Raw genomic sequence first — 72,089 nt, forward strand, 5'->3', positions numbered from 1 at the left:
CCATCTGTAATCCTGCTCTCTTTAAGAAGTCCATTAGACAACATCTCTCCTCCAGCTGGCTATGCTAATGCCAAAATAACTCTCACTAAACATTGCTCCTCCTATTTTAACCCACTTCTCCTATGGCTTGCTGGTATGCCAACTAACTATCTCTATAACCAAACCCCACTTGTCATTCCCATTTCTTCACTCCAGTCCTTCTTTCTCTGTCTTCTGTCTGCTTCTCACCACCATTACTAACCACCAGAGCCATCACTCTGTCTTGACAGCTTCCTCTACTCACACCTCAAATCTTGAACAGTTAATATAAACTGTCATCCCATGTGTATATATCCTCAGCAATCTATAATATCTAAGCTGACTTTCTCTTGTGCAAAGTCCTTTATCAGCAGATATGCACTGAACTAGTGCAGAATAGCACAAAATATACTGAACCTACTGATATTGCCAACATCCTGGTAGATAGATTCACTGCAAACTTCACCCCCCTCTCACCCCCAAAAGGGCCCACAGCAATACTGGAAAAGTGTAGTGTCCTGGAAATCACAGATGCACAGGTGAAAATAGCTCTTTCAAAAGCCAAAAACACAGCATCAATGGGTCCAGATGGTGTCTCAGGCTACGTCTTGCATGAAATACAGAACAAACTAAACCCCCACCTAAACATGCTGTTCAACCTCATCCTCTCCACAGGCTACATGCCCATAGAATGGTGCACAGCAATGGTTATTCCACTCCACAAAGGAAGGGTCACAACTGACCCTGGTAACTATTGCCCCATAAACCTGACTAGCCTGGTCTGCAAGGCTATGGAGTGCATCATCATGGAACTCATTAACAAAGACATTGGGAACCTCCAAACACTTGACCCGACCCAGTTCGGCTTTTTTAAGGGCAGATCATGCCTACTAAACCTGGTTGACTTCTTCGAGACAGTCACCAAGGCCATAGATGAGGGAAAGGTTGTTCACACAGCTTATCTTGACCTCGCCAAAGCTTTCGACGTCATTCCCCACTTGGGTATTACAGAAAAACTCACCAGCCTGAACATATACCCCTACATCACGAGATGGGTTGCCAACTGGCTTACAGACAGAACTCACATGGTAAGAATAGAGGGCTCCAGGTCCGACTCTAAACCAGTCACAAATGGTGTCCCACAAGGCTCAGTCCTGGGACCCCTACTCTTCGGCATAACCTTCTCAGAAGTACAGGCAAACAAAGGACTACTATGGCTAACCAAGTTTGCCAATGACTGCAAACTGGGAGCCATAATTGACTGTCTGGCTGACACGGACATCCCCCAAAAGTGCCTTACTGAGACAGACACCTGGTGTCAAAGTCATGGCCTCAAGCTAAATGCCAAAAAATGCATAGTCATCCCATTTGGGAAAAACAAAACACCCACGAATTACCACATAGGTGGCAGCCCCCTTAATACAGAAAAGTTAATAAGAGATCTGGGGACCCAGGTAGATAGTAATCTTTCCTTTGACAATCATATTGCCAAAGTAGTTAGGAAATCCGTCTATGTGGCCCATCTAATTACTAAAGGGTTCACATCTAGAAATAAAGAGGTTATAGTGCCCCTCTACTCATCACTCATCAGACCCATTATAGAGTACAATGCCCCATTTGGGATGTAACTCAAAAGACACTTCCAACAGCTGGAGAGACCACAAAAGTACCTCATCAAGAGGATTACTGGCCTCAAACATAGGTCCTATGCAGCCCGAAACTCCAGCTTTATGCAGAGGTGATCTCTGCCTGACTTACAAAGCCATGTCCAACTCAGAATTGATGGACATGCTCCATCTAAAGAAATCCAAGTCACTGTGAGCCACGTGCTCTAGTGAGCTAAACCTTGCCACAACAATAAACAGAACATGCTGGAGGGATAGATTCCTGTCACAGAGACTCCCCATGCTTTGGAACAAAATTTCAAGCTACATTAGGCAGAGCCCCTCACTAACACTCTTCAAAAGAAACCTTGACAAGTAGATGGGTAACAGAAAATACACCCCTGGGATCACTTCATTGGCTCTGCTTGACAGAGGATCAGTTAATTAATCAATGGGGTGGCAAAAGCCGACACACTCTGGCTAGGCTTATAAATGCCCTCTGACAGATAGCCTAGTACCTACCTATGAACCTATGAACCTATTACTAATTACTTACATAATGGAAATTGGTAGCATGTATCTAAATAATCTGAACCTTATGCACATACTATGCCCAAGCCTTTTACTGTATAATACCTGTTAACTCTGGTATGTATTAGTATTTATATCTACTTGTTAATTGTATGTAGAGCTTTTCTCCCTGGGCCTCCACTGAAAATGGGCTCACTTAGGCCCAGTGGACCTTCCCAGTAAAAAAAATGCAATAAACACATTAAATAAATAAATAAATAAATATCTTGGAAATATATTTTGGAAATTGGAAGATAGCAGTTAGGTGAGTTAAGTCTGCAGACATGCACTGTGGGCATAAATGTCTCTCTGACTCTTTTTTTTTTGGCTTTATATAATGATAAAATTGATTTTTAAAGTGTGGGATTTGAACCTAGTCATAAGGTATAAAACATTTTCTTCCACGGCAGTAATTTTTCATCTTTGCCACAGAAGTAGTGCTGCTCTGGCCTGGTCATAAATTAATCATAAGTATAGCTGACAGTTTGAGGTGTTACACGTGTATGTGTGTGACCAGATAGGGTTCTTGTATATAGATCCAGTTGTGTATGTGTCTTATGTAATTGTGAAGGCCATCCAAATCCAGATAGCATAATTATACTTATAGAAATATAGTAGACAGTATAGTAGACAGTATACACTCATTCATACATCTGAATACACAATAAGGGTGTCTTATCCCCCATACATATAATTCTTATCAGCTCCACTATCTAAAGTGTTGTAAGTGAGAGTGGATATAATGGGAAATGGAACAAAAGTAAAGATGTCTGTAATGTCCTGTATTAGAACCCAGAGCCACATGTATGACAGCCCTACACTTACACCTGTTTCAACAAGAATGTTGAAATAACACTTGTATGTTTTTTCTGTTCATTGTTATAAACAGGATTGTCACAACAGTAAAAATAGATTGCACACCCTGTGCTAGAACACAGGATCATCTGTATTCCAGCTCTACATGTGTTGCCACAGGAATAGTTACAGGACAGTTCCATAATTTCCTATACATTCTTAAGTTCTGTATGTTAACTGCAATGTAATGCCACTTAACATGTTTTCATAATGTCCCACAGAATTGAATGCATCTGCTTTCAGTTAATGACTCTCTGCATCCTGTCTGGAGTCTCTAACTCCCACGCAACGTCGGTTAGTGGCATTGCATGATGGAAAGGAAAAATTGCAATAATGCATCCTTTTTTACCTTTACACTTTTATAGACATCCTGTCTGCAGGTGTTCTGTCTGCTTCCTTTGTGGACCACTATCTGGGTTTGCACACTTCTAAGCGGCATACAAATAAGATAAGCACAGCTAAACCTGACATTCATTGTGTTTCTCTGTTTCCCTTGTTTATGCTATGCTGCACACTGCACAAACACTGGCAAAAGGGGAAAAATAGTTGAAATGAAGAAAAGCAATACATGAAATAAACACTACAAAATGTTTGTTAGTACACATGAAATATTTTACATAGGTCTGGATTTAAACTGTCACTCCAATGAATCTTCAGAACACAGTAAATATATCTTATCCCTCTTTGTTTTGCAACACAAACAGCTTTGCAACAAGGAACGGAAATCATTCTGCATACAACCAACTGCATCATCATCATCATCCACAGTTCTAACAAACCATATTACAATTGCTTACTAAAATGCAGCTCTGTCTTATCTCTCGGTGTTTGTTGCCCATGCTTGTCTTATCTGACCAGTAATCTGAGACATGCAGTCTGTAAGGCATTCTATATCATTGTCCTTAAAATAGGTGAGGATATTAAATGGCAATAATAGGGCAGCACAGTGGTACAGTGGTTAGTGTTGTTGCCTTCTAGCAAGATGTTCTCCAGTTCAATTCTTGACTGGGGTGCCTTCTGTGCAGAGTTTGCATATCCTCCATGTGGGTTTCCTCTGGGTGCTCTGGTTTCTTCTTGCATTCTAAAGACATGCTTCTGGAGCCTTTCTCCCTGGGCCTCTGCTGAAAATGGTCTCTGTTCCACTTGGACTTTCCTGGTAAACAAATGTTAAATAAATAATATACAGTTGTCAACAAAGGAAAACGAGGTTGGATGTTAATGAACAGAACCCATGAATTGTGTACTGCTTGGTTACATTTCAAACCTTGATACAATTACCTCTAAACTTTGTAAGTCTAACCTGGCTAACACACCCACTGGAGGTAGGGCAGTATGCATTACTATTGTGTTTTCCTTCTTTCTGTCAGTAATCATTCACAGTTGCAATTCATCCACAACAAACACTGTGGGAGTACCTGCACTATGTTTACATCTGTTACAGGGAGCCAGGTATTTGGGATTCAGCAATGCTAAAGAGTTCACACCTTATTTGCATCTTCACCGTGCTCACAGCTCTGAAGATACACCATAAAAGGCAACATTGTAGCTAAAGAACCTGAAGGTGAAGAGACTTGTTTATGTGGAGAACACAGCAGAGGCTATTATTTTAGGCATCTTCACCGTGCTCACAGCTCTGAAGATACACCATAAAAGGCAACATTGTAGCTAAAGAACCTGAAGGTGAAGAGACTTGTTTATGTGGAGAACACAGCAGAGGCTATTATTTTAGGATATAACTGCACCAAAGATTACCAATGTTGAGAAGGTATGCTTGCATTTTTCAGCTATATACTGCATATGCTGAAATGTTGTTAAGAAAAATGTGATAATATATAAATCTTCATTAGCAAATGCTACTTTTATCTGTATGAATTACTTAGAAGTCTATTGATGGCATGAACATGTCTATCAGGGCATTTCACAGATAGACATGATTGGCAATAACTTATAACTGAATGTTCTGTGTTAAATCTGTAGACATGTTTCATGGGCAGTTCATTTGATAGCACTTTTAGCATTTCACTGATAGTTTTTAGTAAAATATGTCATTTGCCTGTTCTTTTGGGGGTATGGGTTTGGGGAGAAATGCTGCATTTCTGTTTTGGCACAAACAAGAATATGTGCCTAATGTTACTCTCCTTGTTTTGTATCCAGCCTTGCTTTGTGTGTGAATGTAATATGTTACAACCACACAATTCCTGTTTTTTTTATATTTCATTAGCTTCACTGCTTTATGTTTTTTCAGTGGATAATCATGAAATGCTACATTTTATGTTTTATCTGGAAACAGTGTTTTTTAGTTATGTGATAGTTATGTGTATTATCCATCTGTTGTGTTTCAGGTCACCTAGGACTATAGGACCTAGGCATCTCAATCCCAGACCCCCCTACCTTCAGTGACTCTGAGAATAAGGTCATTATGGAAGCTTTCAGATGACACAGTACCTTTCTGCTTGAGAGGGAATGTGAAGATATGTCAGACAGAATGCAAATTTGGCAGCAGAACGTTACTGATGTGAATGCAGTAGGCATCCACAGCAGAACATATGATTAGGTGTGCTGTAGGGCCACTGACATGATCTCATCTACATGGAGGAGAGCAGCTGCAGTGGCCCGTGATCAGATGGGTATGGGGGGACCTTCTACAAAGCCACCACTAGCAGCAAATGAAGAGTTCCTGTCCACTGTCAAGGATTCAGACAGCTCCCAGAAAAGTGCAGAACGGCATGTCCTTGACATTGGTGCTGCTGTTTCAGGGACAACAAGTATGTCTCAAGACTAGCTTCCAGGTAGGCTTATGTATCTCAGTTGTTAAATACTCTTGCATAGTAAAACATTGTCAGCAATACATCAGTTATGTTTAACAATAAATTTGTCTGTGGGAGGAGGGACTTCTAGATTGCTACAACAACACATTCTGATTGATTACACATGAGCTTAGGTTGGACATGTCATCCACGTTCTTGTTAAAAGTATAGTTAATAGACATATAAAGGGATAAAGTTTTAATCCCCTGTGTTACTGTTAATTTTGATGATGTCCTTAACTTTTGCATAACTTTTTCTAGGACCATTAACCATGGGAAGCATAACATCAACTGCAAATGGTAAGCCACATATTTTTGTCAGTGGTGATGAATAGTTCAGAGGAATATACAATTTTATCCATATGTGTAATGTGGGTGTCAGGATTGTTGTGTGTCTTGCTGTACTGTATGTAGTAGTGGCACCACTGTTGCTTTGTTAGCATACATTTGACTATAATAGTGTAGCAATTATTTTTCCCTGTGTTTGTTGCTTATTATCACAGGTGATCCTGACAGTTGAAGTGTAGGACTCTTACCACCTGATGTCAGAGTATTGACAGACTCTGATGATGATGGTAGCTAAACAGAGGCACAGTCAAGGGGGTGCAGAGGTTGAATCTAACACTGAGGTTGACATTCAGCCATCACCTGTAATTCCTTGGGCTACAGCCAGTTGGCCTATACCAACCCATTCAGTGAACCCTCAGATATTAGACAGGTGGAGAGTGAGACACTAGATCAGTGAAGTATAACCAAAGTGTGAGTGAGTTGCCATGCCTTGCTAGGGGTGCTTGGAGGAGGCCTTATGTCCATCCTCCACCTGACTCAGGTGTGTCTTTCCATGCCAATCAATGTATATTTAAGGCAATCATGGAGGCACAGGCATATTCCAATAGGTTGTCCAGAGAAATGCTTAGGGTTGTAGATGTGGCACAGGCTGCAATGCATGACTGCCTCCACCATGTTGCCAATTCAATGGATTGGATGAATTACATGTTGGAATGGGCGGTGTCTGTGATGGAAAGTCTGCTGGGAGGGGAACAGCATGCTCATGGGTGTATGTCAGTCACATCATTTGCCAATAGCCAACATGGCCATGCCTGATCTTGCTCCCATAATGGAACTATTTCCACTGCTCCATCATTGGTTGAGGTGTACGCACCTAACCTGGAAGGCCATGGGGTCATGTTCCTGGACAGTCATCAGTCACATTCAAGTAGCAGCAGTGCATCTGACCATGAGCATGGATGTGCCAGTGTAACTCATGGCAGAGAAAGTTCTCATGGTTGGGTACGACAAAGATGCACTGTCACCACTACCTTGCATGGCTAACACCTGTCTAACATACCAAGATGTAGTGCTAGCAATGAGCTTGGATGTGTTAATGCAGACACTCACACACCAGTTTCACCTGGAGGACCCATATAGACACACACACAACGGTTACATGGTTTAACCAGGAAGCTTAAAGCTCATTTTGTCTCATTGGACATTTGTTTCTTTATTCACCTGTCTGCCAGCTTTTCTTTCTTACTCAAACACACTCACTGAACTTTTGTGTCATCCTAGACATCCGGCTCCCAATACAACACACTTTGCAAGTGATGATAACTGTGTCACATCCCTGTTTTTTTATATTTTGGATTCAGGGATGCATACCATTTGTGTCTGATGTTCAGGGTGCATAGCTGACTTAGTGCTTAGCATCTGTGATGTTGATTTGGTAAATGTACCTTTGACATATTTTAGTCTTCGAAAGTTAGTTGATAGAATAAAACATTTTTTTTTGCATCAGTACTGTTAATGATCTTGTGAGGGTTATGAAGTCTGACATTTAAATGTGTCTCAATTTCTAACTTCTGTCTTTAATGATTTTCCAGTACAAAAGTACAGTGCTAAACTCTGAACATTTGGAGTCCATCAGTACTTTTGAGAGGTATGACTCAGTGAATCTTTGATTCCTGGGGCCTACTACTTGATAATGGACACATATAAGTCAAATAGGTCTCTGCTGTTATATGTTATAGTCATTTCTGTAAAAATCACCCACCTTTTTCTTGCTTACATTACCAAGTAACAGTATGCAAGGATATGCCATTTATTTATATTATTTAACAATATATTCCAGGTTCAAAACTTACCTTGTAAATCCAACAGTGGCTATAGTTTTAGTTCAGGACTGACACTGTCTGATGCTAACAGTACCCAGCCATTACATGGGTAGGTAAAGGTTGCCAGCATTGCCTGGCATCAATGTTGCTATATGTATGTGCATAAGATGAAGGTTTTAGCCCCTTAGGTGGTGAGTGAGTGCACTATGCATTGCCTCTTAGCCAATGCAAGGACATATCGAGCATGCCTATGTCTGCCTACACCCACAGCAGCTGCTGCTGGTTCTCCTCTGACTCCTCACCTGCTTGTGGCTGTGGTGACCTTGCCATTGGTGGTGGGATGTGTGCCTCTTCCTCTTGTTGATCCTGCTGAAGCACCTTTCTCAGGATGATATTGTGTAGCACAGCACAGACTGTGAATATTTCAGTATACGTATGTGAATTGTACTGCAGGTCTCCCCAGATGTATCTAGGCATCAGAACCGTGACAGCCCAAACACATGCTCTGTGATATTTCTGGTTTGAGCATGTACCTCATTATTATGTTCTTCACTGGGTTTGTGTTCATTTCTGATGGGTGTTAGCAGCCATGGTTCCAGTGCATAACCTCCATCCCCCAGTAAATGAACCTTTGAGATATCCTCCATAGTGAACATCTGTGAGTTGTGGTAACTGCCTGTGTTGCCAGCACATACATTCAAGGTGATTCTCTTGGCATTACACAGAACTTGGCAGTTTCACACACCATTCTGCTAGCTTCTCTAGCCTTGCTATCCTTTGCCCCATCTACTATAGCCTGGTTCAGAAACTACCTATCTGACAGGCAACAATCTGTCCAATGGCAAGGTGTACTGTCCCCTCTACGTCCTACCACCATAGGTGTCCCACAAGGCTCAATACTGGACCTACTTCTTTTTTCTATCTTTACCAATACTCTACATAGCTCAACCCAGCATGCTACAGTTATTCAACATGCAGATAATTCAACTTCAGTCTGCACAGCCCAGTCTTCAGCCATTCTGCCACAACTCACCCAGGAAAACTTTAACTCCATTGAAAAATGGATTTCTGATATCCAACTCATCCTAAACCCCAATAAGACTAAATTACCACTATTTACCCCTAACAAATCAAAAACTGTTCCCCTCTTCTTCACCATCCCCTCCAAAAATGGCACTACCATTTCCCCTTCTTACCATAACAAATTGCTCGGCATTGAAATTAACAATAATCTTCACTTCAATGTCCACATCTCACAAACCATCAAAAAGGTCCACAAAAAAATGGGCACTACTTAATTACCACCAGCTAGTTACTGTGTACAATATTCTTAAATACCCTGATAAAACCCCATCACTAACCCAACTACTTACCCATTACACAGCAAATCGTGGTCTCCGATCTAGTGACAATCTCTCCTCTGTATCACTAGAGCAAACAATACTGCAGGAAAAGCGCTATATTCCCACACCATTGCTAAAAACTGGAATTGCCTTCCACCTTCGCTGACCACTGCCTCCACCACCACACACTTCAAAAACTCCCTCAAATCACACCTGATGAGTACCTGGCTATATCCTTCTATTACTTAAACTCAAGCTTTCCTACCTTTTCCTCCTGATATCCATTCACCAATACCAAGTTAGTCACTGTAATCCTCTATGGGACTAAAACCCTAACAGCCACACTGTAATCCTCTATGGGACTAACACTCTTAACAGCCATTAACCGAGCCTCCTCTTATCCGTTCACCAATACCAAGTTAGTCACGGGACTAAAACCCATTGACCAATAGCAAGGTAGTCACTGTAATATTCTATGGGACTAAAACCCATTCACCAATACCAAGTTAGTCACTGCAATCATCTATGGGATTAAAACCCATTCACCAATACCAAGTTAGTCACTGTAATCCTCTATGGGACTAAAACCCTAACAGCCATTAGCCGAGCCTCCTCATATCCATTCACCAATACCACATTAGTCACTGTAATCCTCTATGGGATTAAAACTCTAACAGCCATTAGCTGAGCCTCCTCATATCCATTCACCAATACCAAGTAAGTCACTGTAATCCTCTATGGGACTAAAACTCTAACAGCCATTAGCCAAGCCTGTAAGTAACTCCTAACCCCTACTGTTTGGAACTTCTCTGACTGCTGAGAAGTGTCTTGTCTGCCTGCATTTTTAATGTGAATATCTGATTTTGTTGTGTAATGTACATGTTTATTGTACTACTCTGTATAAAAATATTTCTGTCTTGTTTAACTTGTACTACTTTGCATAAAAAACATTTTTCTTTTGCTTAACAATGTGGAGCTTTCCGCCCCGGCTCTCCTCTGTAAGTGGACCTAGTCTAGTCAGATTTTCCCCGTTAACAAATGTAAAATAAAGGTAAAATAAAATAAATAAAAATAAAGTTAACAGAGTGGAAGCCCTTTCTATTTATGTAAAGCCTTCCCTGTTCCCTGGGTGGTGCCTTAATTTCTATATGTGTACAGTCTGTGGCACCCAGTACTTTAGGGTGGTGTGCTACAGAGTAGAACTCCTGCACATGTCTGGCCCTGTCCTCAGGAGTATGGGGAAAATATATGTGGTCACTGGCATGTTGGAGCATAGCAATGATGTAGGATCCTGGATGCTGATGACTGTGGCACTTCCCAGCATGTCTCCTGTTGGTCTCTGAAAGGTTCCAGTAGATTGTATTAAGTTAAATGAGGTCTGAAAACTTGACTCCTTCTTGGCCATTGTCTATTAGCAGCAGCAGCAGCAGCATAGCCTTCAGCCTGTTGCACATACACATGAATTAAAGCAACAGCCCCTAGTATTATTTCTCTGTAGATTCCTTTCCATGGCTGTATTCCAAGGTTTTGGAATTCACAGGGAAAACCAGCACTGAGTCTACACAGTTGCTTTATAGCTTGTTGAATAGCTCCTCCATTTTGGATTGGTTGATTAGCATGCAGTTCAGCTGCTTATGTTGCAATTAGCATGCTATGGGGTTTACCTTATTTGTGCGGCTCTTCACATTGTGTAGAGCCACTTACTAAATCCAAAAGAGTGCATTAAGCTGTATGGTGTAAACAGATTGTGTAGGCTTTATTGAATCTTGCTGCATGTGTTTTTGAAGTGTGAAAGGGTAATTAAGGTATGGGAAAAGAACTCTGAATCACAAATATATGTTCCATATAATATGTGTGAAATGAATATGGATATGATACTATATGGATTTATAAATAAATGTACTTGGAAAACATTAAATAATTTGATTTGAAGGTATTCAGGGTTTTATGGGAATTGTGCAAAGTCAGAACAGAGGAAATTATGTTTAATAAAATTTGTTTTTTCTGATAAAATAAGCAAAATAAAAAAATGGTCTTTGAAAAAGGAATGGGGATTGAAGTCTGGGTATTGTCAAACAAAAAATGTAAGTGCTGACAAAGTGTAAAAATAATGTGTGTGTGTGTATATATATATATATATATATATATATATATATATATATATATATATATATATATATATATATATATATATATATATATATATAATATATAAATATGTGTATAATACCTGCGGTGGTGCAGCGGTAGCGTTGCTGCCTCACAGCAAGAGGTTCTTCTGTTCGATTCTCAGCTGGAGCTCCTTCTGTGTGGAGTCTGCATGTCCTCCCTGTGGTCAAGTGGCATTTGAAAGACATGCGTAGAATGGGTGTGCCTTTGCTGAAGGTTGGACATCAAGCTGGCACTTTGGCACCCGTAAAAAATCTACTGCCAATCATTAGCGGACAAGAGTTCCGCTGTGGCGACCCCTAACCAGGAAAAGCAGAAAGAAAAACAACCTAGGTATGTAAATAAAAGATAGTTAACCATTCCTCTTTCATTTGATAAGTGCCACATAATGTTTTATGTCCACTTCATCTATCACCAACTCAGGCAGATGGGACTGTGGTTAAATGTCTCACTCAGGGTACAGTACCCCTCTTTTACTGCACCACAGTGCCAGTACTGGAAATTTAATCCAAGTACCTGGATTGGGAATAGAACCCACAGTCTTTTAATCTTGAAGTATCAAAGGCTAGTGTACTCTGTTTTGAGTCACTGTTATAATAAGATTTGCATTCTTTAACACTGCCTTTGCAACACTGGAATGAGATTAAGACATCACAGATGCAATACAAATATTGTTAGCCGTAGGCCATTTGTGAAAAGATGTAGCTAATATCTCATATCAGTATTGTTGACCATATCAGGTTTATACAATTCAAAAGACAATAAGCAGTGATAATCTTACTACCTGCATTTTTTGTTACAACAGTGTCACATAAAATGTTCATAATCAGACATTCTCACTGAAAATAAAAGATAATTTTTAAGAGACTTGTAGAGTAAGTGACACACATACTTTTAAAATAACCACATCCTCAGCTGCATGTAATTCATATAGCTGAACATGGCAAAAAATATTTTATTATTTTCAGATATCTGAGGAGGTGTAATGTGGGGCCTTGGTCTGAACTGAGACATGACAACCTTTCCACATAAATGCCTTTCGTTCCTTTTAATTCTGTAATATCTGTCATCTTTGAGGTATTGATTTTAACATTTGTAGACTCTAAGAAAGCTTCAGGTCAGTTAAAAAAGATCTGTTGGATAAACCTAAAACATCAATCTTTAAATTGTAAGAGAACTTTCTATGCACTCCCGTTTGTGGAACATACTGAAATGCATTTCACTTTGATAAATCCTTTCTGAAATGTACTTAACTGAAGAAAACATCTCAGTATAGTATTGACCCTGATCTGAACATGTGCTTTTGCAAATACAGGTTAAGAAAGCTCAGTGAAAAGGAAACTCCCATTAAATGATGAGGGGTTTAAATAAAAGTATGAATTACAGCTTATGAGGCACAGCTGGCATGTAAATAAGGTTATATTCAGTTAAATGATTTAAGAGGATTGCAGCAATGTAATGGTGCTTTTCACTTTTTAACAGTTTAATGCTTGGCAAAGGCTCCAAAAATTAAAGCAGAAGCAAAACCAAAAATGCAATTTTATTTTTTTAATTATACAAAGACAATTCCAGTAAACCATCTTTAGTTGCAGCATCCAGCATTTCTAATATAATCAAGTTTACTCACAAATCCACAACTCAGTACTTCACAAAATAAACAACAGTTCTGCCTTGTTACTAAAGTAAACACAGGGGCTACTCTTTTCAAAGTAAAACAGTGTAACAGAAGGTTTGTTCAGCTAATGAAGCCAATGATTCAGTCCATGATTACAAATGAGTACTTGAAATAAATTGTACTAATTAAAAGGGGTCTGTGTATATCCATAAGTTACCTACTTTATTTTGGTTTTCATTGGTGATCCTTATATGGGTCAAGTATTACGAATGCTTAACCCTGGTAAAGAAATAAGAATAGACAGATAGATAGATAGATAGATAGATAGATAGATAGATAGATAGATAGATAGATAGATAGATAGATAGATAGCAAGACAGATAGACAGCTAGACAGATAGATAGATAGATAGATAGATAGATAGATAGATAGATAGATAGATAGATAGATAGATAGATCATACTCCTTGGCAGATCCCCTTTTTTGAAGAAGGTTAAAGGAGAAAAGTCACATAAGCTTATAAGAAAGGCTATGAGTAACTGATACAGGAAAAAAAAAACAGTAAAACCGCAGCAGTGCATCACTAGAGGACCAATCAAGTAAAAGACAGCAAACAACTACTAGCAAGCAACTAACAGCATACAACTAACAGACAGCATACAAGTAAAAGACAGCACACAGCTAATAGCACAACTAACAGACAACACACAATTAACCGATAGCACACAAATAACTAACAGACAGCATACAACTAACAGACAGCACACAACTAACAAACAGCACACTACTAATAGACAGCACACAACTACTAGCAACCAACTAACAGACAGCACAAAAGTAGCAGACAGCACATGGCTAATAGCACAACAGACAGCACACAACTAACTGACTGCATACAAGTAAAAGACAGCACACAGCTAATAGCACAACTAACAGACAACACACAATTAACCGATAGCACACAAATAACTAACAGACAGCATACAAGTAAAAGACAGCACACAGCTAATAGCACAACTAACAGACAACACACAATTAACCGATAGCACACAAATAACTAACAGACAGCATACAACTAACAGACAGCACACAACTAACAAACAGCACACTACTAATAGACATCACACAACTACTAGCAACCAACTAACAGACAGCACAAAAGTAGCAGACAGCACATGGCTAATAGCACAACAGACAGCACACAACTAACTGACTGCATGCAAATAAAAAGGCAGCATAAAACTAACAGACAGCACACAACTAACAAACAGCACACTAACAGACAGCATGAAAATAACAAAAAGACAGCATACAACTAACAGACAGCACACAACTAACAAACAGCACACTACTAACAGACAGCATACAACTGCTAGCAACCAACTAACAGACATCATACAACTAACAAACAGACAGCACACAATTAACAAACAGAGAGTACACAAACTGACAGCACACAATTAACATACAGCACACAACTACTAGCGACCAACAGACAGCATACAACTAACAGACAGCACAAAAGTAGCAGACAACACACAGCTAATAGCACAACAGACAGTACACAACTAACCAACAGCACACAAATAACAGACGGAATACAACTATCTGCACTTAAAGTTACATTTAGTTGAATTTTGATCGAAAATTTGTTTGTTTGCTGTTTAATTTAACTGTTGAGGCTGCCCACTAAAGTGTGCTAGCCTGTACAACTGATTTATTGCTGTGTCTGCATTTCTGTGTGTTTTCTATCAAAAAACAAAAAAAAACAAAAAATATAATCCTTGTTTTCCTGCCTCTCCTCGACTAGTTTAGACCAGTTTACAGGCCTTGCTGTATTCTGGTCTGTGGTGTAGTTCCTGTGTTGTCCATTAGCTTACTTGGATAGAAGGAAGTTTCTTTGCTCACCAGTGGGAGTGGGGAGCCTTGAGCAGCCTACCTGTCCTTGAGGGAAGTGACCTCAGCACAAGAGCTGTAGTAATTGGTTGTTTTGGACCATTTCTAGCTCTTTTGAAGTTCGCTGTTTAAAATCCACGTTTGCACAGCTTTGCGCGATTGTGCGCATAGCGCAGCACCGGTTAAACAAGGTTAAACTTCTTCTGGCTCCGCCAAGTCTGCTCTTCAAATTTTCCCTTAAGAAAGCTCTATTCTTTGTATAATCAGTCTACTTGCTATATTATAAGCCTAGCACTTGTTCTCAAAACCTCTCTTATAAGTAAGCACTCTCAAACTAAAGTAAGCACTACATCCTCCCCTGTGAATACCCACTTCCCTTAAAGGCACAGCACTCCCTTATACTATTCTAGCATGTCAAGTGGTAGAGTGCTGGCATCCTCTCTGGTTCAGCTGGTTAATCTGGGAATCTTGAGACGATGTTACAATTGTCTCATGTACACAGACAGCCCTCTCCTTCTCCCAACAAACACAAATACATGTGAGAGATGCAACTATATAGCCAAAATGGAGGCTGAACTCTCTCAACTCAAGGCTGGCAAGACCAGACAGCAGGAGATGGTACCCACACACACAACAAATCCAGTCCCACATAGACCTACCCCAACTGCAAACCAATCACATAACAACACAAAGACATACTCGGAGGCTCTAATAAAAAACTTACCAAACCAACAGAGGCCCCCGAAGCAGACACCCAAAAATCCACCACCTCAAAACATAACACATGCAACACATACTTCAATAAATCAGTGTGTCAAGCAATCACAGCCCTTAAGGCCAAACGCCATGCCTGATACACTAGTAATAGGTGACTCTATAGTCAGACACACTGATGTCCCGTTACCAGGCTGAGCAAGGAGAGGGTGGCTGTGAGCTGCTTGTCAGGAGCTAGGATCTGCCACATAACACACGCACTCAGGTCACTCCAAAGCAAGTACAAATATGACTCTGTCATTGTCCATGCTGGCGTGAATGACCTGAGACGTACCTCCCTGGACTACATGAAAAGAGACATTGAGGAGCTCTCTGATTATGTAGCCCAGGCTGGTATGACCCTGACCCTGAGCAGCATCTTGCCCTCATCAAGAATGATGCCTCAATACAATGACAAGATGATCATCTTTAATAATTGGCTCAAGTACTGGTGTCATTCTAAGGGGATCCAATGTCTGTCTGCTTGGGATGACATGTTGGACAAGCCACGCTGCTTCGCAAGGGATGGCTTACACCTGTCACCACTAGGCTTCCGGATATTGGCTAAGGCTCTTACCACCCCCATAGTGCCTTTTTTAGGCAAGGCTCAAAAGACAAACCCACCTCCTTAGAAAACAAAAATGGAAAAAAACTAAGGGTAATGCTGCTCAACGCCAGAAGTCTAAATCTCAAGGTGCAGGCTCTCGAAGCACTCCTCAGTATGGAGAACATTGATGTCTGTGCAGTAACGGAAACCTGGTTCAAGGCTCCTGAGAGCACCCCAGCACTACCAGGCTATACCTCGTATTATGCTTTTCAACCCCAAAACCCGGGCCGAACCACAAAGGGAGGGGGAGTGTCCATATTCATCAAGGGCACCCACACCTCCAGGTTAGTAGCAACACATGAAGCATTGGAGACCATACAGGTGCAACTAACCATAGGCAATACTGCTATACAACTGGTAGCATGTTACAGACCACCCTCCCAATCTCAGGAGCCCCATTCAGCCTTCCTGAAGACACTGGAGGATATCAATGTATCATCAATTACCATCATACTGGGAGATTTCAACTACCCTAACATAGATTGGGTGCATTATTCTAGCCCTAACACCCTGGCCCAGAGGTGCCTGGAATTCATAAATTCAAATGCACTGGAACAGCAAGTCACATCTCCCACTAGGGGAGATAATATACTAGACCTGATCGTCACAAACATGGGGACAAAATGCTCCACACTGGAAGTATACCCCTCACTAGTGAGATCTGACCACAAACTAATCACCCTGGATATACATATCCCACCTACACCCCCAGCACAAAAGACTATAGTGAAAAACTTCTCAAAAGCTGACTTCACTCTTCTCAAGACTGAGATGGTATCCTTTAAGCCCACTGGGCCAGTGGAAACCACATCCCACAATGCTGAATCCTTCACAAATGCGTTATATGGACATCTCCAAGAATGCATGGATCATGCAATCCCAAATAAATCCAAGACCCTCTCCACCAAGGGCAAGCATCCTGTCTGGTGGACCTCAGCCATAAACAAATTGTATAACAAAAGAAGGAAGCTACTGCACGACAGAGCTAAATCCCATAAAGGGAAGGCATCTCTGATCAACACTAGTAGAAAGCTACGTTCCCTCATAAAAACATCCAAGGCCAACTTTGAGAGAAAAACCGCTAAGGACACTAAAGATAACCACAAGGACTTCTTCAGCTATGTTAGAAACCTGGGCAGAAACCCTCAGATATGCTCAGAGTTAGTTCACAACGACAAAAAATACACTGAACCCACAGATATTGCCAACATTCTGGCTGACAGGTTCAGTGCAAATTTCTCCCCTCCCTCACCCCCAAAAGATGAAATACTTATCCCGGCTGAATGTAATCTCCCTGTCATCTCAGATGTCCAGGTGAGAGCAGCCCTCAGCAAAGCTAAAAACACAGCATCAATGGGACCTGACGGCATCCCGGGTTCCGTGCTACGTGAACTCCAAGAGGAGCTTAACCCGCACATAAAAATGCTATTTAACCTTAGCCTTACCACAGGATATGTACCTGAACACTGGTGTACAGCAACAGTGGTCCCACTCCACAAAGGAGGCATCTCTACAGACCCTGGAAACTACCGCCCCATAAGCTTAACCAGCCTGGTCTGCAAAGCTATGGAAAGAATCATTATGGAACTCATAAACAGAGACATTGGGGACCTACAGACACTTGATCCCACCCAGTTCGGCTTTGTAAAGGGCAGATCCTGCCTTTTGAACCTGGTTGATTTTTTCGAAACAGTCACTAGAGCCATTGATGAGGGCAAAGCAGTCCATACAGCCTACCTGGACTTAGCTAAGGCCTTTGACACAATACCCCACTCAGGCATCATAGATAAGCTCAGCAGCTTAAATGTAAACCCATATGTCACTAGATGGGTTGCAAACTGGCTAAAGGACAAAACCCATAAAGTCAAAATCACTGGAGCCTTGTCAGACTCAAAGCCAGTCACAAGTGGTGTCCCACAGGGCTCTGTCCTGGGACCCCTCTTGTTCGGCATTTATTTCTCAGATGTTAAAGCAAACATGGGAGGGTTGTGGCTGATGAAGTTCGCAGATGACTGCAAACTAGGCGCCATAGTCGATACACCAGCTGACACATACATCTTACAGAATGGCCTCACAGAAACGGACAACTGGTGCCGGAATCATGGCCTTAAACTAAATGCCAAAAAATGTATAGTCATCCCCTTTGGGAAAAACAAGGTACCCACAAATTATCACATAAACAGTAACCCACTGAGTACGGAAAAAGTAATCAGAGACCTGGGGACTCAAGTCGACAGCGACCTCTCATTTGACACCCACGTTGCCAAAGTGGTTAGAAAGACATTCTACCTTGCCCACCTTATCATGAAGGGATTCACATCCAGATCAAAGGAGGTCATTGTACCCCTATACTCCTCCCTTATCAGACCCATGATTGAGTACAATGCCCCATTTGGTATGTTCCTCACCCAGCACCTGCAGCAGCTGGAGAGACCACAAAAATACCTCACCAAGAGGATCAAGGGTCTCGAACATATGTCTTATTCTGCCAGACTAAAGAAACTCCAGCTCTATTCAGTAGCATACTGCCTGCTCAGAGGTGATCTGTGCCTGACATACAAGGCCATGTCCAATCAGGATCTGATGGACATGCTCCACCTCAAAAGATCCAAATCCATCAGAACCACAAGAGCCAAAGACTTAAACCTTGGCACAAGTATGAATAGAACATGCTGGAGGGATAGATTCATAACCCAGAGGCTTCCCATGCTCTGGAACAGAATCCCAGTTCATGTTAGGCAGAGCCCCTCACTGACACTCTTCAAGAGAAACCTTGATGAGTGGATAGGAGATTGTAGGTTTACCCCGGGGGTCACCTCTGTGTCACTACTAGACAGGGGCACAGTAAACTAATTCATTTATGTAAGGGGATTTTCACTGTGTCACTACTAGACAGAGGCACAGTTTTCTAATTATATTCGGTACCACTACATGGGGTGGCGAAAGCCATATCACTATGGCTAGGCTTACAAATTCCCCAGGGCAGATAGCCTAGTACTTAACTATGAAACTATGAAACTATAATAGACACCACACAACTAACAAACAGCACACTACTATCAGACAGCACACAGCTACTATCAACCAACAGACAGCATACAACTAACAGACAGCACACAATTAACAGACAGTACACGACTAACCGACAGCACACAACTAAAAGACAGTACGCAGCCAACAAATGGACAGCACACAACTAGCAAACATACTGCACACAACTAACAGACTGCACACAAAAAACAGACAGCACACAACTAAATAAACAGGCAGCACACAACTAACAGCACAGAAGGTCCCTTAACTTAAGAAGTACCAGACTAATATTCATATTGTATGATTTTCTCAGACTGAGTCTGCAAAAAAAAAAAAATCAGGCCTGTCACCTCACATTGCTGATGCAATCTTAGCTTAATGAATTACAATTAACACAACTTTAATCTGTTATTATATGGTCCATCTGTGTCAGCTTTATTTCTGGCTTGAACATCTGAGCACAGCAGGTAATTAACTTTAAATAAGGGGCATGCGATGGTTAGCCTATTAATTAATGAGAATGGCACTTCTTACAAGTATATTCTGCAGACTTTTAACAACTAAACAGTATCAGGCAAGGCCACTCCATCACATGTCATTTGGATTGTGGATCTGAGTAAGAAAGGGTTGGGACATGTGTTTCACTCCTAATAGAGACTGGCACAACCAGAGATATAGAAAAACGGTTGTTATGAACTTGTGAAATGATTATTGTGAATATGAAGAGCAGTGGAAGAAAACAATACCTCCATGATATCAAAAAACAAAAAAAGCATCAACAGCAGACAATTTCCATTTTTGAAGTATTGCTAGTCTCAAATCAAATAATAAAAAATATATATATATATGTGTATATATATATATATATATATATATATATATATATATATATATATATATATATGTGTGTGTGTGTGTGTGTGTGTATAGTTCCCATTTAAATGGTCGACTTACTGGAGCATCGACTGGCATAACAGTGAGATGAGAACAGTGAATGCTTAAAACAGCGACCTCCCGGAATGGCAAATTTTGCCTCCAGGAAACTACCTGGCCACCACTGAGGAATTTTGCCCTCTTCTCCACTATAGTGGGATCATGCAGTTGGAACCCCCCCACTCCAGTAGGTTTTATTTATGTATTATTTTGTTTTCCCCACTATGGTGGGTTATTTTATGTATTATGCTGTTTTCTGGGAAACTAACCACTTGGCCACTACTGGCAAAAACAACATAATACATAAATTAAAGCCACCGTAGTGGGAAAAACAAAATAATACAAAAATAAAACCTGCTGGGTGGGGGGCTTTGTCCCAAACCCCCCTACCTAATATACAAACTCTGAGATTGCACTAGAGTGGAGAAAAGGGCAAAGTTCGTCAATGGTGACCATGTGGTTAGTTTCCCGGAGGCAAAATTTGGCATTCCGGGAGGTTGCTGTTTTAAGCATTTGCTGTTGTCATCTCGCTGTTATGCTAGTCGATGTTCCAGTTAGTCGACCATTTAAATGGGAACTATATATATATATATATATATATATATATATATATATATATATATATGTGTGTGTGTGTGTGTGTGTGTGTGTGTGTGTGTGTGTGTGTGTGTGTGTGTGTGTGCGTGTGTTTGTGTACTTAAGAGTGAGTTCACACAGGCCAACTGTCACTATGACAGCTCTCACATGAAATGGGGAAATAATGTGCATTTGTACAGAATTTTTGTTTGTCACTGGGTATTCTTCAAATGAGAGGTCCTGCTCAAACCATGTATCACAGGGGGTCCTGTACATACAAAAGCCACACTCAGGAGCTATTACAATGGGTTTCAATGACCAAATTGCCCTTTGGCTAGAATTTGTTTTTAAAGATACACAATATTTTCCAGGTCAGGGCTTAATGAAATTATTTTTAAGAAAATTTTTATTAATTTAACATGTTTGCAATATATACACAGAAAGAAAGAAATTCAAGATCACCTACTGCTAGATAGTGTTAGGAATACATTGAATCATCAAGGTAACCTTATACAATTAACACATTAAAAGTCTTAGGGCCGGATTCACGAAGGCTTACACGGAGTCTAAGAGTAGTGTAAGACTCCATGTAGCCTTTGTGATCCAGGAACAGCCCAAAGTCCGTGTAAGAGTTAGTCTAACACGGCTCTTACACGGAGTGGCTAAGCTAATCAGCCCACTTGCATCCGAATAGCATGCAAATGAGGCTGATTAGCGATCCAGGAAGCCCAGAACAGCCCGTGTAAGAGCCGTGTTAGCTGCAGAAATGTACTCAGTTGACAACTGAGTACGTTTCTGCAAACACGGCAATGGAGCCATGTCAGCTCCAAATAAAGGGTGCATATGTCATAGGCAAATATGTGGCCATTGGCAATGCAAGGCCATGCAAAAAAATGTAAAATCATAATTTTTTTTTTCGGCAATTGCCGATGTGTAAACCCAGCGCAGCCCCACGCAAACGGGCTGCGCTGCATAAAACATGAAAACGAAGGTTTTAAACCTACAAATGTAGGTTTTATGAATTATATGGAATGTCAATGGAGGGACCAGCATAGGAAAACCAACATGGCCACCGTGTAGTGGTTGCCAAGGGGGGAAGCCAAGTGTAAGAGATGTAACTAAGCATTAGTAGGCAATCTGATGCAAATTAGGGTAAGGATACTGAATACCACTGTCACATAGCAAATGAGCACAGTCTGAGTAGTGTAAGAGTTACAGAAGGGGGAGGAACAGAGTAGGAGATAGGTGACATCACAGGGGGGAATGGTAGAAAGGGATAGAAGTCATTGGGAGGTAGAGTTACATGACAGATGTCAGAGAGACATCAAGGGAGGAGGTGTGCCCCCAAGTAAACATGAGAAAGCCAAGAAATGGAAGGTGTACACTGTTGCCTACACCAAAGTTTCTTGCTGGACGTGTATGCGCACGTGTGCGCGCCGTGAAGCGCGAGTAATACGGTGTGCGCGCGTGTAAGGCAGTGTGCGCGCGTGTAAGACAGTGTGCGCGCGTGTAAGGCAGACTAAGCATGTGGGAGCGTGTTGGGAGCTGTTTAACACTGTTTGCGCGGGCGTGCACGCGTTTAAAACTGAATAAGCAGATTCTGAACTGTGTAAGTATGTGTGCGCGCGTGTAAGCCACTGTGAGCCTGTTTCTGCTGGTTTGCACACGTCCCCACCATGATGAAACAGCAAGGAAAAAGGAAACAACAGATGTACTAGGAAGTTAGCAGGGAATACTGCTGGAGCTAGCAGGTGAAAACAATTAGATGCAGGCAATTACACAGGCAGAATACTAGGCCAGCCCAGCACTTAAAACTCTGCAAACAGCAGTGCAGAATGTTTCTCTCAAGAGACACTGCAAGACAGGAGTTCAGTTATCAGAAGTGAAAACTGAAAAAGCTGAACTCAGAGCAGAAATGTTAGGGGCTGCCATAGCTGTCATAATGAGACATAGGCGACTTGCTGAGGGTGGTGACAATGCAGATGGTGCCAGACAACCCGCAGTGAGGAGACGGAGAAGAGTGTACAGGCCCAGGGTCACCTACCACGGGTTACATGAGCTGGAGATAGTAGAGCTATAGAGTGGACAGAGACCTCCTGCAGCAAATAGTGGAGCTGTGCAGGCCAGGCCTCACACATAGAACCAACAGAGGGCAACCCATCCCAGTGGAAACCAAGGTATGTGTTGGCCTAAGAATACTAGCAACAGGTACCTTCCAGAGACCAACTGGCGATATGATGGGGATATCACAGGCATCAGCTTCCAGGGTACTGCACCAGTTCCTGGATGCCATGTCAGCACATGTCGGTGATCATGTATACTTCCCCAATGCCCGTGAGGTATTGGCCAGCAACATGCGTCTCTTCCAGCAAATAGCGGAATACCCTGAGGTACTGGGTGCCATAGACTGCACGCACATACGCATCAAAGCACCAGCAGGAGAGCGGGTAGGGCCTACATAAACCGCAAGGGCTTCCCTCCATCAACTGCCAGGTCGTGTGTGATGCCCAGGGCATAATAATGAATGTGTGTGCGGCTGTCCTGGGAGCTACCATGATTCCCACATCTGGCATCTGACGCAGCTGTACCAGACATTTGCCAATGGGGACATCCCACACGGACACCTAGTGGGGGATGCTGGATATGCACTGGAGCCGTGGCTGATGACACCCATCAGAAATGCACACACACCTGAACAGGAACGCCATAATGAGGCACACGCACAAACACGGAATGTAATAGAGCGTGTGTTTGGGCTGCTCAAGTCACGGTTCCGGTGTCTCGACACATCTGGTGGAGCCTTGCAGTACACACCAACTACATGTACCCAAATTGTCATGGTATGTGCTATGCTACATAATATGATCATGCGAAAACAGCTGCAGCAGGATCACCATAGGGCTGGCCCAAACAGCCCCCCACCATCGCCAAGGCCACCACAGGCACAGCGTGACTCGGAGGAGGAACAACCTGAGCCTGCCCCAGTAGGCAGAAGGAGGCGTGCCCAGTATGCCCTGGCTCTGGCAAAGAGGCAACGCATAGCACATACATTGGCTCAGTAGGAACCCTGGGAATGATACCCCTCCGACTCACCATATAGTAACAGGGATGCCTAATGTGACACAACCTGTTCACAAACATGTACAGGTAAGTGTAATATGTGCATCCGACAGAGGCAGCCCTGCAGCACCACCTGAGGCATGAATGCTGTGTGTCAAGTAATGTAACACCAAGTACCATATGCACACCTGAGGACCCCGTCTAACATCCTACCCTCAACAAGCAGCATGCTACAACAGGACAACGAGATGATGAAGTGCAACAATTACCGGAGTAATGCAGGTAGGCAAAGGGGACGAACTGTGTGCCAGTCTGGGATGACATGCTGAGCATGACATGATGCACCACCTGCCAGGACTGGCATGCACCTATCAGTGCAGGCTGTATGGATACTGGCAAAGTCCGTTGTCATGCACAGTGTGCCCTGAATAGGAAGGTGCAAAACACAAACCTATCTCCATAGGTACCAGAAGGGATAAGAATCAGATAAGGGATAAGGTCAAACAGCAAGATGCATGCAGACTAAGCCCACCCAGTATGGAGAATGTTGATAACTGTGCTGTAACAGAATACCGAGGCAAGGCTCACAACAGCACCCTAACACCACCAGGTCACACCTCAGACTGTGCTGTACATCCTCAACACTTGGAACAAGCTACAAAAGGAGGGTGACCATCAACAATGACAAGGATAACAACACCCCCATGTTGGTACCACCAGAAAAAGCAGCATGGACTAGCCATGCACAAGTAACAGTGGCTAAAACCGCCCACCAGTGTATAGCCTGCCACAGAGTACTGGCCCAACACCAGGAACTGCATTGTGCCCATGCTGGAATACATGAATATGTCAAGTCCTCAAAACCACATTATAATTGCTGACTGCAAATACCTGGACACATACACTGGGAGAAGTATACCAGCTGCAACAGTGTAGGACAAAAGGGCATTAAACCACAAACCAAAAGGCCCAGGAACAACGTAGCACACCCACAAGAGGGGCAAGCATACTGGATGTGATAATCAGCAACATGTGTACGGGATGTTAAGATGAGAAGTGTATTGCACATTGGTAACACCAGACCATATAGTAATCACACTGGATATACAAACCCTGACCAGAGTCCCTGTCCGGGAAACACAGTGGAAAACATGTGCTAAGCATTATGCGCACACCTCCAAAATGATGTTGAAGCCATGAAAGTTCACGCGCAGGTGCAAAATATGGGCCACGCCTCAGAACCTGCAAGACACCCACGCCATGAACACCGCCAGGAATGCTTGGATTATGCAGTCCCAAATTAAAACAAGACACAGTGCCTAAATCTGGCATGGTGGACTCCAGCCATAACCAAAACATGCAAGAGAAAGAGGAAGCTACTACATGATAGAGCAAGCATGAACAATGACGTAATTACTGATCAGTAGTATGGCAATATAATCTGTCCACACATGCAATCCAGTAAGGCCAGGCTCAACAAGTGGAATCTGTGAACCCTGTGCCAATGTTACACCTGCCCCAAGTACACAGACAACCACCAACTCCACCCAAGAAATACAAATATATGTGGGAGATGCAACCATCCATCCAAACCGGAGGCAGAGCTCCCCCAACTCAGTACACCCACAACAAGTCAGTAGGAGAAGGTAACCACACACACCACAAATACATACCCACATAGACCTACCACAACTGCAAACCAAACACATAAACACAGAAAGACATTCCCACAGGCAGAAATCACACACACAGCACACCAACAGAGGCCAATAAAGCAGACACCCAATGAAACATCCACCAAACATAGCACATGCACAACATAGCACACAAAGCTGGTGTGCCAAACAGTCACAGGCCAGAAGGAGAAACAACATGCCTGATACAGTTGTAATAGGTGACTCCATAGTCAGACACACTGCTGTCCCGCACAGCAGACTGAACAAAGGAAAGGGTACAGTAAGCTGCCTGTAGGCCGCCACAACATGCCACATAACACAAATATGAAGGTCACTCCAAAGCAAACAGAAATATGATGCAGTTATAGTCCATGCTGGTGTGAATGACCCGAGGTGTACTGCCCTAGCCTACATGTAAAGAGACACAGATGAGCTATCCGATTATGTAGTCCAGGCTGGTATGACACTCACCGTTTGCAGCAACTTACCCTTACCAAGAATAATGCCACAGTAGAAACATGGAATGATCAGTCATAGCAAGTAGCACATCTACTGGTGTCAGTCCAAGGGGATCCAATGTCTGTCAGGTTGGGATGTCATGCTTGACAATCCATGCAGCTGCCCTTGGGATGGCCTGCACCCGTTACCCCTGGGCGTCTGAATAGTGGATAAGGCCTTGGCCACCTCCACACAGCCTTTTGTAGGCAAGGCTGAACAGACTGACCCGCCACCCGAGAAAACATAAGTGGGAAGAAACATAAGGGAAATGATGACCGATGCCAGATGTGTACACCCCAATATGCATGCCCCCTAGGCCATCCCCAGAATACAGAACATCGATGTCTGTGCAGTGACAGACACCTGCTGCAAGGCTCCTGACAGCACACCAGCACTACCAGGTTATACCATGTACCATGTGTCATGGCCCCAAAACCTGGAACACTACATAAAAGGAGGTGAGTAACCATAGGCAGCACAGACACCCAGACGCCCAGGTAACTGACAATGTACAAGGCAGTGGAGTTCACCCACGTGCAACTAACTGTAGGCAAGACTGCTGTGCAGTCTGTAGTATGCTACAGACCGCACTCTCACACACAATAACCCCCCCCCCAACCGTCTGGAACACACTGGACAGTATGAATGTCCCACCAAATACCAGACAAGGTACCACGAAATACCACAAAGGTGGTAAACCATTATGTATGGAAGGTGTAACCAGGGACCAAGGGACACAAGTGAACAGTAACCTGTTATGTGACACCCACATTGCCAATGTGGCTAGGAAGACTGTGTACATGTGACACTGTATTAGGAAAGGAGTCACATCTATGGCAACAGAGGCCACTGTGCCCCTATACGTTATCCCAATCACACCGATAATCCAGTACAATGACTCATGTGGGATCTACCTTACCTGACACCTGCAGCAGTTAGGAAGACTGCAAAGCTACCTTACCAAGAGGATAAAGTGTCATACATATATGTCATATGCTGCTAGGCTGTAGACACCCCAGCTGACTACAGTTGCAGACTGCCCACACAGAGGCATTGCATGCCTGTTGTAGGAGGCCATGCCTAACACAGGAGTGATGGACCTGCCCCACCCCAGACAACACATATACCATTGGAGCTGCGAGAGTGAGAGATGTCAACCCCAACACATAAGGAAATAGGATGTGCTGGTGGGACAGATACATAATCCACAGGTTCCTCACACCCTGGACCAGACTCCCACCCCATGTTAGGCAGAGCCCCTCACTGACATTGTTTAACAGGAATATTGGCAAGTGGATGGATGATTGTAGAGTTACAGTGGGGGTCTTCACTGTGTGATGTCCAGACAGAGGCACAGCTAAGCAAACAATACATGGCCATACTATCCAGATAGCAAGGGATCTCAAAAGCCACACACACTCTGGCTAGCCTAACAAATGCCCAGGGTGGATAGCCTAGTATGAACCTATGAACCTATGTAGATACAAATTGCACAGGACATGAAGGATAATCCGAAGGCTTACACAACTGATGGTAGGAGCCATCTTGTGTATTCACAGATATGGACTGAATCACACAAACACCACAAACACACACACATATTGCCAACATACATCCTGACAGGTGCAGTGCAAACCCACACACACCCATGTATGCAGAATATGTATCCCAGCAGACAGCTGGCCCCCTGACATAGCAGATGCTGAGGTAACAGACAACATCTCCAAAGCAAAACACACAGCAGCAATGGTATGAGATGGTGACCTGGGCGATGTGCAACATGGAGTCTAAGATGAATGGAATGCCACACCACACTACTGCTCAATGCCAGCCGTACCACAGAATATGTACCCAAAGAGCAGTGTACAGCAACAGTGGTCCTTCTCAACAAAGGTGTTGCCTGAGTGGATACTGAACAGTACTACCCCATAATCCTGAGAAGCCCAGATTGCTCAGCTATGGAAAGGAGCAGCATGTACCACAGAAATATGGATGTCGGGGACCTACTGACACCGGACCCAACACAGTGTGGCCCTCTCAAGTGCAGATCCTGCCCCTAACCATGTTGGACCCAATTGAAACAGTCATTCAGGTCATTGATGAGGGCAATGTGATCCACACAGTGGATCTGGACCTTGCAAAGGCGTCTATACAATACCCTACATGTTCAGTATAGATAGGCTCACCAGTGTAAATATAAACCCACATGTCAGTAGAGGGGTTGCAAACCAGACCAAGGACAGAACAGACATGGCCAGACCTGCTTCAGCCATGTCAGACTACAAACCAGATATAACTGGCATCCCACAAGGCTTGGACCTGGTATCCCCCTCGTCTGGTATATATGTCCCATAGGTACAGGCAAACATGGAAGGACTGTGTCCTAACATGTTCGCAGAGGACTACAAACCACTCACCACATATGATCCACCAGCTGACACATGCATCCTACAAAAGGGCCACATACAAACAGACAACTGGTGCCATAGCTATGTCAGCAAGCTAAGTGCAGAAATGTGTATAGTCAACCCCTGTGGATATACAGTAAGTGTCCACCAATTACCACATAGGTGTTAACCCATTATGTAGTTAACATGTAATGAGAGACCTGGGGACACAGGGTGATAGATATCCTGCACTGGACAAACATGTGCTGTAGTGTTTACAGAAACATACCATATACCCACCTAATCATGAAGGATGTCAGATCTACACAAGGTGAGGTCATTGTGGCTCTGCAGTCCTCCTGCATCAGTGGGTCAATCGACTACAATAGCCCCTGTGGGATGTACCTCAGCAGACACCTCCATCAACTGTAAAGTCCCCAACAGTACCACATCAGGAGTATCAATCAGCCTACACACATGCCATGTTCTGCATGAGTTGCTGGCATCAATACAAATGCTGCACATAGTACAATCTGAATGGCAGTGAGCTATGCACATGACAGACCTGAACCCCAGCACTGAATTACATGGGACAGGCTGTACTGTGTGATCCATAACACAGAAGCCACCCCACCCATGAGTGAACCCTCAGCACAGGCTACCCATAGAGTCACTCATTAATCTTCCACAATAGGAATCCTGATGGGTGGACGGGAGATGGTAGGTTCATCCAGGATATCACTGTCATGTCACAGGTAGACAGAGGCACAGTATACCAACCATTACATTGGTCATGGCAAACTCCACTTACAATGTGTGTGGAAGGACAAACACACTCTCCAACTTGCATTAGCCATGGACTAGGGCACAACGCTAGTGTATGCAATTGTACACCTATGTTGTGGGATACACTAACAATGTTGGGCAAGTCTGGTGTAAGTAGTGCATATCAGAACAGAATGCAACATGGTCAGATGTACCCAACTGGCCCCGACCAGGCTGTTGTGCCCATGATCAGAATGTAAAGCAGTGATAGCAGTAAAGCCCAGGTTACTGTCCACCACAGTCAAAGTACTGACAGTACACTATACAGTACTACAGTGTTAGGTCAGTGTGAAAGGATGTTGACGACTGCATGCAAAGTATCCCATGCAAACACTGCAGGCACAGTATAATCCTATTGTGTTGACACACAAAGCAGTTGTACAGTAACTACACAACATGACACACAACCCACAACCATGAACGGGTGATAGTTTGTGAAGTTCACACACATCCACAAATGTGGTGGGCTGCAGAGTCCAACATATGGAATAATCACACTGGGCATGCTCACACACTTTGACAACATGCCATGGGAAGGCTGAACTGGGCATGCTCACACACTTAGTCCAAATCTTGTTTTAGCAGTGGGACACACGTATCTGGTATTGTCATGTGTTATGCCAGGGTCCAACCACAGCACAGCAGTCTGCCCAGTGCACACAGTGACATGACTACAGAGACATACGTGATATAGTGGATCTCTCCCATATTCAAACAGTTTCCATAGATGCAGAGGTTGTCCATACCAACAGGGAATGCTATGGCAATGAAGATATGCAAACAGTCTGTTAGCAACAAATAATGTGCATTTGACAATTAAACATAATGGTGTAGAGGTCAACAATAGGCTGTTTGCCCTAGGGAATGACAGCTTAGCCATAGTGTGCTTGGTGTCCGCTTCCCCACAGGATGCACATTCCCCTTTCCAAACACAGATGATGTCAGCACCCTAGAAGTACAGCATGAGAAATGTAACTCCCCAGTAATCCGAATAGCGCGCTCAGCTAATGCGTCCGTCTCAAGTGTCATGACATAACTAGGTAGGGGTTTGATTCCTGTGAATGGCAAGTGTGTGTGTTTGTGTGGGGGGGTTAGTGTGTGAGGGAAAAGTCCCTTTTGGAAACTGGGTGAACAGACTACAGGATGCCCTCCCTTGCTACACACTGCTGATGTCAGCACCCTATAAGTAGAGCATGAGAAAGGAAAACTCCCAGTAATGCGAATAGCGCTCTGCTAATCGTCCGTCTCAAGTGTCATAACATAACTAGGTAGGGGTTTGATTCCTGTGAATGGCAAGTGTGTGTGTTTGTGTGGGGGGGTTAGTGTCTGAGGGAAAAGTCCCTTTTGGAAACTGGGTGAACAGACTACAGGATGCCCCTCCCCTTTGCTACACACTGCTGATGTCAGCACCCTATAAGTAGAGCATGAGAAAGGAAAACTCCCAGTAATGCGAATAGCGCGCTCTGCTAATGCGTCCGTCTCAAGTGTCATAACATAACTAGGTAGGGGTTTGATTCCTGTGAATAGCAAGTGTGTGTGTTTGTGTGGGGGGGTTAGTGTGCGAGGGACGTGTCCCTTTTGGCAAATAGGATAGGACACTACAGGATGCCCATACCCTTTTCTAAATACTGATGATGTCAGCACTCCATAAGTATAGCAGGGGAAGAGAAAACCCCCAGTAATGCAAATAGCGTGCTCAGCTAATGCGCCTGTCTCACGTGTCATAACAGTCAGATAGGGCTTTGAATCCTGCAATTGGCAAGTGTGTGTTTCTGGCTGAGGAGGTTAGTCTGTGGGGACAATGTCCCCTTTGGTAACTAGGTGAACAGACTACAGGATGCACAGTCCCCTTCTACACACTGTTCAGCAGACGGCCATGGGCCTGGCACAAGTTGTCTGTTGCTCTGATGCCCCTTTGGAAGATGCCTGTGTCAGCTGGGTAGTCGGTTATGTTGTCCAGTTTGCAGTCATCTGCATATCTGGACAGCCACAGTTCATCCGTGTTGGCCTGTACCTCCAATAAATATGTACCTAACAAGAGGGTCCCAGGACTGAGCCTTCTGGGACACATCCTGGAACTGTTATGGGGTGTGGCATGGCTCCATCAATGCTAAACATGTGTGTTCTGTTCATGAGCCACTGTGCAATCCATCAAGTGACATACGGGCTCATATTCAGGATGGTGAGCTTGCCTAGAATGCCCAAGTGTGGTATTGTTGCCAAGGCGTTTGCAAGGCCCAGGTAGGCTGTGTGAACCACCTTCCCCTCGGCAATGGCCTTGGTGACTGTAGCAAGGAATCAACCGGGTTACACCCGGTAGTGCTGGTGTGCCCCCAGTAGCCCTGAACCAGGCATCTGTTACTGCACACATATCGATGTTTCCCCTGCAAAGGAGTGTTTTGGGTGCATGCATGTGGAGGATTAGACATCTGGCGTTGTGCAGCATTGCTCTTAGTGTCTTAACCCTTGTGATACCTATGAAGGTGGGTTTGTCATGTGAGCCCTGCCTAACATAGCCACTATGGGGTAGCAAGAGGCTTTGCCAATATCCAATAGGCCAGGGTGACAGGTGCAGGCTGTCCCTAGCAAAGCAGGTAGTTCAACAGGAGATGGATGTGCGAAGGTGTAGTGCCTGTGACTACCTAGCAGTAGCATACATGACTGCTCACGTGGACACATGTCAGGCAGGTCATATGCACTGTGTCACAGTCAATGTACATGTGAACAGGTCAAACAGTAGCAACCTCCCAAGTGGGACACGGCCATACATACAGTAGGCTACACAGATGGCACTAGGAGTCCACAGAAGCCCTATAACTATGCATTGCAGGTGTGATCGGTATTCCAGGGTAATTGCAAGCAAACATGCATGCAAACAAAGGTACAGTGAACAGTGCTCCATGTAGTCCATTGTACAACAAACAAGCTGTACCAGTTCCATAAGGTAACACTGCACATATGCAGGCGCTATGCACATGTACATGGAAACACACTGGTCAGATGGCCAGGGTCCAGTCTCAGTGCACACAAGTGTACGGAACATGCATGTACTGTCAGGATGTACAATAACTGGATATAAAGCCATGTGCCCATACCTGCAGTAATACACATGTCAAATAACAGACACCGATCCTTCTCACAGTTGTGTCATACTTAGTAGGATGTATGCTCCCTGGCTTGCCACCACAGTATCCCTGACATGTATGGGGACTCTCCCTCCCGTGACAGTTTGTTATGTGTGTTGGGGCTGTCTAGTATGGTAGGAGGTGTGTGCATGCAGTGCTAGTGTGCACCTATGTGTCCTGTACCACTTGTGTAGTTATGCACACATATCAACGTCCTCACACATCTGCATTGCAGAGTCTAGTGTGGCCAACATGCCACTTGCAATTTACATGTCCATCATTGTGTGTTACTACAGTCATTACCCATCCCCTGTGCTACCTATGTATGTAGGCTGCTGTTGACATCATTACCACTAGTATGCCAACATGTGCAGATGATACACTATGTTACTTACCATGGGTGTAGACAACAGGACATGACAATCACACAAATACGGCATCAGGCATGCTGTGATATACCCACAATGAAATCAGCACACAGTACTGTACAACACATGATACTATTACTACACATCTATGTGGTCACCCTGTGCATCAGTAACATGTTAACCTGTACCTGCACAGTTGTTACAGACTGCAGGAGGTGGCACAGTTTCATCATATGCACAGGGTGTGAACCTGGTATGCCTGGGTCAGCCACCCATACCACCAATTGACATGTATGTGTATGTGTGTTGGTGAGGGACAGCAGTAGAAGGTGGGGCAGTGTTGCTGCAGTGTGTGCGCATGCGGTAGCCCTAGGTGTTGTTATATTGCATGTGTGTATGGATGCACACAGTTCCACCTCATGGCTGCCATTTACTGGTGTTTGTGGACAGCCACAGACTGTACCTGCCAGGCCATACAGATCAGTGTCTCTGGGCACGGACACGGTACCTGTGCCTTGCAGGGGTGCTACGGTCCGTATCCGGGACCAACCCAGACTGGGTACTGTCATCGGAAGCAGGTGTTCGCTGACTGGACACAGAGCCCTGTCGGCCCTGGCCAGAGCCACGTGCACGTGGTCTCCTGGGGCGGTCTGATGACAGCACAGAACCAGCATTGCTGGGGCTGCTGCTGGCACTACGGGCGGGCGCCCTGTTGTCGTCCACGCCGACTGCCAGCTGCTGCTGTTGCTGGTATACGGCCACGTCGACGACGCAACCGCCCACCATCACCCTGGCTCATGGGCATGTAGTTGTTGAGATGGTCTAATATGTCCCCACAACGTCTGTCTACGACGTTGGTGAAATCACGGATGGCGGCCGCAATGTCACGCATACCGTCGGTCATGGCTGTGCGACATGCTGTCAGCTCCCTCAGACCCTGTCTGGTGTACCGTTCCATACGTGACTGTGCCTGCATGACAGTCTGGAACATAGCTGAGGTTGTAAGTCCTCTGTGGGCACGTCTGCCAGGGGCAGTACGCCCATGGATGCTCCCACGAGAACCCCTGGACAACTGTCTGTGTGGTACCATGTGTGGGCCATGCCCATGGCTGCTGTGTGGGGAAGCATGTGCCGCAGGTACCACACTACCCTGGTCGATGCCCACTGTATGCTGTCCATCACCTAGGGACAGTGGTGACAAGGGGTGTAATGGCAGGATAACTGTGCGCATGGATGGTGTTGACAGCTGTGTACTGTCAATTGGCTGACCAATGGCGGACCCTGGCATACCGTCCTGTGCCACTACAACAATGTCATCAGTAGCAGTACCCACGGCACCTGACTCAGTTTCCCTGCTAGATAACACCAGAGCAGCAACAGAACCTGTGGGAAGTAAACAGGAAACACAGTTTACAATGTCTTCACACTGCCAGCGATGCACACATGCACACGTGCACACATGCACAGGTGCACACATGCACGCATGCACACATGCACACATGCACACATGCACAGGTGCACACATGCACACATGCACACATGCACACGCGCACATGCACACATGCACACATGCACACATGCACACATGCACACATGCACAGGTGCACACATGCACACATGCACACATGCACACATGCACACATGCACAGGTGCACACATGCACACATGCACACATGCACACATGCACACATGCACAGGTGCACACATGCACACATGCACACATGCACAGGTGCACACATGCACACATGCACACATGCACAGGTGCACACATGCACACATGCACACATGCACACATGCACACATGCACACATGCACACATGCACACATGCACACATGCACACTTGCACACATGCACATGTGCACACAGTTTCACACAATTGAACAGTACTCAGTATGCGTGATATTGACACACAGACACAGACACACCTACATGCATACAAGGGGCACCACTAAGTGTGCCATAAGGTACTATTACTAACAACATCTTAACAGGTAAAGTAAATAGACACTCACCAGCATGGATAGGCTGCACTGCAGTGATACCAGAGGGTCCTGCAGACAGGAGGAAACTAATGTTAGTGGGCACAACTGTGCCAATATTACGGAGTATGATACAGGTCAGGTGAACCACAGTCGACTTTAAAAGGTCTGCAGCTAATATTGCGGATATCACACTTGCACATTATATACTATGGTTGCAGCTACAAACAAAGGACACACCACACACATGCATTAACTACCAGTGTACACAACAGTCAACTACACATGTGACATATTACCTGCACGGTCAGTGTCCTGCTGCTGTGCGGCTCCAGCCTCCATCATGACACATGTCTGCTGCTGTTGGTGTTGCAGGTGGACTGGAGCCACTACACTCATGAGCAGTCCCTCCAGTCTGGTGAGTGGGGGATGTGTAGCCACCCCACCACCTGTGGCGACCTGTTGCCTGTGGATATCTGATGCACGCTGACGGACATGTCTAATCAAATCACTGCAGTGATGTCGTACCTGCTCATATGTCCTATTTTGCATGCCTATATCATTTACCCGCCGGACAAGGTCCTGCCACAGTGCAGCCCTCACCTGCTGATTCTGGCTGGTGCGGGAAAAGAGTGTTGCATAGTCCCACACCAGGCTCTGGTGTATCTCCTCATCCTCAGCCACGGAGTAGGTTGCATGTCTCGGGTGGGCCATGTACCTGGGAATAAAGATAACGTGGTATCAGCAATCTATGTTGGCAGACCTTGGCACACATAATACACATGCTACTTGACTGTCATAATAACACATATCACACATATGTGGCAGCTGTCTGTCTATTGGTGGATACACATGTAGATGGCCAGGTAGCAGTGCTCGGCCATCAACTGTTGTACAGTACCTGCCAGGATACGTACGACATACTACTGGACACCAGCAGTCAGAACACCAATTTCGGTGAGGTGCACCTCCTCACTCTGTGTGTTTGTGTCTAGGTACTGTATGGCGTACATCGGCGACTACTGTGAGCTGACAACACCCTGCTTGTCCTGGATATACATATCCCACCTCCACCACCAGCACAGATGGCTACAGTGCACAACATTACAGATACAGACGTTACACTTTGTAACACTGATATGGTATCCTTACAGCCCACCGGGCCAGTGTCAGAGACATCACACAATGCTGACCCCTACACAATTGCTTTCTACAGACATCTCCAAGACCACATGGTGCATGCATTCCCATGTATGTCCAGGACACTGTCCACAAAGGGACAGCATCCTGTCCGTCGAACCACAGCCATATACTGATTGTATCACACTTGATGTAAGCTACTACGAGACAGAGCATCACTCTCTGAAGGGAGGGTATGTCTGAGCAGCACTGGTAAGGATCTATTTCCCATCACACTGACCACATGGGCAATGTTGAGTGGGACATCAAGCGTGATACTGCAGATGACCAGGAGGCCTACCTGACCTATTTAGCGACCTGGTCAGGAACCATCCTCTATGCCCATGGTTAGTACACTACACATATTTCACCTACACCACAGCTAGACCACATTGTGGCAGACAGGGTCAGTGCAGGTGTCACCCCACCCTCCCCCTGTATTAAGGCATGGGTATCCCTGCTGACCCTAACCTCAAGGTCATCACAGTTATCCAGGTGAGAGACACCCACAGGTGAGCAGACTACACAACATGGACGGGACCTGCTGGTATCCCCAGTTGCATGCTACATACCCTCTGACAGGCGCTAAACACACATATACAGGTGCTATGTTACACTACCTGGACTACAGGGTATGTACCTGTACACTGGAGCACAGCACCAGTGGTTCCACTCCATGCAGGAGGCACCTCACCATACCAATACAATACAACACAATACATGACATTGTAATCCAATACTGTGCAATATGCTAATGCCCCCGTGTCTAAAGCAGCGTACTGTTCTGCTAACCTGACAATTGTGACACATGTGGTGTGATGGTACCTGCTGCCGACACACAGTTACACAGGGTGACACATATGGCATATTACCTATCTCAGTGACATGCAGCAGGGGTATGTGTGACATGTACACATGGGGAGTCTCGCATCGTAACACTGTGTGGTTTGTTGCAGGGTGTGTCCTGTCTGTGAGTCTGAACCCGTACCTACACATGTGCACTAAATTGCAGTGGCACAGACGACACACAGCAGACAGGTAGGTCGTGTATGGTGGCCGGTGGTGCACTGCCTGTTGGACATCTGTCATGGGTGTGAGCTCCATATTTGCATCTGGGGGTGGTAACCTGTACGTGGGCGGCATACGTGTACTCTATGGTGGTGACAGTCACTGTGCAATGGTACTGTGTTTGGGTGCACTGTCACCGTGTTGTACATGTCACTGTGTCCTTCTACATATCTGTTGCTGTCGTGTGAGGTCCATACCATGGCATACATTACGTGCTGTGGGGGGTACACTGACCTACATGTCCATGCCTGACTGACCATGTGTGTGGACACATACCATGTGCAGCTGTTCCAGGGATAGTGTGCCACTGTGACTTTCATTGGGGCCACTATTGTACACATGTCTGACCCTGACCACCCCTGACACATGCAGTGGTGGGCGGACACTCATTTATATGGTGGTTACCTGTGTAGGTGGTCTGGACTGTGGTATGATACTCCGGATGTGACACTGGTGTTCACTCCGTGCCTTTGTCCCCAGGCACCAGTTGCAATACATCTGTACACATGTGCCTCACTCCAGCTCTGTATACATCTCTCTCACTCTCTCTATACATATATCTATGTATTAAGATATGTCTATATGTCTATTTCTATATACATGTACATATGTGTGTATGCATTTGCACAGATATATATATTGCTGTACATATTCTGCTGTAGATGTGGGGGGGCACAGAGGGGGTGTGGGCGACAGGGGGGGGGGCAGGCTGTGTTGCAGGTCAGCATATACAATCATACCTGTAGGTGGTCAGATCAGTCTGTCTATGTATATGTATCTACATATTTCTACCTCTGCATGTGTGCATTACATAGTTATGTCGCTACAACATTCTATCAGCATCTGTCTATGTGGTCCTACATCTCTCTCTCTCTATGTATGTATACATATGTGGATATCATATGTACACATGTACATATAGGATATCTACACATACATATGTTGACATGACTACATAGCCATATGTTGGACAGGTATGTCAGCATATATGTCTACCTTACTGTATACACACACTAACATACTGCTAAGCATACATAGCTCTGTAATGTAATTAGTACATGGCAGTACAACCTACAATCAGACGACATATATATGTGCACATAGATGCTGACACATACAACTGTATGTACAGCCTTCACTGATAGGTGCTGTATATCCCCTGCCCATTACACATCTTCATATACATATGGATACAGCCCAATAACACATATGGAGGGTTCACAGTATGTACACCTTGATAGTATTACTTTACAGTACCTGTGTTAGTCACAGCTGTGTCTGCGAATGTCTGTCTCACTGTCCTGCTGCTCCAGTTCACTGTTGCAGCTTCCAGGTAGCTGTTGCTGTGATTGCTGTCTGTCTGCTTATTCGCAGTATAGTTCTGGGTGTGGTTGTCCCTTTCTCCCTCTCTCTCTCTCTCTGTCTCTCTCTCACTCTGTCTCTCTGTCTCTCTGTCTCTCTCCAGGTGCAATGTAATTATTGCATGCGTGGACATGGACTACAGCATACTTTTGTAGGTATCTGCATATGCCCATGTGATGGCCTCTGCACCAATTGTTAGCCAGCATTTGCTAATTGCATGCAGCCTGTTGTGTACTGATTGCAGTTCTCACTGTGATTGCAGAACTGTGCTATAAAAGGGTGTGTGGAATAGGCGTAGCCCTTTCAGATGTTAATGGCAGGGACCATGCTGTTATGCTGTGGACAACATTCTGTGAGTGTAAAGGTTGGTATCTCTAATTTTACTCTGTGGGTTGTGGGTTAACATTCCTCCATTCATTTCTCCAGTTTCCTGTACTGACTGTGTATGTACACTAACAACTACTACTATTGTTGATGTGTGCATGTGTGTGTGTGTGTTTTCCTTTCACCTTTGCTTGCATTCTGTTGCTACGTCTTCCATAGTTGCCCTTCACTGTCAGTACTGGTGTGCCTGCTAGGTGTCTTGACTGTTGTGTGCTGCTGTAGCTTTCCTATTTCCCATGTACATTCACACCCTGGAATGCTTGCTATATCTGCTAGGGTGTTACAGCATGCAGTGTGGTCTGGCCATGGTGTGGGCCTTGACATCTATTAGCATATGTGGGTATGCTGCTGAGCAGGCCCCAGAGGCTTTCAGGTTCACCGGTTATGTGCCTCATGGAATGGTACATATCAGTGGTGTGCACCCATTAATATGTCTGGTATGCTGCAGGTGTGACTGTGGGTTAGCATGAGCATAGGTATTACTACACTTTTTCTGCCATGCGAGTGGTGAATACTTTCTGGACCCCATAGTTACCATTGCATGTGTTACACCTTTCTGCCTACTGTTTGTACATTTCACATGGGGTCTGTGGGGCATCCCTGTAAGACATTCACTGTTGCTATGTCTAGGGTCTTAACTATTCAAATATGGTGGTGTTGGACCCGTCATGTGTACAGATATTTGCAGGCTGTCCACATGTCTGCCTCATAATTTGGTCATTATCTCATGCACACCTTTATCTGGCAGGTCAGTCTGGGCTCAAGTCAGGATATGGTGACAAGCATTCAAGTTCCAGACTGCATACCCTTCCAAACATCCCACAAGGTGTAGACCCTGTTACTTTCTGAACTGTCTGCATTTGTTGTAACTTCATTTGTAATGTGTCCCTGGTTTTGGGCCTTTGCTCCACATATTTTATTACTTGGTCCGGATGTGTTCCTGTAAGAGGTTGTGGGGTATGGGCAGTGCTTATCCTGCTGTGAGTATGTGTGTGTCTTGCAAGGTGCTATGGTGACATTATTACCTACTAGCTTCCAACTAGCATGGCTGTTTCTGTTCATACACTACTATTATGGAAATCCACCAGTTTTGTTTGTGATTCTAAATGTCATGCTTTGTGTACTACACATCTATATTCCCTTTACATTCATTCCTACTGTTAAATGATATATTTACTTTAGCACAGTGTTTCTATGTAAGAGTCATGGCTTAGTGGTAAGTCATGCAGACTATAGTTGCCAAGGTCCTGGGTTGGGACTCACAGTGGGATTTTATTTTTCTTTTGAACTGAGTACAGGACCTGTCAATCAAAGTGACTAAGGCACTTTTAAGCAGTTGTAACCGGGTTAGCGCTGGTTTGCGCAGAGCTCACGATGCGCACTGGCGGTTAGCTCACAAGACACAAGCGCACACCAGCTATTTTCTTTGAAAGAAAAGAAAACGGGAGACAGGAAAGTGGTGAAAAAGGGGTCACAAAAAGGGTAAGACAGTAGGGAAACAAGCTTGGGATGTGCAGGAGGGATGTAGGTAAGGCCCATAGCTGCCCATTTCTTCAGCAGCAACAGCTGTGCATATGTATGTAATTTGGTGTGACATTTGAAACCTTCCACCACTGAGAGAGGTGTCAGGACAACAATAATACCTGTTGTACAGCCAATTGGAATTGATGGGTTCCATGTCCAGTGGACATGTGTGCGGAATGGGCAGCTATGTATGGGGCGTAATTTTTTTGTGGGTACAGAGTGCCCTTTTTTTTTTTTTTTTTTCAGGTGAGAGTGGTATGTCAGGTGAAGGTAGTCGGTACAGCTGGGGAGGTAGGTTGGGTAGGTTAACAGACAAGACAAACAAGACGCATACAGGGGCGGTGTATGACACGTGTGGGGGGGTTACACAAATGACGGGGACGGAGGTTGGGATGTCCAGAGCCCATGAGCCCACAGATGGCAACAGTGGAACTGATATCCCCACCCATAGGCAGTTGCCACTGTTCCTTCACTGCCCAGGACGGGGCTGTGCTGGGGGCTGTGTAGGCGGGGCAATGGGCAAGCCCGTTAGTTGTGCCACCCGTGCCTCGAGCTGGCGTAGGGGCTTGAGGACAGAGTCCCGAATCTCCCTATGCACCACAGTCCGGACGCTATGGAGGGTGAGTGGTGGATCTCCTCCGGCCACACTTGCAGAGGGGGGGTGAGCCCCGTCCCCTGCAGTGCTTCCACCCGCAGGTGGCACAGGGCCACCGGAGGAGGGTCCGGACTCGGCACTAGTGCCAGGTGCACTCGCCAGCTGAGGTGGGAGAGGTGGGTCCGCCGGAACCCGCCTTCCCTGTCGTTCTATGTTTTGCATTATGTCATTACAGTTTGGGTTAGTGACATATAAAAAACATTCACAGTTAGTTTTAACAGCATGCATTAGTATTCCCATTAACCACACACCCAGTTATTCACACCATTGAACAGCGTGCAAAGCACATGCATAATTTCAACAGTAATACACAGTCCAACAACATGCAGGGTTGGTTGATGGCAACAGGCCATCAGGTGTGGATGTATGAACGGGCGGATGCATCAACAGACATGCAAATATATATGACCCAACAGGACAGATGTCCAGGGGTGGTAATTGTGATTGCACATACCATTTTCCCGTGGAATGGGTTATAGATGGTTAGAGGGTGGGGTAAATCAGACATATTATTAACACCTTCAGATACACCCACATATGCTGTACATTTCTAATAGCTACAGTTATATACACACTACTGTTCTGACTACAGTGTCCTATATGTTAACTACCTAACCTTGCAGATGGGACTGTTACTGCAACATAAGTCTACATTTTATTGCTGTTCATACACAAGTCATATCGAAATTTGTGCAGATACATCTCCTGTTGACTGTTATTTCTAGAACTGTGGACAGGTGTGGATGTTTACAATATCAGACAGTCATCCTATCTGCATATTTCAGACTGGTAGCAGCATATCCAGATTTTGGTGTACACATTCCACATGCAGCAACACTTTGAACAGATGTTTCTGTTTCTTTTTGGGTCTCACATGCATTTAATTATGTCCTGACTGCAGTATACTTTATTCAGGGGTTATTACTACTGTAGTGCTGTATTCCTGACACTTTCTCACACTCTCTCACTTGCTTTCATTTTACTATTCAAACTGGTACTTCTAGGCTTTATTGACATGTTTTAACAGAATTATTGCAGTTATTTCCAGCACTCTCACTTCTGTCATGTTTCAGGGTTTCCACATGTATTCATCTCACACAGGTGGATTCATCCTCTTCTGCAGCTATACTCTACCTGCTGCTGCTGTTTGTGTACTAATTTCTTACAGGCAGTGCAGTTTTATTTACAAATATGTGTTGGACAGTCTCATGATTAGTTTCATGTTACAGGCTGGGAACTGTTGTAATCAGGCAATACTTGCATAAACATTCACACTCTGTGAGTTGCAAATTTAATTCCTTCCTGGCTACACTGCACTCTTATGCTAACTGTCATACATTTATACATATTTACAGTTACTAGTTGTGGATTACTGACCTGCCTGGTGGCGCAACCGCACCAGCCTATCAGCATAGGCTCTGCGGTTCGCAGAACGGACACCTGCAGCTGTAATATAAATGAAGTAATATTGGAATACACATCTCCATTATTTCAGGTAGTTTAACTTTCTACAGACATAATTAATTTATACTTACTCAGTGGTGGGGCGTTGGGTGATTGCCAGGCCTCCTGGATCCAACGGTTCAGTTGGTCCTGCTTACGTCTCTTCAGGTCCGCATGGTGGTGATGGACCTGCTCACCTGTCCTAGGAATTCCTGTGGCACTGGTGAGTTCATGAGCCAACTGGTCCCACGCCTCAGCCTTGTACGCTCCCCAAAGGACCTGGCCCTGCATGAGTTGGGCCTCATGGTTATGGACTAGGAGTCAGGCCATGTACCTGGACTCCTCAACACCCCACCTCTGTGCTTGGAAGCGACTACCCTCACCTACACCTGACATTCTAACTGCAGGTCTGTTCTACAATCGTTTATGCTGTGTATTCCCGCCTATGGGGCTTATATAGTCCGTTTTTCCCACACATATCTGTGATTGGCCAGTTTGGAATTGTATCAACTTCAGTAAACCTGCATTGTCATGCTGTTGTTTGTATTCATTCCTATATATGAGCTGATATTGCATTTCTATGACCTGCTGTCATGGCTTAGTGGTTCTGTACCTTGACTTTGGTGTACAGTATCCTGGGTTCGTACCTGGCCACTGCTTTTTATTTTTCAGGACTGTCTAGACATGTTGAGGGGTGTGTCTGTGTAAAGGCATTTTGGATACGGCTTGCTCAACGTTGCCCGTCGGTTAGCTCGTTTGCGCGGTGCGCACCTCCGCGCAAACGGGGTACGCCAGTTTAATACTGATTTGGCTATTGGCACGCATATGCCGCTTAGTGCAATTAGGGGCACATATATTTAGCGTGGTAAACCACTGCTCGGCTACAGGCACTCATTTTGCACCAGTTAAACCCATGCTTATCTACGGCCACATATTCTCACTCTGTTGAACTGTTGCTCAGCTATGGGCATATCTGGCAGTTTATATTAATTTCTTGGCTCACATTTATTCAATATAAATAGGCTATTACATAGCATTTTACATATATTCTGGTTTTATGTGTACATATATGTGTCAGGGACTTGTTTCCTACTTATTTTGCAAAAAAAAAAAATTTCTGTTGTGGGGGCTCGAACCATGAATGCCTGCTTTGCAGCCGGCATCTCTACCGCTTCGCTATTGCTTCCTGGCTTATTTTGCAAATGTAGTTCTTATATGCTTTCCCACTGACTGCTAACTGTAGCTGCGCTTACGGCACGCCAAGAAACGAGCGCACTCACGGTTAAACATCTTTACAATTTAAAAAAAAAATGACATGTACATTTATATTTCTTTTATGTTTAATAGTCTGTAGGGGCATGTGTTGTGTTGTGTTTATTCACATTTGCGTGGACTCTGTTGTGGGTGTGTACTTTGGACACTTTTACACTTCTGGGGGCGTGTCCGCTTGCAGGGATCAGCCTACGGACACGCCCCCTACTGTCTTACACGGCCGTGTTCGACTTGGGTGTGATTCAGCATGCTCTCATGAATATGCAGAGCATGCTGACATCACTCAGTTTAACTGCAGCCTCCGTGTAAGAGTTATAACTCTTACACGGAGGCTTCGTGAATCCTGGGGTTAGTATTTCAGTAGCAATATTTCAAGGCTATCCTCTCCACTAAAGTCTTAGTAAGATTTATAGAGATTATTCTAATCACATATTTTTCCAGTTGTACATGGTATTTCTGTGAAATTTAAACATTTATTGAATGTAGGAACCAAGTTCATTTTCCACTTTGTAGTAATAACCTTTCTAGCAACTGTCAAAAGATTCCAGAATATTTTAGTTATTTGGCTTTTACACATTCAGGAAGTAGAATATTCCTTAGTTTACTGATCTGGTTAAAGAACAATTATCAGACCATAACCCCTTAAAAAAATACTCATCTCTTCATAATATACATTTATTTTTTCACAATCCATAAACATGTGTGTCCAATCAGTTTTTATATCTTTACTACATCTCCAACAAACTGAAGTAGTCATTCTACTAAACTTAGAAATTTTATAGGGAATAATAAACATTCTGTGTATATATTTCCACATAAAAAGCTTTCCAGTATAAACCTGAAGTATAACTTAACTGATTTAGGTAACAAAGTTTTATTCTTACCATCTACTGAGTTGCTCAGTCCACTACTATCTAAAAATTTCCTGAATTTTGAATCAAAATTATTATTATTTATAATTAACTTATTTAACTTGGACAAGCTTCCTTAATAAGTCTGTTGACCTTAGATGATAGCATTTATATATTCATATAATGGGGAAATAGTGTTCTGCTCCTCTTCACTTATATTATTTACAAATTCATTTAATTTCTTACTGATGGATGGGGCTTAATGAAGTTAAATGCTATCTGGACCTTCACTTCAATGAGTATGGCAGTTACTCAGCAGTTTTGTGAGTGGGCCCATGTTAATTATTTACTTTATCATTTTATTTGACGTTTATTGACTGAAAAAATCTGACTGGGCCAGACAGTGCCCATTTTCAGCGGAGGCCTAGGGAGAAAAGCTCCATAATCACAATCTTTCAAACATCAAGTACAGACATTTTAAATCACAAATTATCATGTTACACTACAAAACATCAAGTACAGAGACTTTAATTCACAAAGTGTCATGTTACACTACAAAACATAATAGCGAAAAAATGAGGAAAACATAGAACATATATTTCACAGAAGAGTGAAATGAAAAACAACAACATAAGTTGGGGAAATATGTGAGGAAAAATACATTAGTTATATTATTTGTTATTTTGATTAGTATGTGATAAATGAGACCTGAGACAATTCTAATAAGATATTTAAGGAGATATAAAATATTACATGATTAGAGACAGTGAGGGGAAATTGAGAGATGTGGTCATAGAAGGAAGGATGGAGAGAAATGGTGATTATAAGATGAGTGCAGGGTGGGGTGTCTTCAGGTTGCTTAGGTGAGCAGGGAGGAAAGAGAAAGAGGAAGACAAAAGGTCTGCAGAGATGAAGTGGATAATGTAAGGTAGTGAGAAAAGCAAAAGAAAGGAGTGGAGTAGGACGACAGAGAGGGTTGTAAAGTGAGATTTAGGTTGAAGGGGGTGAGTGAAATACCATGAGTAAGTACAGCCAAGATTGTCGCAGCAGCATGTCTACAATGTTGAAAAGTACTCTTTAAGGGAGCATTTAAAGGTGGGTAGTTACTCTTGAGTAATATTTTGCAAACAGTTCTTTTTGCCATTCTAAACCAAATATTGAGCTTGTTACAGATGGTTTGATATTGCTTTCTATGACCAGCTGTTCCAGGCAGTTTCCACTTTTCATACCAACTAGATATTAAAAGAGCTCTGTTTCTGTGTATAGCTCTGTGATGCCTGTCCAAACCTTGTTAAAAGTTATTCAGATACTGCACAATCAGCAGCATGTTTTGAAAGGTAGAAGGACAGTTGTGCCCTCTTATTTAGGTAAGAAATTGCTAAGAGAAGAAAACTTATTGAAATAAATTACCCTGTAATGGTAAAGTAGTCAATAACTGATCGAATATGCTTAAAGTTGTGAAATCTTATCTTAGGTCTTTATATGGTGATAATGTAGTGAATTCCACATCCTGTCCCTGTCATGTATTATCACCGTCCCAACAAGGGACTATTAACAAGGTCATTACAATGAAGGGATTGGACAAATCTCTGCAACTAGTTACTATCCACTGTCTTCAGGATACATGAGATAATTGACTGAGTGTACAAAAAGCTCACTGTTTCTCCCCCCAAAACACCTTTTGCAACTTTTTAATAATTGTATATCTGTTAGTATTTTTGGCGTTCTTTGCTCTGACCACTTGTAGATAGTTATAAAATTTATACAAAAGGAAGGTGATTGGAAAGTTCTCTGAACCTGATGACCCATTACTCTGTGTAATACAGACTGTAAACTGCTACAAATTAGCAGCTTAAACTGCAACTACTCATATTGAAATTGTTGGTAGAGGGCATTTACTGGATGTCACCTTCAGGAACAGTTTATATGTCTCATGGAGTTGTCCTTGGGGGTATTCTGTTCCTCCTTCTCTTCTGCTTGTCTTTCTTCCTGTTACATATCAAAGGCTTTTAATAATGTCTGTCATGCAGAGCTGTCAGCTATCCTACATGCGTATTTCATTGGACCCCATTTCTGGGCTGCCATTCAATCCATTTCTTCTGGCACATGGTGGTCCATGTTATTAATGGGTAGGAGGGAGTGAAAGCTGCAAATGAGCAATGGAGTCCACCAGGGTTATTCTTTAAGTAACTACCTGTTTGCACTCATAATTCAAGTGGTTGTTCTTAATGTCAGGTATGGTACATTATTTATTTCAAAACCATTGTTAATAAGAGGAGTCACACTACCCAAGATTAGGATCTATGTGAATTATTTAATTATCTACACTGAGGATGGTAGAGGAGTCACATTACCTAGGACTGGGATCTGTGTGGATGATCTTGGGTCTATATTGAATTCTCGAAAGCTGAGAATGTCGAATCTGACAGTCGGCATGAAAATAGCGAAACTGCAGGACGTTGAAGAAGTAAACGGAAATCTCTGTAAGGGGATATTTCCATTTACTTCAATGTAGTGCAGCCTTGGAGTTGGCATATTTAAGTAGTGGGGGTGGGGGTGCCGGGGGGCTTGCCCCCCTGCCTACACCATTTAGTTTTTTTTTTGTTTGTTTTAATTTTTTTTGGGACATTCGATGTTTAACAGTTTGATCACTAAGGGTTGACCTTTAGTGATTCGAACTGTTAAACATTCGATGTTCCAATATAGACCCGATGATCTCATCATCTTCACTGAGGATGGCAGAGGAGTCACATTACCCAGGATTGGGATCTATGTGGATGATCTCATCATCTTTACTGAGGATGGTGACATCCTTACTGCTATTTGTTTTAAATTATAAAGGATACAGATTCTACCTGGATGAAAACTGAACCTAGCTAAATGTTTTGGTCTTGAGCCATCAGGATCTTTTTCATATATTACTTTTACTTCCTGGGGTAAGTCTCTTTTGTGAATCCCCCCTTAGTACAGAGGATTTGTTCAAGTTCATTGGAATTAATTATTTGCAGACGTCTCATGAAAACTTGCATTTGGAAAACAGATGTCTTATCTTTTGATAAAAATGTTTATCTTAAGAACATTTGTCTGTTACACTATTAAGTTATACTGCTATACTATATCTTTTTCCTAACTTGAAGGAAATTGTTTTGCTTTCAGTAATGTTTCTTTCTTTCTTTCTTTCTTTATTATTTTTTTTTTTGGGGGGGGTCATGATTAAATCCAATTTATAGAGCATGTTGTGGTATATTTTGGATTTAGCTATGATTTCAACTTATTGTTTAATGTTCATTTTTCACACGTATATTTTGTCATTTCAAAATGTCAAGTTTGTTATTGATTATGTATATTTGATTTGCTTCACATCAGATTTTAAGTTTATTTGATATTTCTAATAAATTTTATGCTAAAGTAAATATACAACAGAAAAAATGTTCACTGTAAATTATGAGTGATAATTTATGGAGATGAAATGGGACTGGGGTCTATGATTTTAAAATGCTTTAGTGATGGACAGTGATGTAACATAAAGCTACTGTATGATTGTACACCAACACAACTTTTGTAATATTGTCATGAATGATGAGGATGGATGTATTTATATGGCAAGCATTTGCCACCAGGAATAGGCACCTGCATAAGTGGCCTTGTGCTAAAACTGGCTGTGTCTTTATGTAAAGGCTTATGGGCCAGAAGGATACAATAAGTTCTAACAAGAAAATATCTAGAAAGAGAAACACCTGGAGCCATGGACACAGAAAGGGAATGAATGAGAAAAAGAAATGAGGGAGGAGAGGAGGCTTTTAATAATGTGTAAGGACATGGGATGAGCAGAAGCAGCAATGGCAATGAATTGGACTTTTTAGGAAAGGATGGAGTAACTGAACAAAGGAATGGTAGGTAACGTTAGATTAAACAACTGTGGTAACAGACATATTGATGGGATATGTTGAATGAGAGACATTAGGACTATTAAGGAAAAGAAGAATCATAACAATTAGAAATAGCTATCTTGCATTGTGGAAAGGATGTATCAGTCATGACAGCTTATCTCAGTTATGTAGGACATTAATATACACTTCATATACACAGACTGGTTGTGGCCAGCTTATATACACTTCATATGCACAGACTGGTTGTGGCCAGCTTATATACACTTCATATACACAGACTGGTTGTGGACAGCTTACATACACTTCATATACACAGACTGGCTGTGGCCAGCTTATATACACTTCATATACACAGACTGGTTGTGGCCAGCTTATATACACTTCATATGAACAGACTGGTTGTGGCCAGCTTATATACACTTCATATACTCAGAATGGTTGTGGCCAGCTTATATACACTTCATATACACAGACTGGTTGTGGCCAGCTTATAAACACTTCATATACACAGACTGGTTGTGTCCAACTTATATACACTTCATATACACAGACTGGTTGTGGCCAGCTTATATACACTTCATATACACAGACTGGTTCTGTCCAGCTTATATACCCTTCATATACACAGACTGGTTGTGGCCAGCTTATATACACTTCATATACACAGACTGGTTGTGGCCAGCTTATATACACTTCATATACACAGATTGGTTGTGGTCAGCTTATATACACTTCATATACACAGACGGGTTGTGGCCAGCTTATATACACTTCATATACACAGACTGGTTGTGTCCAGCTTATATACACTTCATATACACATACTGATTGTGGCCAGCTTATATACACTTCACATACACAGACTGGTTGTGGACAGCTTATATACACTTCATATGCACAGACTGGCTGTGGCCAGCTTATATACACTTCATATAGACAGACTGGTTGTGGCCAGCTTATATACACTTCATATACCCAGGCTGGTTGTGGCCAGCTTATATACACTTCATATACACAGACTGGTTGTGGCCAGCTTACATACACTTCATATACACAGACTGGTTGTGGCCAGCTTATATACACTTCATATACACAGACTGGTTGTGGCCAGCTTATATACACTTCATATACACATACTGGTTGTGGCCAGCTTATATACACTTCATATACACAGACTGGTTGTGGCCAGCTTACATACACTTCATATACACAGACTGGTTGTGGCCAGCTTATATACACTTCATATACACAGACTGGTTGTGGCCAGCTTATATACACTTCATATACACATACTGGTTGTGGCCAGCTTATATACACTTCATATACACAGACTGGTTGTGGCCAGCTTATATACACTTCATATACACAGGCTGGTTGTGGCCATCTTATATACACTTCATATACACAGACTGGTTGTGGCCAGCTTACATACACTTCATATACACAGACTGGTTGTGGCCAGCTTATATACACTTCATATACACAGGCTGGTTGTGGCCAGCTTATATAGACTTCATATACACAGGCTGGTTGTTGCCAGCTTACATACCCTTCATATACACAGACTGGTTGTGGCCAACTTATATACACTTCATATACACAGACTGGTTGTGGCCAGCTTATATACACTTCATATACACAGACGGGTTGTGGCCAGCTTATATACACTTCATATACACAGACTGGTTGTGGCCAGCTTATATACACTTCATATACACAGACTGGTTGTGGCCAGCTTATATACACTTCATATACACAGACGGGTTGTGGACAGCTTATATACACTTCATATACACAGACTGGTTGTGGCCAGCTTATATACACTTCATATGAACAGACTGGTTGTGGCCAGCTTATACACACTTCATATACACAGACTGGTTGTGGCCAGCTTATATACACTTCATATACACAGACTAGTTGTGGCCAGCTTATATACACTTCATATACACAGACGGGTTGTGGCCAGCTTATATAAACTTCATATACACAGACTGGTTGTGTCCAGCTTATATACCCTTCATATACACAGACTGGTTGTGGCCAGCTTATATACACTTCATATACACAGACTGGTTGAGGCCAGCTTATATACACTTCATATACACAGATTGGTTGTGGTCAGCTTATATACACTTCATATACACAGACGGGTTGTGGCCAGCTTATATACACTTCATATACACAGACTGGTTGTGTCCAGCTTATATACACTTCATATACACATACTGATTGTGGCCAGCTTATATACACTTCATCTACACAGACTGGTTGTGGCCAGCTTATATACACTTCATATGCACAGACTGGTTGTGGCCAGCTTATATACACTTCATATACACAGACTGGTTGTGGCCAGCTTATATACACTTCATATGAACAGACTGGTTGTGGCCAGCTTATACACACTTCATATACACAGACTGGTTGTGGCCAGCTTATATACACTTCATATACACAGACGGGTTGTGGACAGCTTATATACACTTCATATACACAGACTGGTTGTGGCCAGCTTATATACACTTCATATGAACAGACTGGTTGTGGCCAGCTTATACACACTTCATATACACAGACTGGTTGTGGCCAGCTTATATACACTTCATATACACAGACTAGTTGTGGCCAGCTTATATACACTTCATATACACAGACGGGTTGTGGCCAGCTTATATAAACTTCATATACACAGACTGGTTGTGTCCAGCTTATATACACTTCATATACACATACTGATTGTGGCCAGCTTATATACACTTCATATACACAGACTGGTTGTGGCCAGCTTATATACACTTCATATGCACAGACTGGTTGTGGCCAGCTTATATACACTTCATATACACAGACTGGTTGTGGCCAGCTTATATACACTTCATATACACAGGCTTGTTGTGGCCAGCTTATATACACTTAATATGCACAGACTGGTTGTGGCCAGCTTACATACACTTCATATACACAGACTGGTTGTGGCCAGCTTATATACACTTCATATACACAGACTGGTTGTGGCCAGCTTATATACACTTCATATACACATACTGGTTGTGGCCAGCTTATATACACTTCATATACACAGACTGGTTGTGGCCAGCTTATATACACTTCATATGCACAGACTGGTTGTGGCCAGCTTATATACACTTCATATACACAGACTGGTTGTGGCCAGCTTATATACACTTCATATACACAGGCTGGTTGTGGCCGGCTTATATACACTTCATATACACAGACTGGTTGTGGCCAGCTTACATACACTTCATATACACAGACTGGTTGTGGCCAGCTTATATACACTTCATATACACAGTCTGGTTGTGGCCAGCTTATATACACTTTATATACACAGGCTGGTTGTTGCCAGCTTACATACACTTCATATGCACAGACTGGTTGTGGCCAGCTTATATACACTTCATATACACAGACTGGTTGTGGCCAGCTTATATACACTTCATATGGACAGACTGGTTATGGCCAGCTTATATACACTTCATATACACAGACTGGTTGTGGCCAGCTTACATACACTTCATATACACAGACTGGCTGTGGCCAGCTTATATACACTTCATATACACAGACTGGTTGTGGCCAGCTTATATACACTTCATATGAACAGACTGGTTGTGGCCAGCTTATATACACTTCATATACACAGACTGATTGTGGCCAGCTTATATACACTTCATATACACAGACTGGTTGTGGCTAGCTTATATACACATCATATACACAGACTGGTTATGGTCAGCTTATATACACTTCATATACACAGACTGGTTGTGGCCAGCTTATATACACTTCATATACACAGACTGGTTCTGTCCAGCTTATATACCCTTCATATACACAGACTGGTTGTGGCCAGCTTATATACACTTCATATACACAGACTGGTTGAGGCCAGCTTATATACACTTCATATACACAGATTGGTTGTGGTCAGCTTATATACACTTCATATACACAGACGGGTTGTGGCCAGCTTATATACACTTCATATACACAGACTGGTTGTGTCCAGCTTATATACACTTCATATACACATACTGATTGTGGCCAGCTTATATACACTTCATCTACACAGACTGGTTGTGGCCAGCTTATATACACTTCATATGCACAGACTGGTTGTGGCCAGCTTATATACACTTCATATACACAGACTGGTTGTGGCCAGCTTATATACACTTCATATACCCAGGCTGGTTGTGGCCAGCTTATATACACTTCATATACACAGACTGGTTGTGGCCAGCTTACATACACTTCATATACACAGACTGGTTGTGGCCAGCTTATATACACTTCATATACACAGACTGGTTGTGGCCAGCTTATATACACTTCATATGCACATACTGGTTGTGGCCAGCTTATATACACTTCATATACACAGACTGGTTGTGGCCAGCTTATATACACTTCATATGCACAGACTGGTTGTGGCCAGCTTATATACACTTCATATACACAGACTGGTTGTGGCCAGCTTATATACACTTCATATACACAGGCTGGTTGTGGCCAGCTTATATACACTTCATATACACAGACTGGTTGTGGCCAGGTTACATACACTTCATATACACAGACTGGTTGTGGCCAGCTTATATACACTTCATATACACAGGCTGGTTGTGGCCAGCTTATATAGACTTCATATACACAGGCTGGTTGTTGCCAGCTTACATACACTTCATATACACAAACTGGTTGTGGCCAGCTTATATACACTTCATATACACAGACTGGTTGTGGCCAGCTTATATACACTTCATATACACAGATGGGTTGTGGCCAGCTTACATACACTTCATATACACAGACTGGTTGTGGCCAGCTTATATACACTTCATATACACAGACTGGTTGTGGCCAGCTTATATACACTTCATATACACAGACGGGTTGTGGACAGCTTATATACACTTCATATACACAGACTGGTTGTGGCCAGCTTATATACACTTCATATACACAGACGGGTTGTGGCCAGCTTATATACACTTCATATACACAGACTGGTTGTGGCCAGCTTATATACACTTCATATACACAGACTGGTTGTGGCCAGCTTATATACACTTCATATACACAGACGGGTTGTGGCCAGCTTATATACACTTCATATATACAGACTGGTTGTGGCCAGCTTATATACACTTCATATGAACAGACTGGTTGTGGCCAGCTTATACACACTTCATATACACAGACTGGTTGTGGCCAGCTTATATACACTTCATATACACAGACTGGTTGTGGCCAGCTTATATACACGTCATTTACACAGACGGGTTTTGGCCAGCTTATATAAACTTCATATACACAGACTGGTTGTGGCCAGCTTATATACACTTCATATACACAGACTGGTTGTGGGCAGCTTATATACACTTCATATACACAGACGGGTTGTGGTCAGCTTATATACACTTCATATACACAGACTGGTTGTGGTCAGCTTATATACACTTCATATACACAGACTGGTTGTGGCCAGCTTATATACACTTCATATACACAGACGGGTTGTGGCCAGCTTATATACACTTCATGTACACAGACTGGTTGTGGCCAGCTTATATACACTTCATATGAACAGACTGGTTGTGGCCAGCTTATACACACTTCATATACACAGACTGGTTGTGGCCAGCTTATATACACTTCATATACACAGACTGGTTGTGGCCAGCTTATATACACTTCATATACACAGACTGGTTGTGGCCAGCTTATATACACTTCATATACACAGACTGGTTGTGGCCAGCTTATATACACTTCATATGAACAGACTGGTTGTGGCCAGCTTATACACACTTCATATACACAGACTGGTTGTGGCCAGCTTATATACACTTCATATACACAGACGGGTCGTGGCCAGCTTATATACACTTCATATACACAGACTGGTTGTGGCCAGCTTATATACACTTCGTATACACAGACTGGTTGTGGCCAGCTTATACTGAGGGGAGTAAGTAGGGAGAGTAGAGAAAACAATAGTGATGAAGAAGGAGGAAGAAAATGTATGTGAGGAAGAAGTCAAACTTTAAAGAGGCAACCTAGAAAGTGCTGTGACTCTCCAATATATTTAAATGGAACAGTGCTAAAAGTGGAATATAGTGAGAGGGAGAAATGCCATTTTATGAGAACCAAAAGTAAAGGTTAGAAAATTACCATAATGTGACTCTAGATTACAAGGAGGTGGGTGAGGATAATGTAAGGCAGAGGGAAAATGGAGGGGTCGGTGCTACTTTGAAGGTTTTGCAGGAGGCTACAAATGGAGACAAAAATTGTGGGGAAAAGTGGTGATAGGAAATGAGACGATGTAGAGGAACAGTAATGGAAAACTTTAAATATGCATGGTCCATATTAAGAATGACAGGATTATCTTCCTGTCAGATTTTCGCAGCATTAGTATACACAGTTTAACAAAATATACAGTAGACAAGTTGCCAACAGTAAATTTATGAATGGTAATTTATTAGGATGAAAGAGACTAAGGACCATTTTTCTAAATGAATTTACGGATAGACATTAAAATTAGTGACCAGGATTGAGTATCAGTACAACCTTTTCAGCAGAATCATGAGTGATGGGGTTGGCAGCATTTATGCGAACCACCAGCCTGCAAAAGGCCTTCAGGAGCTGCTGATAATCCATTGTCCTAGATCCATCTGTGGTACACAGTAAGCCTTCTGGGCTTCTGTAAATATGCCGATATGTGCCAGGCTCAATATTAAAATGCCTACCACAAGCTCTCTGGTATAAGTGATTATATCATTATTTTGTGATTTGATCATCTATTTTGTAGTCCTAACTTATTGACTTTTTTTCATGTTTTTGATGCTGCATTTACAGAAAATAATGCTGATTTTTTTCTTTCTTTTTTTTTTTTTTTGATGATATACCATGCAATTATAACTTTTCATGTTATTTCAGGTGGTGTGCATCATGAAAGCTATAACATGCAATACTGTATTTGATAAGGGGTTCAATCGGTGAATTTTAAAATGATACAGAATCTCCCTGGCATTACGTGATATGACTTTAGAAGTCAATTGTTTACATATTATGTTTTAATAGATATTGGGTAAAACAAACATTTTTAAAAAAAGATGTCTAATGATCTTGTGAATATATAACTTGACTGCATTTACATAGCTATAAAGTATCCTCAGGATTTAATAAAATCTGTGTAGGCACAGTGTAGAGCCTACATGGAATGTATCCATGTACACTTCCACGGTTGCATCTTGGCAGCACGCCATGCATATTAATGATGGCACATTGCCGAGGGAGAGCCGAGGAACACAGATATTGAATCAGTGTAGGGAGAGGTGTAGTGGCTATCCATGGCTGTAGAAGACTATAAGGCTCCCTTCAATGGTCTCAGCCACTGTAGTAATGTTGTGAAGTGTGTCAAATGTGTAATATGTCATTTCAGTGATGTGTTAGGTGTCCCTTTTTTTATTTTAATAATATAAATTTTTTTTAACTGCCTGTTTGCACGGCAAGCCAAGCTGTGCTCAGATATAGACAGCTGACACCTGCCAGACATCTAAAAATAGGAACAGGATGCAATCAGTAATCATAATTACTTCTATTTGTATTTTTCAAATATTTATTTTAATTGCCATTTGCACAGCATGGTGTGGAGCACAGCAATGCCAAGCTCTGCTCAGATATACAAAACTGACATCTGACAGACTTCTAAAAATAGAAACCGGATGTAATTAATTATTTATGTACAGTGTTATTTACACATATTTACATGTGTTTGCACAGTGCAGTGCCCAGCAAAGTTTACAGGTACCCACAGCAGACAGAACATGTCTGTAATGTGCTGAACTATTTTTCTATAATTTAATAATAAATTGCAAAATATGGCACTTCTGCTCAATCATGCTAAGCACCACATAAACTTGTTAGCTGCTTGTGTTTGTGTGGTGCTACACCTCATTTAAACTACTGTTGTGTGAGTTTTCACACTGATCAGCTGTGCTTAGCTGGTTTGCGCACCACTACGTGACGCAGCACTTTTTTAAATGTTGCTCAGCGATGTGTAAGGGTGGGAAAGCAGCCTATATTAACTACAATAGGTGGGAATTCCGCATAATCCATTGGAGTTCAATCAACTGTCGGTATGGCTGGTGGTGTTGGGGAAGGTGTGTGCTTTTGGGCACAGTGGAGGGGCATTCAAGATTCCAGGGTCACAGTTGGGCTCCTTGTAAAAAAACATGATGATAGGCTGCTGCCAGGTGGTTACCAGGGCTCGGAGTGTAAGGCGGAGACCTGGGACCAGTTGGTCAGAGAACTCACCAGTGTAACTCATATTCCCTGTACAGGTGAGCAGGGTCATCACCACCATGATGACCTGAAAAGGCAAAAGAGGGGAACCTTGGACACCTGGGTCCAAGAAGCGAGGGCAGGGAATGCCTCTCAAGTATGTAAGTATGTTTTCTGCTGCCTTAACAAAATGTTAGCTGAATGTCTACAAAACTGGTATGCATAATGGTGTGCTTTTCTCCCAACAGATGCAGCTGAGAGGACTTGCAGTGTTGAGTACCATGGAGGGTGCATGGCCAGGTTGCACCATGAGCGTGGTGAGTATGGATGCATTATGCCAACTTCAGTGCAATAAGCAAGAAAGAAGAAAGTATTAACTGCAATAAAGTATATACAATAAAGTCTATAGTACAATAAATGTGGAATTAGAGCTATATTGCAATAAATGAAAAATTAGAGCTGTAGTGCAATAAATTAATAATAATTGTAGTTCAATAAAAGCAAGAAACAATACCAATAACAACAAGGAAATGGTGTACAACAGAATTGTCTTGTCATAACCATTGCAGTAGAGCTGCATGCATTCAGTCTGTATGGTAAGGTCGCTACAGTTGGGTATAACACTGTAATAGTTGTAGAATGCAAATCTAATAGCTACAAACTGCATTGCTTAACTCATAGTACTGTGCAAGGCTGTCTCTAGGCCAATACTGGTCACATAATGCTCTGACATAGACTTCTGGTAATAAAGGTATATGTTTGAGGTATTCCATTCTACAGGCAGATAATGTGTGTGGACTTCACAGATATTTCAAACCAATAACAATATGTGTTCATCAGTATTGTTGAAAGTGACATAAAGCTGTAGTAATATATGCAGTATGGTTGTATTCCATGCATGTGTGTTATATTGTCACTGCAGTCTAGTATAACACTGTAACAGTACTAGAATGCTAGAGGAATGCCCTGTAACTTGTATTGCAAAATTCATAATATGTTTTCAGGTGATCTCCAGACAAGTATTAGTCACCCTGTAGTCAGCAGTGACTAAGTAGCTCAGTCTGTTAATTCCCTTGTACATAGCAAGTTTTGTCACACACAGTATTGGGTTTGAAGCCAGTGCTATATAGCACACAATTCTCAGTATCAGACATGTAATGCTCACATTTTCTCACTCCCCAAGAACACAAAAATGTTATGGATGAGTTAGCCCATATTATGTGCAGATATTGTGTTTAGATCTCACAGAATGTTACTCTCAATAGCAAGAATGTGTTCACCACCATTGTTGATTCAGAAATAAAACTGTAATCCCAGTATGGCTGTATCTCTTGCATGTCTGTACTATGCTGCTGCAGGCAATTATTAAATTATTTGCAGATGTCCCCTGCAGTCACAGCTAGTGGGGTCTATTCCCATGGCTGCCAACTAAGCCATGACAGCTGTCTAGTGTAATTACTGTACACAAACATGCCTCTCAAGTGTCACAATTTCTCATAATGTAATTAAAACTGACTAATCCATCTGTCACATATTTACCAGATAAATTATTACCTGGAATGCAATGTATTGCCAAATCCATTTACAGAACATCGTGGTAGTTATACAAGTCCACATTATGTGAAGCTGTTCTATGTAGTTCTGTACCTGCATTTGTTAGTGCTTGGCCCTTATTGTCCCATGCCATCAGCTTGAGAAGTATGTGCATGCTACAGCAGCTATAGGAGAATTGTAGTCGCTGTAATCACAACTGTCAGTACACACCTGTAGAAGTATGTATGTCCAGTGTTGTCAGGGATATCATGTGCAATGTCACTAATGGAATGTTTTTCGCTCACTCTCCCCACCCCTTATCTTCATTTATTCATAGGTTCATAGGTTCATAGGTTGATATTAGGCTATTGGCCATAGGGCCTATACAAGCCTAGCCATAACAATTCCCTGGCTATTTATTCCCACAGTGTTTACTTCCCTGGACCCCTGTCTAACAGGGTGACTGACGTGATCCCTGGGATGAATTTCCTATCTCCTATTCAATCATCAAGGTTCCTTTTGAAGAGGGCTAAAGAGGCACTCTGCTTGACATGTATGGGAAGTCTGTTCCAGAGTCTGGGGAGTCTCTGGGTCAGGAACCTATCCCTCCAGCATCTTTTGTTCATTGTGATGAAAAGGTTTAGAATCCTGGAGCATGTGTCTCTGAGGGATTGGGATTTCTTTAAGTGTAGCATGTCCAACAGCTATGAGTTTGACATGACCTTGTATGCTAAGCAGAGATCGTCTCTGAGTAGACGATATGCAACAGAGAATAGGTGGAGTTTTTTTAGACGGTCAGCATAGGGCATCTGCTTTAGGCCTGTGATTCTTTTAGTGAGGTATTTCTGTGGCCTTTCCAGTTGTTGCAGACGTCTTGAGAGGTACATACCAAACGGGGCATTGTATTCTATAATGGGTCTAATGAGGGATGAGTACAGTGGGACAATGGCCTGCTTTTTTCTGGATGAAAAGCCCTTAGTGATGAGGTGTGCCACATAGAAGGATTTCCTGACTGTTGTGGCGAAGTGGTTATCGAAGGTGAGACCACTGTCCACTCGTGTCCCTAAGTCTCTTATGACACATTCGGTGTTTAGTGTACTGCCACCTATGTGGTAATTCATGGGTACATGTTTTTTTTTTCCCAAAGGGGATAAATATACATTTCTTGGCATTGAGCTTGAGCCCATGGCTCTGGCACCAAGCATCTGTTTCTGTAAGGCCCTTTTGTAGAATATCTACATCATTTGGGGATTCAGTAATGGCTCCCAGTTTTCAGTCATCTACAAACTGCGTTAGTTTGTTAGTTACTAAGTCCCTTAGTGTTGGCCTGTACTTCAGAGAAGTAGATGCCAAACAAGAGTGGTCCCAGGACTGAACCCTGAGGTACTCCACTTGTCACTTGTCTGGAGCTAGATTTAGAGTCGGCTACTTTTACAGTGTGGGTTCTGTCAGTAAGCCAGTTGGCAACCCATTGAGTGACATAAGGATTAATGCCCAGCTTAGTAAGTTTATCTATGATTCCAGAGTGGAGGATGGTGTTGAAGCCTTTGGTGAAGTCCAGATAGGCTGTGTGGACAACCTTACCTTTGTCCAAGGCTCAGGAGACTGATTCAAAGAAGTCAATCAGGTTCAGGAGACAAGATCGGCCCTTCTCGAACCCAAACTTCAAGGGATCCAGTCTTTGAAGGTTGCCAATGTCTTTGTTTATAATTTCCATGATAATATGTTCCATGGCCTTGCAGATCAGACTCATTAGACTGATGGGGTGATAGTTCCCAGGATCCAAGGTAGATCCCCCCTTGTGGAGTGGGATAACTGTAGCTGTGCACTACTCAGTGAGCATGAAGCCTGAGGTGATTAAACATGACACTTAGATGAGGTTCCGTTTTGTTTTGTAGTTCATGTAGTAAACAGCCTGGGATGTTGTTTGGTCACATGGATGCTGTATTCTTAGCTTTGGAGAGTGCGTTTTTTACCTGTGTGGCCGTTATTACCAGAATTTGGCAATATTTTGGTATTGAGATGGGCCCTTTAGGGGGTGGAAGAGGGGTGAAGTTTGCACTGAATCGATCTGCCAGGATATTGACAATATCCTTGGGATCAGTATATTTAATGCTATTCTGTTGTAGCTCAAATCTGAGCATTGCCATTTAGATTATTGACATAGCTATAGAATGCCTTGTGGTTGTCTTTGGAATCTTTGGCAATTTTATTTTCGTAACTAGCTTTGGAGGATTTTATTAGGGATCTCAGCTTCTTACTGAGGCTGGTAAGGGAGTTTTTTGTATCCTGGGATTTTCCGCTTTTCTGCAACAGTTTATTCCTTTTGTTGTAAAGTTTGTTTATGTCAAGGGACCACCAGATTGGCTTCCTTTTTTTGGAGGAGAGCATCTTGGTTCTATTGGGGATGGCACGATTCATGCACGAGTGGATGTGCTCATACAGTGCCTTAGTGTAGGATTCAGCAGTCGAACTTTCAGTTCCCATCTGCATGGGTGTCATGAAGGTTGTCACTTTCGACTTGAGTAGCATGAACTTGGTTTTGAAGAAGTTTTTTTGTGGAGGTTTCCTTACTGGGGGGTGGGGGTGGGGGTGGGATGTGGATGTCAAGGTAGCTTATGGTTAGACCTGACCAACGAGGGGGTGACCATAGGTGTGGAGCATCGATTTCCTATGTTGGTAATGACCAGGTCTGGGATATTGGAGCCCCTGGTGGGACTAAGGATTAGTTGATCCAGGGTGTTGGAATTTATGAATTCCAAGAACTGTTGGGCAAAGGTGTTGGCACATGAGTAGTTTTCCCAGTTAATGGCAGGGTAGTTGAAATCACCCAGTATTAGGGTGTTTGGTTGTATCGTAATATTTTCCAGCATGTTTAGAAAGGTGTAGTGAGAATCTTGGGGCATGGTGGGGGATCTGTAGCAAGCTACAATTTGAATTGCAGTCTTACCTAGTGTTAGCTGCACCTGGAGAATTTCAGATGAATTGTGTTGGGCAACTAGCCTGGTGTTGTGAATATCCTTGGTGAATATGGACACTCCTCTACCTTTAGTGTTTTGGTCCTGGTTTGGTGCCCAAAAAGTGTGGTAAAAGTTGTAGCCTGGTATTGCAGGGGTGCTCTCTGGAGCTTTGAACCAGGTCTCAGTTACTGCACAGATATTGATGTTCTCCATTTTTAGGAGTGCCTTGAGAGTGTGCATTTTGAGGTTTAGACTTCTAGCATTGAATAGCATTACCTTCAGATTTTGCATGCTTGTACCTATTACAGTAGTGGTTTTGTCCTTTGAACTTTGCCTAAAAAAGGCACTATAGGGGTGGCATGAGCCTTCGCCAGTAACCTGAATCCCAGGGGTGACAGGTGCAGACCATCTCTGGCAAAGCATCATGATCTTTTGATCATGTTGCCCCAGGCAGACAGATACTGGATCCTCTTTGAATGACACCAGGAGCTTAGCCAATTGTTGAAGTCAATGATTTTGTCCTTATACTGTGGTATCATTCTGGGTGAAGGCAAGATGCTACTCAAGGCTAGGGTCATACCTGCCTGGGCCACATGATCCGAGAGTTCTTCCATGTCTTTTTTCATGTAGTCCAGGGAGGTATGTCTCAAGTCATTCACTCCAACATGGTCATATTTGTACTTGTTGTGGAGTGACTTGTGTGCATGCATTATGTGGTGGATCCTGGCACTCGACAGGCAGCTGACTGTATTTTTCTCCTTGTTCAGCCTGGTGAGTGGGACATCAGTGTGCCTGACTATAGAGTCACCTATGACTAAAGTGATGGGTACGTTGTCTTGCCTTAGGGCTGTTGTTGGGTGGCACACTGGTGTTGTGAGCTATGTGACACTTTGGTTGTGATTGTTGTTTGAGTTTCAGCTTCAGAGGTCCTTGTTGTTGGGCAGGTTACTGTTAAGGGCCTCCACATATGTGGTTTAGTATTGCTATGTGTGGGTGTTGGTGGTGTGGGTTAGAAGGGCTATGTGTTGCTTGAGGTGTAGTGTGGGTGTTAACCTTCTCCTCTTGACTGTCTAGCACAATCTTGGGTGGAGAGAGCTTTGCTTCCAGTTTGGCTATGTAAGTGCATCTCTCGCAGATTGTAGTGTTGGGTGGTAGGAGGAGAGGGCTGTCTTTGTACATGAGGCAATTGCTGCATTGTCCCAGCATGACCAGATTCACCAGGTGGACAGGAGAAATCACTGGAAGCTGACCCTTGGACATGCCTGGTTTGGTGCTTTTTTTTTTTTGTAAAGTACAAGATCTGTTTTCCCTTACCTTAGCAAGGTACTTTGCAATTATAGGCTGTTTAGTGCCTACAAGTAATTTCTCCTTATTAACAAGAAGAGTTGAGTGCTTATAACTGTTTAAGACTTCCTAGTGCTTTCCAGCAGGTTTTAAAGCAAGTGCTAGTCACAGGGATGCTTAAAGGTAAAATTAAAAAAATGGTTTATCCTAAACACCGCAGTGTGCACTAGAGGAGTTAGATGTGAAAGTAGGTATCTTACATTTTACCTGTCTAAAAAGTTAAGTTTTAGTGGCGAGTCACTATTTTTAAAACAGCAAGATAGATTGAAATGGGGTGGTCACTTGTGTATTCTGATACTATGGAATACAGTAGATAGGCCAATAAATTTAAATAGTTGAAGGGGAGTGATTTAATAAAAAGGTTATTTTGTGCTTACTCATACAAGCCAGTAAAAACAGAGATGAAATGAGATATATGGTCAAATTAACATAAGGGGAAGGCAACTAGAAAGATAGTGGTGTTTAAGAACACCACAGTAACCAGGTGGGAAGGCGGGGAAAACATTTTCTACCTGACTCACAAGAGACAGAGCTGTGGTCTCTTTTCAAGTTTTAATATGTAGTTAAAAGCAGAATACAAGTAAAACACAAGGTAAATAAAACAAATCACAGTATTCAAAATAGAAATAGGGAACAAAGTAATACAACAAATAAAAAGCAAACTAACCTTTCCCTCACAGCAATGTGTAGCAAAGTGTAGCAGAGTCTGGGTGAGCCTTTCTAGTAAAAAAAGTATTGTAATGTATTATTATGAATTAATATTAACAAAATTTGTTAAACAAACTATATTTTGGAAAATGTGGTTGATTATTGTTATGTTTTATTATGATTCAATATTAACATATTTTGTTAAACTAACCATTTTGATGGCCTTATAGTTTACTTCATACTGACATGCTGTTACCATACTGACTGTTATGTTACTTAATGTTGTGTAGAACATAATATACATTAATATGTATTTGGATTAATAAATATGATGTTCCATTCTGTTAATACTAACAATGGCTTTGTCGTTACTAACCATAACTTATTGCTTTACCTCATTTACCACAGCACATCAAGTTAGGCCAGTTCTGGCTGATCCCCCTACCTTGCCTCAAACGGTTGTGGCACCTGGTCCCAGCATGTCTGGGACCCAGACTACTGGTGCTCCCTCTGCTGCCCCTGTACTACTTGCTGTGTCAGGTAGCACTGCCCCAGGGGACGGGGCCCAGGCCTCCTTTGGGAGCAGTAGCAGAGGGAAAGTAGTCACCCGGGTTGAGCTACCAGTCTGGATGCGCAGGATAAACCACCGTGGCTATGACCAACACCTGTGCCAGATTGAGGGCATGCTGGCCAACCTCAGGGCAGTGATGGATCAGTGTCGACAATCCCATGAGTGGGGACTTGAGTCACACTGCTGCCATCTGGAGGCACATGGGACTTGGATTCCTCAACACTCTCCCTGTCCAAGATGTTTACCCCCCCCATGTGTCACACTCCACCTCTGTCTGCTGTCTTGTCTGTCTTGTCTGTTTGCAAATGCATCCTCACCAACCCAACTTATCTTCCCCATATGTACCTATGTCCCTTCTCCAACATTCCACTCTCACCTTAAAAAAAAAAAGAAAAATGGGCACCTGTCCCCAAAAAAAAAAAAAAAAAAAAAAACTATCATCCCATACATAGCTCTCCATTTTGAACAATTGTCCACTGAGCACACATAGTTCAGTTCAATTGGCTTGACAAAGGAGTTATGTTGTCCTCACCCCTTTCTTTTGAGGGTTGAGAATCCTAATTCATCTACAGATCTGTCAACGTGCACAGTTGTTGCTGTACATGAAATGGGTAACTATGGTTCTTTCCTACACCCTTCCTGCACATTTCTCCCTGCCTTGCAATATGTTTTTCCCCCTGCTTGCCCCCATTTCACCACTTTCCTCACTGCATTGCACAGCTTTGCTAAGTTTAGCTAAATACAGCTATAAGGAGTATATGTGTTTATAACATTATAAGTCACATGTACAAAATAAACACCTTTGCCATGTTTTGAACCCAAGCCCATCACATCTGCAGCACACTGCATTAGGCTGCCTTGCTACACAACTCTGACTTAAAACAGGTGGTTTAAACAAAACATGATAATTGCCAATTACAGACATTAGGCATGTTTCAGCAGAGCTGTGCACTGCACTGTGCAAACTGGAATAAAAAGTAATGGAAAAATGGGAATGTACCTCGGATTCTGGTGCAATAGTACACCACTAGACAGCCAAAGTCATGATAATGGATGTAACTGAGACCTGTGATAGCAGGTAAATGTGCCCTTTTATCAGCAACATGTAGAAAGTCACCTGCTAAGGCATTCATGGGAAAATGCATGTTCAACTGGGACTCTGGTGCAGAAATACATCCATATAAAGCCATGCACATACTGATGGATGTAGAAAATGTTTGTCACAGCCTGTATGTGTGCAAATATATCTTGCAAATACAACTGCTGTAACAGTGACACAGTAGCTCAGTCTGTTAAATGACTTGCAAGTAATACATTTTGCCACACACAATTCTGGGTTCAAATCCAGTGTTGTTTCAATTACATTACTGTGAAGACAGCAATTAATGAATCACTAATACACTCTTTATCCACACAAAGCTTTGTAAATTAAATAACTGCTTTTCAGTGCATGAAGTCACAGGTCTGCAGGTAGGGAAACACTTCATATATCCATATAGCAGTACTATATGTAGCCTTGTACTCTATTATTGACACAGTTGCCTAACATATGTACCATAAACACATGCCTTAACTGGAGTGTAAAAGGTATCCTCACCCTGGCACTGCCTCTACAACAAGGCTGACAAAGCTGATACAGATACACCTACGGCTTGTTGTCCTCCAAAGTGTTCACACTCTCTGCCCATGTCTACTACCTGCAGCAGCAGCTGCTGCAGCCTGCGCTGCACACAGCTATGTGTAAAGGTTTCTGCTACAGACCTACCTCTGTGATGATGTAGTCTCCTCAACAGAGTAGTGCCCATCATAACAGCTAAGAAAGGGGCTCAGGTTTACAAGAAGGGCTTATATATTGCATAGTGGTTGCATGTCATTAGTGCAATTCAGCTGTTTTTGCTGCAATTAGCATTTCAGAACCACAGACCAGTTTAGAGGTAATCACCGGCTGATATGGGGAGCATGTTTAAAAGGTAAACAGCTGGCTATGATGAACCATTCTGTATGATACCTTACTCACACAGAGCATACCTTTGCAAAACATTACTAGTAGCACATTTCAATGGAGGAGTTATGCACTCCACCAGGTATGTAATTGTCTTGTGTGTATAAGAGGATGCAGATAGGGGGATATATGGTAGAGAATAGGGATTACACCAGTAAGCCTGTATTATACCTGTGATAATGACATGTCATTGCTATCCTGCTGTGTTACACCTACAATGGGCATACAATACTCCAAGGTTGCCTTGACTTTTGTCATTGTGGCACACTGCTGTTGTTGGAATGTCCCTTCGTAGTGGTTGTAATAGGACACGGCTATTTGTCTGGCACTGGTCTTATGACATATTATTGGGTGGTTGGCCTTAGTGGACACACCACTAGACATATTATTGGGTGGTTGGCCTTAGTGGACACACCACCATGTACTGGAGTGTGGGGTGTATGATCATACAGCAGTATTTCTTATGGCGCATAAGGAAACACCTCAAGATTGATACTATCTTGGTTGGATCCACACATGTTGTATGTTGTCACACTGTGGGGTATGACATGTGTGAGCAATCAGTGGATAGTGCCAGCCATTTTGCCCTTTCTGTATCTATACATAGCGGATGTCCATATATCTGATCCTGTAATGTGTTACCCTTGTGTTGTCTTTCAGGAATACTGTACCACAGATGACACCCACCCTTCTTGGATGCGGAGAACGAGATAATCTTGCAAGGACTAAGGCAGCATCATGACATCCTGCTACCCAGGGGAGACATAAAAGGGAACAGCAGGCTGCACTGAAAGGACTAAGGCAGCATCATGACATCCTGCTATCCAGGGGGGGACATAATAGGGAACAGCAGGCTGCACTGAAATGACTAAGGCAGCATCATGACATCCTGCTATCCAGGGGAAGACATGATAGGGAACAGCAGGCTGCACTGAAAGGACTAAGGCAGCATCATGACATCCTGCTATCCAGGGGCAACATAATAGGAAACAGTGGGCTGCACTGAAAGGACTAAGGCAGCATCATGACATCCTGCTATCCAGGGGAGACATAACAGGGAACAGCAGGCTACACTGAAAGGACTAAGGCACGACCATGACATCCTGTTATCCAGGGGGAGACATAATAGGGAACAGCAGGCTGCAGTGTGATCAGACCTTGTCTGTGATGTTAATGCCACAGGACAGCAGGGCAGGACATATCAGCAGACTCAACACCAGGCAGCTAATATGATTATTGCTGCACATCAATGGGCAGTGGATATAGCCAGGGATCATGCTGTCACTGGTGAAGGGCCTGCAGTGGAACAACAACTCTTGACCACTGAGGAATTCTTGGCACACGCAGCAGCTCCCAGGCATCCATCACACCATACATAGTGGAGGTGCGTGACACAGTTTCCACAGCTGAGGAATGTGCAGGTAAGCTTACTGTGATCAGCATTGTAATACTGTAGCTGTCAGTGTGTCAGGCTATAGATACTGTAGATACTGATACCGCCATTTTCAAACGCCTGGTGCTTCCAGACCCAGTTGGCAGCCTTTTTTTCTGATATGGTATGTTGTTTTCTCAACAAAGTGTAATTCATGAATTCTGTTTATTTGAACTAAGCCACCTACAGCTATAACCATTATATTCTTGCAGATGGACATTGTTAAAGTAATGTAATCACTGTTAGCTCCCATTTCTGTGAAGAAACGGCAATGTAATTGAGTGTACCAAGTGCTTTACTATTAAGTTAAAACGGCAAGTGTAACAGAGATAGAATGCTAATTTATGGCTTTTAATCAAGGATTGTGCCTTTTATATGAGATAGAATGCTAATATTTGTGCCTTTTATTACATTAATGTACTTCATTTGGACTAGCTAAACAGATAGCTCATAAACAAACATTGTATCTTTTTACGTGAGATAGAAAGCAGATAGTTTTGCCTTTCTTATTGCATTTATTTTCCTCGTTAAACTAGCAGATAAGGTAGTGGATTAGTGCACAGGATTGGTCAATTGCTAGCTGTGAATTGAAATGTGCTGCATGTGGAACAGTAGCCTGATTGTATCATAAAGGACAGATTATCTGAAAATATAGAAATATAAGTAGACTTAAAAACAAAGCCCAGCACATATTTACATTGGTTTCAGCCCCATATGAAGTAAAAGAAGCATCTACAGTGCTCGTAGCTTTACGGAGCTTGTAGCTTACCGTAAAGTCTGTAGTTAAAGTGAATGCTTACTTGCTCGGTGGATAGTTTGTGTGCTAGAAAGGATTTTATTCTTACTGTACTTTTATTTTTAGGCAGGCCCCCTCAAATACCTACCCTAAAAGGGCTCTCCTACCTGAAGGATGCTACCCTGCAGAAACTATGCCTGAAATGATTTAACTGAAGTCAGACCACTACAAACTGCCAAGGTTATAGGGTTGCCACCTTTTCAAATGGCCAAAGTGGGACATTTTCGGTACAAACTTCAGATTTTACAGGCCGACACATACCCATGGTCAGTAGAAAGGATAGAACTTAACTTTTTTGCCTAAATAAAATCTTATTCTTGTAGCATTTTAGTTGCTTATTCTGTTTCTTATAACATTTAGGTATTTTAGATACAGAATAACTGTTTTAAGCAACTATTACATAAAATATAGGAAATTATTTTGTCCTAAAATCTCAGGACATTTGCCATTTTTATAATTTTTTGTCAGGACACAACTGCCCAAAGAGGGACTGTCCCTCGCAAAGTGGGACAGGTGGTAACGCTACAAGGTTAATAACTTAAAACTGTAATTATTTTAATTGTGCACTGCTGACATGGGTCTAAAGCACCTATAGTCTGTCCCCATAACAATTTGGCTTCCTCTTTGTTCTAATTAAAAGTAGTTTACCCCCTTGCACTCTAGAGCAGTATTTTCTAACCTTAAAAAACCCTGACAATTATATTACCACTACTGTTTTTAACCTTAAAACCCTGAAAATTGTATTCTAAGTCTAGCAAATACCCTAAAAGTAGTTTAAAACACAGCTATTAAACTAAGAACTTGAAATACATACCGTACGCCTCCAGTAAGCCTTAGAAAACACTTGAAGTCAGTGTGACGACTCCACCCTGATATGCTTGACCACATCTCCAAACGAGCTGTGGTCAGCTACACAAACCACCTTTAACACAATTGAAAACTGGCTTTCTGGTCATCGTCTGATCTTAAACCCCAAAAAAACTAAAATGTTGCTTTTCTCACCAACACACAGGTCTACTGCATTCACTTTTACCATAAAATCTAATAATGGAACAATAATCTCCCCAGACTCTTCTACAAAACTGTTAGGTGTTATCATCGATAATAATCTTAAATTCAACCTACATGTTAATCAATCCATCAAGACCATCAATAAAAAACTAGGGTCACTTTACAGGATAAAAGCCTTCTTAAACCCTCCTACTAGATTTGCCATAGCTCGCTCTCACCTAATTTCAACTCTTCTGTATGCATCCCCATTACTCTCCAATCTAAACAAGTCTGTCCTTAACAAATTCTCTATCTGCTACAACCACATTGCCAGATTTGCCACTGGTCTGCCTTATAGGACTCATCACTGTATCAACCTAAACCAGCTTGGGTGGCTAGAATTACCCAGCTTGATCCAGTATAACCTTATGATTACTGCCCATAAGATCCTTTACAATCCACATAATACACCTGCTCTTAAAAATATTATCAGCCCCTATCACAATCCCCAACCTCTTCGATCCTCTAATAAACTATTAGTCCAGACTATCAAAACTAATAACTCTGCCGGTGACTCTCTCTTTCCCAACTCTGTAGGCAGATCCTGGAACTCTCTCCCACCTTAAATTACTTTGCTCACCACCCTGAGTCAATTTAAGACTAGACTCAAACAACATTTGACACTAAATTGACTATGTCAATGTAGCAAACTTGACTAACTCTCCTTGACAATGAGAAAAAAAACAGTAATTTAGCCTACCTGTGATACTAATCCTGACCTATACTTACGTTTAACTCTAAACTTGTTTAGGTATATAACCACTGTAAATATTGCATCTGAAAGTTACTGTATGAGTTAATAATGGTATTTTTAGCTGACTTGTGTTACTTAATGATGACCTACTCTCAGGATTTTCTTTAACCCTGGAACTTCTATAACTTGCTTAGGTATGTAACCTCTATAAATATTGTATCTTAAACTTAACTGCTTGTTTAGGTTTGTTAACTACTGTAAATACTGTAAATGTGAGATGTATGGACGTATTACCTTGTTGTGCTGTAACATGCAGTGGTACTGATATTACCCACCCTCAACTTTTCACAGGTCCGTCAGGTATTACCCAAGGCTATGGTCCTGCCCCTGGTAAATATGACACTTGTTTTGTTAAGGAACAATTATAGTCTAATATGGTTAAGGGCCAGAATAATGCTCTATGTGCAAGTAATTATGTGTGTAAACTGCATAGGATGTTTTTAAATGTCAGCCTGGAAGAGATAACTAAGGTTTTGAGAGGGGGTATTCATAGGAGGGTTGTTCAACAAACAGATACACTTTGTCAGTTACAGATAAGAGCAGATAAGGCTCCTGGTTGAAACGAGGCAAGGAATCTAAAATGCCTTTTAAAATACAACAGGTTGAAGGCAAATACATTAGGCAATGCAATGTGTATTTCCATATAATTGTGAAGAGAGTTGTACTGGGTTTTATGTCTTGTTTCAATTATAGTGTCATACTGAGTAAGTAAAAGGTAAATATTACTGGTCATGTTTTACTTGATATACTTCAAGTGATGGTTATAAAAGTCCTGAGTTGACTTTGAATTGTGTTCTGAGATAGTGCTTTGTGGACAAAGATAGAGAAGGAAGTTGTTTGACCAATAATCCAGTTATGGGTCTTCGTTTTTATGAGTCTTGGATGCTTTTCATACACAATATAGCAGGTATTAATGTACTACTTTTTTTATTCTTATTACAGGTGACAATGGGGGTTGGAGTCTGTCCCCCACACAACCTGTTGTCAGTGTTTCCTCAGAGACTGATTATGATGGTGGCAACAGTGAGGCACAGATGGGGGTGTTGGGGGCTGAATCTGTCACAGAGGTAGACATCACACTTCTGCCCCCATTGTCACTGCACACAGTCTGTATGCCCACACATACCTCATCCCCGGAGGCCACAGATATTGGATAGTCAGAGAGTGGAGACACTGAACAGGAAAGTGTGGCAACTATGGCTCCAGTGAGTGTAGACACTGGCCACAGCCAAAGAGCTGGTGAGCTCCCACACAGGTGGATTGATGGTGTGCTTGTAGGAGGCCTGCTGTCTGTCCAACACCTCTTGCAGTGTCACATAATGGGTCACCTGGCATGTGATTTGGTCCATCATGGAGGCACAGGCACATTCTGAATAGAGCACAAGGCATTTGCTTATGCTTATGGATGCCACATGGTCTGACATCTGTGACAGCCTCCTCCACATAGGGGACACCCTGGATCAGTTCTGTGATGCAGTAGACAGATGGTGAGCTGAGACAGTGTCTGTCTTGGACCACACATTGTCTGTTCTGGAACATGTGGTTGGAGTTCGGTGTTGGACCTGGGAATGAAGGTCAGTAACACCATCGTCTGAGAGTCCACATGGCCATGCACACTCATACTGCCATAGTGGCAGTACATCCAGTGCTACAGAGAGGAGTGTGCTGTCCACACTATGGCATGGCAGGTCATAGTGTGCTGTCCACACTATGGCATGGCAGGCCATGGGCTTATGGTCCTGGGCAGTCCTGTGGGGGACACGGTCTCAGCAGACAGCAGTCACCATCATGTACTAGCAATGCTTCTGACCTTGGGCATGAAGGTGCCAGTGCAACTCCTGGCAGAGCCATTTCCCATGTTTTGGGATGGAGATGGTGAACTGTCAACTCTACCATGTATGGTCCAAAGCTGTCCAACATACACACATGTAGGGCTAGTACTGAGCTTGACTGTGTATATGCACACACTCACACACCACTGTCAACTGCAGGTCACCTACAGACACACACAGCACCTCTCCATGGTCCATCTTACATGCTCCACACTGACTCACACATATGCTGTCTACCATTTGGGCCAACCTAGGTCTCCTTCATCACCACACAACACTCTGTGCAAGTGATACCCGTGCCACATCCCTGTCATTCTTGACATTGATGCAGGGAAATGTAGCTATGGGTCTGATGCACAGGGTGACTATATTACTTAACATGTACTTGTGTAACACAGTGTTAGTTCACCATGCC

This window comes from Protopterus annectens, chromosome 15.part0 (assembly GCF_019279795.1).
Source record: "Protopterus annectens isolate FY-2018-M chromosome 15.part0, PAN1.0, whole genome shotgun sequence".
Taxonomy (NCBI): domain Eukaryota; kingdom Metazoa; phylum Chordata; order Ceratodontiformes; family Protopteridae; genus Protopterus; species Protopterus annectens.